Below are 64,882 nucleotides of genomic sequence, written 5' to 3'. Positions count from 1 at the left end.
AAAAATAAATAAAAGTCAACGGGTTACCACCGGGTTTTTGACCGGGTTTTGCCGGGTCATCCCACCCGTCGGGTCAACCAGGTCACGCCGGGTCATGGCTTACCTTTAAAAATTTTTTATCTTTTTTATATAGCAAAATTAATTTATATTCTTTTGCTTATTATTTATTTTTTTATATCATTTTTTTAATTTTCAATTTTATTCACCGGCATTTGATTTCAAATTATTTTTTATTAAATATAGTTTATATTTTTTTATTGTTATTTCTTTTCTTGTGGAGTTTTTTATTGTATTTTTTTAATTTTATCCCTTAATATTTTAAAATTTTAATTTATTAGTTTTAGATTTACCTTCTATAAAGTTAGTTATAAGCTTATAATTGGAGTTATGGGTTTTAAAAGTTAAACATGTACTGACTTTGTTTTTTAATTTCATTGTTCAATATTTTATTTTTTAAAATTGATATTTTTTTAACTTTTTTTATGATCTTGTGCCCATAATCTCGGAGCTAGCAAGTTGGTTAATTTGTGCTGGCATAAAAAATTTTAATTAATTTTTTTTAGTGTTACCCTTAAATATTGAATTATTTAATAATTAAACTTTACAATTTTATTTAGTTTCTTGTTGGGGTTACCTTGATATCAAAACTAAGTTATATATTTGACATGCTAACTCACATGAACTTGATGTGGGTTTTTTTCTATTTTTTTATATTGTTAACTTTTTTTGTCAATTTATTTATTATTGTTGTATTTTTTATTTATATTATTTAAATTAATCAACCTTATTAACCTGATTGAGTCAATAACTTCAATCTTTTTTTTTTCTCTTCGAATACTTGTATCATCTTAGCAATTTTTTTTACATTAAAATTTTTTTGAGTTACCCACAACATATCATGGCCCCTGCCTAGTTGAATATATACATGCAAGTGCGACACACTTAATTCAAAAGTGTGTAGATAGATGCCTAGCGAGTAGCAAGCAAAGTAATGAATACTGCTAGATTGAGTTAATTTTTTTATAACATAAAAAATATCTAGCTAATGATAATCTAAGATAACCCGGGTTAACTTTACTAGCACACAACCCCTCATATGAAATCGAGTAAAAAAATTTGCAAAGCTAAAAACCTAATAGCTCAATATCAAATGATAAAATAAATTTTTTTTATAAAAATAGTGTTGAAGAAAAAAAAAACAAGTCAACCTAATTTAACTTGATTAGTCAAGCACCTGCAGTACGAGATCAAGATAAAAAATAAAATAAACTCTCAGGACAGGGACCTATCAAAGCAGGGACCTATCAAGAAAGATCAAAGTTTAATACAGAAAACAATGAAAAAAAAAACTAAACTAATCTAGATTAACGTGACTAGCTCGCATTTGAAATAACCTCACAAAAAAAAAAGCAAAAAAAATAACAAGGCTCAAAAGTTAATAATTTAATGTTAAGTGATGAAATTAAAAGAAAATTATTTTCATAAAAAAAGATCAAGAAAAATAATTGAGTCAACTTAAGTTAACTCGGTAAACTCACCACCCATGATATTATATTAAAATAAAAATAAAAGACTTTTAAAAGAATAGCCTAGCAACAAAGACTGAAGTTAGATAATTTTTTTTTAAAAAAAAAACAAGTTAATCCGAAAGACTGAAGTTAGATAATTTTTTTAAAAAAAAAACAAGTTAATCCGAGTTAACTTGACTAACCGACACTCAGGATAACCCTACATAAAAAAAAAGTGAAAGAATCACATATATTAAGGGCCAATAATTTAATTTCAATAATAAAATTGCAAGAAATAAAATAAAATCTATTCAAGAAATAAAACATTAAGAAAAAAAAACCTAAGTCAATCCGAATTAACTCGACTAATCCATCATGCAGGATATGAGATTGAGAGAAACCAACTAAAAAAAAGTGAAACAAATAACGAAGTTCAAGACCTAGCAATAAAGAGGTCAAATGATATTTTTTTTTAAAAATCAATTCTTAATAAAAAGAATAAAAAAATTATTTTAAACCAAACCCGAGTCATAAGATTGGAATTACTCTATAGGAAGACAGACATTAAAAAACAACAAAGTAAAATCTTTAATCACAAAATAATTTAAAATCCAAACTATGCGAACAAAAACTAATATAAAAATAAATAAAATAAAATAATTAGACTAAATTGAAAAATAAAAAATTACAAAAATTATAAAAAAATAAATTAGACTAGATTGAAAAATAAAAAAATTACAAAAATTATAAAAAAATAATTAAAAAAATAAGAAGCCAAAATAGATTAAAAAGGTTAAATAAAATAAGATACCGAGGAACAAAACTGAAAGAAAGATATATAAAAAAGGGATTAGAAAATCACAACAAAGAAAGGACTAAAATTGAATAAAAAATAAATACAATAAAAAAATTAGGGATGAAAACTGAAAAATAAATAAATCAATAAAAAAATAAAAACTGAGAAAAAAAGCAATCGATATAATAAGGACTAAATTAAATATAAAAAAAATTAAATAAAGTTTTTGAAGATAAAATTTTAAAAAAAATCTAAAACTCAAAAACTTTATGAAGTAAAATAAATAGTAATCAGAAAAATAAAAATAAAAATTAATAAAAATACAGACTAAAAGATATAATTATATTTTTAAAAGGATTGGCATTAATTTCCAGAACAAAAATGAAAAAAAAGAAGAGAAAGATCTATCATAAGTCAACCACACTCGCACCTCAAGCATGTATCACATTGTCAGAAAAAATACACAACACACCGCATCTAATGCCTCTCTAGAAAGCAAAAACTTGGTAACAAGATGATCTTTGCATACGCTGCTAGAATAACATGGGGTCGTCATGTGCTAACCCTTGCATTACCCACTTATTTTTTTTAATGTTATTTAATCTATTGAAATTTTAAAAGGATTCCTAACTAAACTTGAAAATAAAATAAAAAATAGAAGAAAAGGATTAAAATGCCCCTGAATGCAACATTTTTTTTCTCAAATTAAAGGGCAATCATGAAAAGATAAAGAAAACTATCTGTGCAAGTCTTTATATTTCTCTCTCTCTTTCAAGGGTACAAGATACTATGTGAATACTTATAAAGGCAACAAGTAATTTAAATGTGCTAAATAAATTGTATTGACCAATTTATTCCTAAATAAATCTTGGAATGCCTAATAGATCCTTTTAAAAAGACGAGTTTACCTTCAATTACAATCTCTGTAAGTTTTGATGAAAAGACCAAAACTATCATTATACTGTTACAATGTATAACGTAATGTGTGTAGGATGACAGAGGTTGGATTTTTGCATCTCAAAATCATCAGTTGATCAATTAATTCTCAAACGTTTCGATAATCTTACGTTAATCCCTTTCGTTAGTCCATATTACTTCTGATAAGGGGATAAATGCCTTTTCATCCCATAATTTTCGATTTTAATGGCCTACAAAATGTAGACAGTGCATCGATGCCAATTCTCGATTGATTCAATATATTAAAAAATAGAAAACAAGCTGAGGACGAAAAATCGGATCTTGAAATCAAATTTAATTAAAATTGACGTGACTTAATTTCAAAAATCAAAATCACGTGTCTTTCTCGCAGGCTATCCTTCTTGCTTGCCCATCCCACTCTCTTGATCTAAGAAGTTGGAGCAAATCATGCACGTGATGCGAGCCGGAGGAGACAAATCTTTGGTTGGATTCTCTGCACCCGAGGCGTGGCCAATTATACTGCCGTGGCCAAGTGCTATTATGATCATCTTTGTCATCGTCTTTTACCGTCCATCACCATCATTATCACCGTTGATCAGTTGGAGGCCGCAATCACAAGTGGGGTTGCATATGGACTCGTTATGAATAAATATCTTTCAACTGGCTGCATAATTAGCGGGGAGAATCCAAACCCCCGTTATGAGAGGCCCGACATATACGGGTCTAGTACAAGTCAACGAAAGGAGTTAAGGCTATAAGCCAGAGTGGAAAACCAATCTGGATCACCGAGCCCAATAAGAAATCCAGCCCACATCTAATTCCAATCTCTTCCATTGCAAAAGTCACAATTTCTTTTTATTTGTTATCATTTATTCTTTAAAAATCCGTACCAACCTCCATTTTCTCTCTCTCTCTCTCTCTTTTCTTCTATAAAAATCAGAGACCAATCTCTTAGCCGCAACATCACGGTCTACCCGCCACCGATTCCTGGTAGACGCTGTAAAATGCAACACGTGTTTTTTTACGACAGGGCCACAAGCAAACAGCATCACAGACCATTTTTAATGGCAAACCTTATTTAGGAGAATTAAACTGTTAATATAATTTTTATATATTTTTTTAAAAAAGTTTTTTTAACAATTTATCTATATTTAAATATACTTGATATTTAAATATTATATATATATATATTAAAAAAAATTAAAAATGGATTTTTTTAATTTTGAATTTTTTCTCTGTAACGCTGGAGATGCCCTTGGGCAGAAGATGCTTTTTGGCCCCGTCTCTCTACTTCCATATTTCTCCGCAGCAGTCCGCTAACAAAAACACATGAAACAACTAATGAAAAACAAACACAGGCGCTACTCAGTGGCATTTCAGTCATTGACGAGAAAATCTTGAAACGTGCTGAATCCTGGTTGATTAGATGATCGCCCATTTCTTTTCTTAGTGATTGAGACTGTTCTGTTGTGTTCTAAGATTTGTTCTCCAAGGAGTTTGGTCTATTTGATAAAATAGAAGGAAAAAGAAGTTACTTGGTGAAAAGAGTGAAGACAGACATACAAAGAAAAAAAGAAAGAAAGAGATAGGACAAGAAGATACAAGAGGAGGAATCGAAGATACAAGAGGAGGAATCGAAGATACTAGAGAGAAGAAAGAAAGAAAGAGATAGGACAAAAAGAGGAGGAATCGAAGATACTAGAGAGAGAGGGAGAGAAGGTCGATGGCTTGTAAATGTCCATTAAGAGCTCCTGCCTACTCTGCATCTGTTACCACGAAGCTCTCTCCTTCAATTTTGTTCACATTTCATTTATCTCCTTCTAAACGACATCGTCTCACCACCTGCTCTTTGCACAACAGCAATTTCTTATCCTCTCCTATTTCTTCTCGTCGCAGACCTATTTCAGGTGTTAAAATACAGAAATCAAAGAATGCGATAGTCTGCTCTGCTTCGAATCAGAAGAAGAGACAAAGCTTAAATTTTAAGACATTGTTTGGGAAGAAATATTTGTGGCGGAGGATACTTTTCGCGTCCAGGAAAGTCAGGTCCATCATTTTACTCAATGTCATCACCGTTGTCTATGGTACGTTACCTTCTTTATTTTTTATTTTTATAACATCGCTGCTGCTGCTGCTGTTGTGGCGAATTGGAATTAATATACGATCAATAGGAGGCATTCATTGTAATCAATGCTGGTTCTTTTAAATTATCTAGATATTAAGGCTGATTTAGCATATGATAGATAGCGCAGAAATATGCTAGTTTGTGATTGGGGCTTGATTTGTTATTAATTTTACGTTCTTGATTTTAGATTTAAGCTTGCAATTATAGAGATTCCATCATCCATTTGAAATTTTATATATGTCCTTATATATTTTCCATATTACCTTTTGTATTTTTTTTATATGCAGCGAGTAATATTCCAGTTGTGAAAGAAATTGAAGCAGTAATGGATCCAGCAACTTTCACTGTTGTGAGATTTGTTGTCGCTGCCATACCATTCTTGCCATTTGCTTTGCAATCATGGGATGATGCTCGAATCCGTAATGCCGGGATAGAGTTAGGGTTTTGGGTTAGTCTAGGGTACCTAACGCAGGCACTTGGTCTGCTCACATCAGATGCTGGTCGTGCATCATTTATATCCATGTTCACTGTAAGTTTCTTTATCAGCCTCTAGGTTGTATGTCAATCAAAGTTTTTTTTTCCCCCCCGTGTGTTGGTAATTGTACTTAAAGGTTTTTTTTTTCCCGTGTGTTGGTAATTGTACTTAAAGGTACAAAATTGGGCGCATTTTTGTATGACTTTATCAGGTAATTGTAGTTCCTTTGCTTGATGGTATGCTAGGAGCAATAGTTCCTGCACAGACCTGGTTTGGAGCTCTCATGTCCATTGTAGGGGTTGCAATGCTGGAATCCAGTGGATCTCCTCCCAGTGTAGGCTTTCTACTTGATGGTTGTTTCATTGTTTTCATGTTTGTTGCATTTCCTTGATGATGATCAAAGTGGAAGACCAAGCATTCTTTGTATGTTAATTTTTCTTCATCTGGGTTGAATAAAAGGAAGCTTGATTTTAACCTTTTATAATGGATTTGTATTTGCACATTGCCAGATTGGTGATCTCTTGAACTTCTTAAGCGCAGTGTTTTTTGGTGTGCATATGCTTAGGACAGAACATATATCAAGAAGCACAGATAAAAAGAACTTCTTACCTCTTCTTGGATTTGAGGTGCGTGTACTGCCCAATTGTCCACACAACACAGAAATGTAGTCTGGTTATCTTCTTGCATGGTTTGAAAAACAGATTCTTCATTTAGGTATGTGTTATTGCTATCTCCTCAACAATATGGTATGTCCTTGGAAGCTGGTTTGGTGATGTCCAAACTTGTGATCCATCATCATGGACATGGGAAATGGTTTGGCATTGGTTGGCTGTTTTCCCATGGATACCTGTACTTTACACCGGCATATTCTCAACAGGGCTATGCTTATGGATAGAGGTACGATGAATTATTTGGTTCTCTCCTTAATTTGCCTACATTCCAAAGAAAACTGCAAAATTTCAAAATAAGTTCTCTTTGTTTTCTTTTTCCTTCCTCGTTCTTGTTTGTCATGCTGCTGTATTTCTGCATTTCAACCAACTTGAAAGAAGGAAAAGAAAAGGGAAAGCCCATCCAGGACTTAAACATAATGGCTTTTCACACTTAATTCTCTTAAATTTTGTACCAAGTAAATCACTGAGCCCTCAATTGTACCTCTCCACTTGGCCTTCCCAGCATGTTTCCTGGAAATTCCTCTTTGTTACTTCCCTTGCAAGTGCAGCTGTTTCTTTCTGAATGTGCTTTACTAATTGTGATCCATCATTCTCTATGTTTGATAGTTTTTCCATATAGTCCTGTATAGTTTGTGTTGCTAATGTGATTTATAGATCTTTTGATGCCAATAGTTGAAAGAGGACTCGTGATGAAAGATTCTTTGTTTTTTTCCTTACCATGGAAAATTCATGTTTGTAATGTTTATGATTACAAGCACCTTGGATTGTTCTTTTATATGTGTTGTGTTTCTTGGGGACTTTGTCTGTGGCAGGTATACATAAAAATCTCCACGACTGCAGTTGGTTCATTTGGGATTTGGGCATTCATGATAACAAAAATTACAAATGCATAAAAAAACTACAATATTTTACAAGCGAGACAAATTTTATATGGTATCATCAAAACCATTATTGTGTGGATTCGATTACAATTAAAAGTAAATGAGAATCTGTTTGGGAAAGGAACTGAAATCTCCCAATTCTCAGTGACCCTAACATGGCATGATGATTTGTGGGATCAGGATGACTCCTGCCTCTGGACTGAAACACCATTGTTCAGTTCAAACAACATGGTTTCATTCGGATTTAGAAAATTGTGCCTTTTAAGTTTTTTCCCGTCAGATAAAAGTAAATGTGATCATAATTTGCTCTATTTCTTAACCACACAGATGGCTGCTATGCGTGATGTTTCAGCAACAGAAACTGCAATAATTTATGGTTTGGAGCCAGTCTGGGGTGCGGGATTTGCATGGTTTCTTCTCGGTGAAAGGTGGGGTGCCACTGGTTGGATTGGGGCTGCTTTTGTACTCGGTAAAATCTTCCACCCTCTGGCTCTTGTTCGCTGTTACTTTCTATTTTTTGACTGCCATACTTCAGAGTGGCTCAGGATATGCTTAGAACATAAAGTCAGCCAATCAGTTTTCCTCTTTAATTTAGAATGCATACTATTCTTTCATTTGATTTCTTGATACTTAGATTAACAAGGTTATGCTCTTCTCAATTTTATTTTTGCACGGACTAACCATTTCTTACCCTTTTTGGATTAAACAGCCACTCTCCTCTCCTCTGCCATTTTAGCTTCATGGCTGCATTCATGTATCACTTCCTCATTCTTCTGTCCTCCCAGAAAATTCATTTAGATGGAAAGAATATGTTTTTGTAAATATAACTATTTCTATAACCGAAAAGGTATGTGAGCTTAAGAAACAAAATAAATAAATAAATAAATAAATAAAATTGATTTGGTTATTAAGTAAATGAACCCCTAGATTATAGATTTTCTTCGGATGCTGTGCTGGATTCAAGAAACTGAAAATAGCCACGTGTTTAACTTGGGGATGGCAAAATGTGGATATCATTATTACCTAGCTGATGGCATCCTAATAACTTGAACTGGGATGAGTACGTTGGCTTTCTTATCTAACTAATGAGGTGGTGAATGAGATAGTGTTATGCGTTGTTTTTTTATATAGAAATACATTAAAATATTATATATATATATATAATTTATTTTTGACATTAACATATTAAAACCATTTAAAAATATATAAAAAAATCAATTTGAAGCAAAAAAATTTTTTTTTCAAAATTTTCCCAAACTCCGATTGAAATCCCCCTCTAAACACCTCCTAGATATCTTTACTTGCTTCTTGTTCCCTGATTGTTGATGTCGGGCGGTAATCTTTCAAAACTTCTTGTAGGTGGAAGCTTGATGGTGCAAATATGTGGATCATCATCTTCTTGTGTATCTGGCAAAGATGAATTGAGAAGTGAGAAGGTGGATCACCTCCTGGTTTCGGATAAGCAAAATGATTTCTCTACCTCACCGGTTAGGGTCATTTCCAAAAAAGATGTTCCTAAAATATTAAAAAAGTAAGGCACTTTAGTACCCTTATCATCCCTTTCCCCACAAATTTTATATCATCTTATATAGTTGTATAGCACCGAAGTCCTAATTTTGAATAGCTGCCGGAGGCCTGAGCTGGTGACCCCCGAAGCAAGACTCTGACATGTATATATGTGCATATAAAATACATATTTATACAAGGAATGGAAAACAGAAAAAACAACTACATAGAACTTGCTTTCTTGTTATCTCTCATTTCGTAATTTAAGCATTTCTTCTATGTTGTGTTCTTGCTAGAATAAGGGAAACTCCTTTTTTTCTGTCCTCTCTATGAAAAGAAACTCCTGTTATTAGAGTGAAATCTCTGTAGAAGATAAACTTGCCGTGCCACATGCATGTCCAATCGCTCTTTAAGGCTCAGTAGTCAAGCTGAAGTTTTTGGGCAAGCCTCGAAGATGTTGGTAAACTAAAATGCAGGTGCCTGGAGTGAGGTAGAGTTATTTTAATTTTTTTTTTATTTGCAAAAATATTAAAATAACATTTTTTTATTTTAAAATTTTATTTTTAACAGTAATACATTGAAATAAAAAAATATTTAAAAAATAATTTAAAGCAAAAATAAGGAAATGATTCAAGTGCAATACTTTAAAACAAAAGTATGTGAACCTTGTTTTCTTTTATTTATTGATATTCAAACCTTTTAAGTTTTGTAGGTATTGGTTTTTATATTCAAAGAGAGATCTAATTATTATAATATAATAAGAATTTGAATTAACTAGTTAAACAAGAATTCTAAACACAAATATTGAAAATATGTCTTATCTCAACAATCCCTTCCTTAAACTTATGTTTTTAAATACTAAAAACACTTGGTTTAGCAATAAAGGATTTCATGTTTTTATAGAGAGTAGACACCAAATGATTTTATGAGCTTCAAACGACTCTAACCTGAGGCTATTCTTTTTATATTTGAAAGATATACAAGTTTTGAATATCCTCCATATAATAAATTTTTAAATTAATTTTAATTTGGTAATTTTCTTAGAATCAGATTTTTTAAGCGGTCTTACCATGTGGAATATATCTTGCTTTTGCTGGCAAAGCATTAACAAGTATTTCTTAACCTAATTTCATGTGTGAAATAAAAGTCATTAAATATATATTTTTTTGCCTGTTAATACACTTTTTGGTTGGCTTCATTACTCAGTGTATTACTTATCCAAGATTTCTTGTGGCATGTCAGAGTTTATTTTTGCTTGCAAACAAAAATGAATTAATTTAGGCAATTCTTTCACCTTGTCAATCACAAGTCGGAATCTTCATTTGCCCCTTGAAAAAATCTCACACTACCTCACCTAAATTATTTGACGTCCCTTCATTAAGATAAGAAGGTCTTAGAAAAGAATGGAGGCCTCATAATTACAAAGTCTAGGCCTAGTAATTAAAATACACAAGTTGCTGAACCTGTAATGGTTGAAGACTAAAACAAGCCAGTAGTTGAACTCCCAAGCTTCTATTTATTGATACTCAATCCTCTTGAATTTTGCATACGTTGACCCGTCTATTTACAAATAGATTGTATCAGCTTGCTATCATAATCTAATAAATTTATAATTAACTAGTTAAACAAAGATTATGAATACAAATCATGTTTAATCTAGGGAACCTTTTCTCATCTCGACAAAAAAAAAAATTGCACATTTTGAAGGGTTCTATCCCGATTGTACCCTTTTTTTTTTCTTTTCAAGAAATGACGTTGCTTCTGAAAACTCAACGTTTTCTATTAAAAAAAAATCTAGTAGGTCTCAATTGAAAAATCAAATAATTGTTTCTGAAAACTCAACGTTTTCTATTAAAAAAAAATATGGTAGGTCTCAATTGAAAAGTCAAAATTATTTGGAGATAAATTAATACCTAAAATTATTTGAGGACAAAATAATTGTTTCTGAAAACTCAACATTTTTAACGTTTGCGCTTTTTTTTTTTTTTTTTTGTGAATGCGAAGTTCAGGTAAACTGGAGTGCTGTTTTCTTCTTGACTGCAAAACAGAACCAATCAACGAAGCAGCTAATTCTGAAGATCAAAGTAAATGGAGGAATAGCAAGTATATAACCATGATATATTTCCGAGAGATCGTTAAATGGTCTTTGAATTTCAGAGTTAAGAAATTATTTTTAATCTCTTGGAATTTAATGTTTTTTTTTTTTTACATTAGTCCGTATGTCTTGAAGCCAACACAACAATCCCTAGAGTCTTGCTGCGTGGTTAAACAGGTCCCAACGTGGCCTGTAGTTTGACTCTCTCTTGTTTTTGCAGCTAAATATATAAGAACGCAATCGTATTTCGATGAAAAAGAAGACGAGATCTGAATGATTCGGCTGAAAATGTCACTGGAAAGCTTTGTATTACACTCAAAATACATCATTAATTTGATTACTTGTTCGTAGTTACGGCAATAATTAAGGATTTAGTACAATTATGATAATAAGATTAGCTTTTTACCTTAAAGAAGCGGGTAGCATAATTCACTTCATAGCAAATCATTTTTAAGTGATCGTAAAGGACATTTATTAATTATTTCATGAAATTAACCTGTGTTTTTTTTTCTTTTTTTTCTAATTTAACTTACTGTCCCATCTACCAGTTATTAATAATACCTTTCATCGCACTAAATTCATCATCAAATTTTCTCATCCATGCGAAAAACTAATCTTTAAGCCTCCAATTGTAGGATCTTTAAACAACAAAAGAAATTATAACTGCCGGAAAAAACAAAAAAATAAAATAAAACTTTAAATGGTGGGAAATTAGTTATATCGCCACTGTCAGCGTCACTCTCCATACGGACCATCACAGTTACATATATTGGCCACTTATTATTTGATTTTTGTTTTCTATATGATCTATCACAATATATCTTGGATTTGGCAAATCCTAGTGATAGTGACATTATAGTGTCTGTCACCTGCTCGACTACTCGTGCCTTACATTTTTTGCACGGGCTGCACTGTATCGATTATGATAAGTTTGAAGATTTTTCTTTAAAAAATTCTATTTGGCAGGGATTGCATGGATTTTTCATGTTTTTTTTTTTTTCCTGGAGATGTCTGTGTGGAGATTATTGGAGATGAATTCTCTGAGAAAAGCTAACGAATGCTCTAATATTAAATATTAATCCCAACTACTTTCCAATGCTCAATTTTCTTTTCAATTATTTAATGGTAAGTTAAACAATCGTTTATGTGCATTACCCACACAAAATCAATGAAAATGACACACACGCAACATGCATGTATGTATATATATATATATGTCTTGTAATCTACCAACTCCATTGTTAATTCACAAATCAAACAGTTACAGAAGGCATGCAAGCCAGCTGTAAGCAGAAACTGAGTCGCTAGTACACAAAGAGGCAAGTCGACCAAATTGCTTTACTCAAATATTGTCTTCTTGTAAGATATTGATATATTGCAGAATCATGGCTCTGTAAGGTAAGCTGGAGAAAGTCGTAGAACTCAAAATTAACTCCTGCTGCTAAAAGGTCTACAACCTATGGAAGAGCAAAGCCCACCAGGTAATTAACATATACACGCAGTTAATGCACATCATGGTAACTGGGAGAGTGGAGACTGATGGCGTAGGTACGGTTGCAGCAAATCAACAATTGCAGTTTGAGTTCAAAAAACTACAGGGGTTTCGCTTTAGCTAAACATACAGTTTACAATGAATTATTACTGTGAAATTACTCTTCTACTCTTGAGTAAGAAACATAAGCCTTGAAGCTAGGTTTGTTGATCTTTTATACTGCTCATTAATTAATACAAAATTATTTAAGGATGTATATATCTTTTTTATTTTTTTATACAATAAAAATCCTCTTTTACTTAGAGTCATAAAATTTATAACTATTATCATGGGTTTTGTTGACTTTTAATAAGTTTTTGAGTGGCAATAATATTTATTTCAGTTTGATTTTTTTTTTATTTTTTATTTGTTTTTTTGTTAGAGTTTTTATAATTTATAATTTTATTTTACAAAACAAGTTTATAATTTTTTATAATAATAATAATAATAATATTAACAATATTAACAATAATAATTGTAGTGGTTGTAATAGTAATAGTAGTAGTAATAATAATAAAAATAATGACATAAACAATATTATTAATAATAATACTAATAATGATGATAATGTTAATAATAGTGACAATATTAATAGTTTATTATGAAAACAATAATGATAATAATGATAATGATGATGATTATACTAATAATATTTATGATGATGATGATGATAGAGATGGTGGTTATAATAATAATAATAATAATAATTTATTATGATGATAATAGTAATTATGATATTAATAATCATGATAATAATAATGTTACCAGTAATAGTTATGAAAATAATATTAATAAAAATACAAGATAAAAAATTTAAAAATTTATCTGTTTATCTAAATTTATGGCATCACAACATAATCTTGTATTCTTGATAAAAAAAATTTATGTTTTAAAAATATAGTTTTGATCGTGCTGGAGCAATTAAAAATAAACTAATATTATATCATTATATATACTCCTTTTAGGTAAAAATTTAGGGAAAAAAAAAATCAACACCGGTCATTAAAAATCAAGTAAGAAAATTGGTTACAGCCTAAATATATCCTTGAAAAAACACTTATCTATTTCATCTAAATTTATGTGAAAAATAATTTAGTTTATTCTTGTAAATTATGACCTTTAATATCATTTCAAACCTGGTTTCGACAATTTTCAAGAATAAAATGTTAAAAAAATTGGACTCATATTCAATTTATTCCCTATTTACAATTATTTCAAGTCAAATCCCTTCAAGATATACGCAAAGATCAAATCGAATCCATAGAGTAAGAAAAAAATAGACAAAAAATATATAAAATGAAAGAAACATATATAGTTGTTATTATTTTTTTTATCATGTGCAGCATAGGTATATAAACCTATCCTAAAAACCTATCTTGACTCGTCTATAAATTAAATGGGCGTGCTTAATTAATCTTGACCAGGTCAACAAATTCCGTAGAATCCTTCAAACAAAATATGATTTAAATTAAAATTCATGTTAGAAAATTAATCCATGTTAAATTTTATATCATGCTATCTTTTACCCTTCAAATCCACTCTTAACAAGAATAGAAAGCGTAAATATAAAATATATTAACAAAAAAGTAACTTTTTTACATTAAGGTTTATGTCTTTTTAATTTAATCCATGCCCAAATATAATTTTACATGATTAGATATCATAAAAATTCAAAATTTAACAAGAATTGAAATAAAACTTTCGATTTTCAACGGCTTAACCTCAAATCAGATTACAAGAGGGGTCTGATTGTAACAATTAGTAGTCAGATATAAATATATAATTATAGTCTGGATTACATGGAAGGACAGCACAACTACCTTACACGAGAGTACTCTGAATGTTTGGTTGGCTACTTGCACGTGTGGGAGCTCGTCGAGAATTGGATGGGGGTGTTTCTAGTCAAAGTCGGTCAAAACATAATGGCAACTTGAGTAATGGTTCAAGGCCATAACTTAACAAAAAAAACTTCAATAAGAGGTAAAATATATTCGTCAATTATATTTTATGAAATCAAAATTATTTTTACTTAACAAAAATTACAAATATAAAATAAAGATTATTATCATATATATATATATATATATGAAATAAAATAAAAAAAATATTTATTTATTGTTTTGCTTAGGATATTCATCTTAAGCCGAATCTTATTCAAGTTGTGATGGACATACGAGGAGTGGATGAAAAAATGATCAATTGTGTGTTCGGTTTGGTGAAGGAGGGTGAATAGTGAGTTATAAAAGTTTCAATTACGTGGTTTTAATTTTTAAGCTTGTTCAAAATAAATAAATATTTTTTTTTAGTTTTTTTTTTGTAAAATATTTTAAATTTTAAAATTTTTTTATTAATTTTTTATATTATAAAGAGAAAATAAATTGATGATAATTTTTTTCAATCATGATTGGGTTGAATTTTTTTATTAAAGCATGGTTGTTTTTATATTTTAAAAATATTTTAAAAAATATTAATGTTTTTTGATATTTTACATCATTTTAATGTATTAATATAAAAATATATTAAAAAATAACCACATAAAAAATAGATATTGAAATTTTATTATACTGTACACGAGTTCATTATTGTGTTCCTATACACCTACGTGTGTATGCGCGCGCACGTAGCAATATTATCTAACATATGAAGTTTGATACCATCATCAATGTACGATTTTTTATGCCCTTAAATCTCTCTCATCAGATACGGAGATTATTAATAGTTATTTAAAATATCATTTGTTTTGTGGACAATCTTATCCCCTCTAACTTAAATGCCATACCTGTTCATGTAACTTCGCAATAAATTATTTCCCGCTCCTTTTCATTATTTAAGACTCTCAATCGTTTTCCCTGTTCTCTTCCAGCTGCATGGATGGGCCCATAAGCCCGCATCAGCATGGCTCATCAAGAAATTTCAAAAAAAAAAATAAAAAAAAATAATGTAGATAAACCCTACTTGTTCCTCCCAAATGACCTCTCCCTCAACTTCAATTTCATGTGATATATGCTGTACTATTTTTTATGTCTAAAAAAACCATGAATCATGATCTATAACTTACCAAGATTTTGGATTCATGACTTTATATTTTTTTTTTCAAATTCAAGATGCCAAAATTGATAAAATTCACAAGTAGCTTTAATAAAACACATCAAAATAATATTCTTTTATATTTTATATTTTTAACATAAACATATCAAAATCAATAAAAAATTTGAATTAGATATTTTTAAAATTAAATATATTAAAAAAATAAAAAATACCACACCGCAAAATACTCACAATCTTTACCAAGGAAATCAAGTTGTCAGTAATTGAATACTTTTTCTAGGGTAGAAATCCTTGATTTAAAAAAATTCAAATACCTTGCCATCGGTAATGTAGTGTTGGGGGCTGCATTCTTGTCAGGACAAGCACATTGCAGTGGATTTTTACTTCGACGAAGATCATGTTACTAAGAAAGATTTGCAGGAGCAGTGTATATCTTTTGTAATGGACATGGGATAGCAATATTCTAATTACGTAGTTATTATTATAAATTGAATAAGATAGCAATATTATGATGGATTCATTAAACTTTTTTTTATTAAAATAGTTTAATTCTTATTGGCCGAGCTACCTTGAATAAACCAAAAACCTTTTATTTTATTTTATTTAGATCCAATTACTATGTAATTCAATCTTTTTTTCATTCAATGAAACTTTCCAGTTCCACGCTTTAATTCTCAGGTTTGTTATACCTTTCTGACAAGAATTAGACGGCGGACATTTCTTAGAACACCATTATCGATGTATATAGATTTTCAGTTAAAAATGCCCTTAAAAATCTTATAGGATTGAGGAGTGAATTTTATTATAACAAAATGACCAAATTTTAAAAATAGTCAGCAGAGTAAGGGAATCATCTATGTATTTACGCATAAATGCATAATTAAATGATACATAAAATATAAAAAAGGGAGCCAGGGGAGACAAACCTGCAAGAAAACCAGCTAGATAGAATTAAATATAGAAAACCTTAAATAATGTAGGTCAATAATTGATCTCATCATTTACCAGTGTAGGTGTATAATTATCCCACGTCTTTATAAGGATAAGATCCCAAAGCATTTTCCCTACAACTGCTATAATTGATTTTGTTATCTCAAAGCTTACACTGTTTATAGTTTGCTTACCTGCGCAACAAAATGACACTCTTTGGTAAGATGGAGGCTGAAGTAGAGATCAAAGTTTCTGCTGAAACATTCCATGATATCTTCAGCTGCAGACCACACCACATTCCCAATATGAGCCCTGCCAAGATAAAGAATGTTGATCTACATGAAGGTGAATGGGGGAAGCCGGGCACTGTAATCAGCTGGAGTTATGTACATGGTAAGGCTGTGTCGTCATATATATATATATATAGATAGATAGATAGATAGATAGATAGATCATCCCTGACCAAAAAACCATATCGAGGATCGCACTGCTCATGCTCCTTAATCGTGAGTGTGGGTGTGGGTGTGTGTGTGTCTTCATGGTTTTGATCATACACCCACACACACACACACTAACCATAAGTTTACATCATACTTAGCCTACAATTTTGTTTATTTCTTAGATGGCTTATAGCATGAGGAAGTGACTTGGGTTATTTTTGTATACGCTAGCTCACCTAATAAGGTGTTCGATTTGATCATTCTAGATCAGCTATGATCTGTAGTTGTACATGCTTTATGAGAAGAGAACCGATTTCTGTCTTCATCTAGGGTAAATCCATTGTTGGAGAAATTTTATGACTTTCTGGTTGATGAAAGGTTAACCTCATATACATTTTCAGAAACAAATTATTATCAAGAGTAGCATGACATATCAAGGCAGTGATTCATGACTGACATTTAATTTGATTTTTATTCAAAAAAAATTAATAGATGGGGTTGCTAAGACTGCCAAGGATGTTATTGAAGCTATAGACGATGAGAAGCTGTCAACCACCTACAAAGTGATTGAAGGAGACATCACCACGGAGTACAAGAATTTCATAGTCATCGTTCAAGCTACTCCCAAGGGAGAGGGCAGCTGCTTGGCTCACTTTACTTTGGAATATGAGAAGCTAAACGAGAACGTTCCAGATCCCCAAACGTTGCTTGAGTTTTGCATCCATTTCAGCAAAGACATTGAGGATCATCACCTTACCCAGCTACCAACAGCACAGGCATGAATGATCGGTTAGTATCATAAGCGTGCATGCTGCTGCTGCTGCTGTCTTGAATTGAAAATGACTACCGGCGTGGATGAATAATAAGAAGCGGTGTGCTGGGGACAGGCGCCTGTTCTCCTGTAATTTATCAATAAACTTGTGTGGGGTCCACTGAAACTTAAAGGTCGGGGCTTCTTATTTATAGGTTTCAGTAGCCTGCCGGGCGGGCGGGCCTAGCTGTGTGACATGATGTGCAAGGGCTTTGTGTGAAGTTAATGTATGCTTTGATGTGTGCGATTCAAGATGTTAAAAGTCTCTCCTCCTATCAGTTTTTATTCTTTTCAAGATCCTAGCTGGAAAATCGATATTCCAAACATGTTAGACAGGCCTTAATACCTCAAGACTCAGGCACCATCCTGATTTTCCAAATATTCACAAAACTCTCATTGTGATTCGTAATCAAGATCTTTATTCTTGCGATTTCAACGATTAAAAGAGGAAATCAAACCCACAGGGCCAAATCCCTGTTTTAATAATTATTTTTAAAAATATAAATGTTGTAATTATTTTTTAAAGTATTTTTTATTTAAAAATATATTAAAATAATATATTTTATTACTTTTTAAAAATTATTTTTAATATTATACGAAAGCAACGATGGATGTTCACTCATTCAGATTCTAATGGTCCTGCAAGATCTCTGATGAGGTTGTCAATTCCTTCAACTCATCCATCTAATTCCATGCGTATCATTTCAATGGTGATTTTTATCTTCACTTGTCGTAACTTAATTCTGAATAATTTTTTAAAAATTAATTTTTTAAAAAATAAAAATAAAAAATAAAATAAAGATTGATAATAATATAAAAAAACAGATTAAAAAAGACTACAAATAAAAAGAATCAAGATGTAATTTTTTTTAGAAAATTCAAGGCCTAATTGTACCCCATTATACCCGAAAATGGACCCGAAAATGGAGAAGAAGACAAATTCAAGGTCAAATTGAATTATTATTGAATAAATTTGTTTAAAAATTAAGTCCTATGACATAATTAAATTTTTAATAAGTCAATTTGATTTAATCATGGGCCAAATTAAATTTTAATTATGTTTAAGAATTAATTTGGGTCCAATTGAAGAATTTAATTAAGTTCAAGGACAGTCAAATTAATTTTATTTTGGGCTTAATTGGTGAAAAATTAAGTTTGGAAACCTAATTTTGGCTTAATTGAGAAGATTAGAATTTTGAGAGACCAAATTTAATTTTTTCCAAGTTAATTGATTGAAATTAGGGGCTTAATTACATTAAATAAAAAAAAGTTTAAGGTTAATTAGGGTTCAATTGAAAGCAGTTGAAAGAGGAAGGATTTAAATAAACTTTGGCAAAAAAGGAATCGGCACTATTCATTATCCTTTTTTTTTTTAAAAAAAAAAGATGATCTGGTTACCTACTTTACAAGTGTATTTAATGTACCTAATATCCATTAAATTTGACAAATCTTATAGGAAAATGATCCTCTGCACTTTATTTATAATCTCATGGAATCAGTTTAGGTAAATGACAATATATTGTCTCTGGTGACAGCCTAAAAAAGTTAACTTAGTCAGCTTTTGTCTGTAGATTTTGCAATTCATGATACCTACTTTGAGCTAATGGTTGAAATCCTTCCTAATTGAATCAAGAGCTGAATTTTTTCTCCAGTATAGATAAGATTACCTTCTTCCACCTCCTATAAATAGAGGTGGTTTTCATGCCTGAGAGAGAAAAAAATCAGGTCCAAAGTCAGCCAAAAAATTAGTTTTTATGTTGACTTCTGCAAATTTTCTTTTTTCTTTCTTTTTCCACCATAGCCTTTAGCCGCCACCACCACCACCGGTCTTTCCACCACTAGCTCCACCACAAGAAGCCAACGCAACCACCAGCCAACCACTAAGAGCCACTGTTGGTTTCTCTTTCCTCTCTGCAGCCCTTTCTATAGGCGTTTTTTCTTCTTCTTTCTTCCTCTTCTAGCTACAGTTGCTCCAGCCAACTCCACCTTCATTTCCATCGTCATCTTCAGGTCGTCCTCCCTCACCAACCAACCATCACTTCCACGCCAGGTGGTCTGCTACCCTTCCCTTGGTTCTTCGTTTTCCCCATGAAAGTTCCATTGTTCATGCAGTGGACTATGCCATCTCTTTTTTTAAAATCTAATTTTTTTAAAAAAATTATTTTAAAAAATTGTGATTTTCTCACATATTTTTCTACCAATTTTGCATAATATCGGGTTGTGTATTTACATTATAAAATACAAATCCGGTATTAAAAGTCTCAGTTTCCTCCGAAATTATTAAAAAATTCAAAACATTTTCAAAAAAAATCTTAAAAAAACTTTTAAATCAATTTTCATTTAAAAAAAAAATATTGCATGCGGCCGAATCCTGAAATTTCTCTAAGCATATTGTTCATAAAAAAACAAAAATTGCATCTTTTCATGTTTTAAAAAAAATTCAAAAATGGATATTGTAACAAGTTTTTTTATCATCCATTAGGATTTGACGAACATGTCAAAAATTATTTTCCAATTTTTTTTTTTTTAGAATCCAGATGTAGACTTTAATATTTGTGGGGTGTAAAATTATATGATAAAGTACACCCTCATGTATTAAAGATACAAGATATAAATAAATACGATGCTAAAATTTAAATTTTAGAACAGTTAGAATTTTACCCAATAAGGTAGAGACTCTCTCACAAAGATAAATCAGCCTTGAGCTTTTAAAAAGACCAACAGATACCTGACTCAAAAAAAAACAATCAAACAACATTACAATTTACTTTAGATAGGGTACACTAAAAATGATGCGTCTTTTTCTTACATAATCAGTCTCTTATACAGATTCTCATAAATTATAGGTTTTTAATGACTATAATACTAAATAATGACTCTAAACATTAATTATAATTTTATAATTAAATCTAAAATTTTTTCCAACACATAATATAATATAAATACAGGATACATGATAGGAGTCTCCATTATCACTAGACTATGTCATGCTGACTCGCATCCCGTGACACCACTTATGCTTCTATACCCACGTTTAAAGATTGCACTAGAAGGTGAGTAGTGGAACAGAAAAAAACTATATCCATTACTACTGTGGAACACTCAAAATACTACGACTCATCAAATATTTGTGATGATTTTAATTCCTGAGTACAGGGCTTACCATCATCCCGGAAATAATCGGCTCCTTGCTTGTCAACTACACCACTTCGGTCTACATCAGTGTCAGAAACAATTCCAAGATCGGCTGAATTTTCTAGCACAGAAGCTCTAGTTAGAGCCATGGCAGTGTTGGCCTCAGGATTAGGAATGTGGTTGGAGAAAATTCCATCAGGTTTCAAGTGCAGTGAGCCAAAGGTGTCTGCACGGAGCTTGTCAAGCACATCCCAAGCGAGGCAGCCGCCTCCTGATCCATTTCCAGCGTCAACAGTTTTCTGCAGATTAGGACATGCATGGTGTTCATCACCTTGGGCTTGATCACAAAAAACAAATGGGGTTATATTCAATCAGATGTGTTTCAATGCCATCTTCATTAAAATTTTGAATCTTATATTTATAATTAAACCAAAAGCGACTTACACCATGGAGCCTCTAATTTTATTTGCCACACCTTGCCCTTCGTTCTCTTGTTTTCCTCTCTCTTTTTTTTTATTCTTTCCACTTTGTGTTCCTTTTTCTTCTTTCCATTTTTCTTTCCACCATCGATCATTTAATTGAAACTGTACTTAAAATAGTAAATTCTAAATTTGTCTCGTTTCTATTCTAAGCATGATTAATTTTGATTTTTCCCTGCCCTTTTTTTTCTCTCTCCTTTGTCTAAGCACGTTTGGCCAAGCGGGCTGTTAGGTGTAAAGCTTTCGATCAGGGCTGTTAGGTGTAAAACTTTCGATCAATGTATTTCCTTTGCCATACACATGGTCCAATTAGAAATTAATATTGGCGCAAATGGCATTGGTTAGCTTTTTAATTATTTACCAGCTAGTATAATATTATATTATACTTTATACATATAAAAGAAACTCTCATTCAATTTAGAAATTCAATAATTTTTTTTTCTAATTCTTTTTATTGGATAACGGGTACGATAATGATGATAAATTTGTAATTTATGAAGAGATTTTTTGGAAGAAAAATTAGTGTTTTTTTTACTTGGTATATTTATCAAAAATATTATTATTTTTATTATAATAAATATTATTAATAAATTTAAAAAAGAAATAGATTTGATTTTAAAGAAAAAAACAATTATTGTTGTTGTTGTTGTTGTTCAAAGTATTCATCTCAAAAATATATTTGCGTTGTAAATATTATTATTTTTCTTATAATTCAAAATATTCATCTCAAAACTATAATTATTTGTGTTCTAAATATTATTATTTTTATTCTAATTGAAAGTAGTCATATAAAAAAATTATAATTTATGTTCCAAATTTTATTATTTTTATTATAATTCAAAGTATTTCTATAAAAATATAATTATATTTGTGTTATAAATATAATTATTTTTATTATAATTAAAAGTATTCATATAAATATTATTATAATTTGTGTTCTAATTATTATTATTTTTAATATAATTCAAAGTATTCATATAAAAATATAATTATTTGTATTATAATTACTATTTATTTTCTTATAATTCAAAGTATTCATCTCAAAAATATAATTATTTGTGTTACAAATATAAATATTTTCATGATAATTAAAAGTATTAATAATAAAAATATTATTATTTGTTCTATATTTATATCATATTTTTTTGGGTGGTCCAAACACAGCTCCCACTAGCCTTGGATCAGAATCTAATTTTGTTGTGTTTAGCATCAAGACCTAGGATCGATTAGCCGTGGCTCGTGTCAAGCCCCGAGGCTAAGGCTAATAGATTTTGCAGCAAGATCTAAGAGATGAATCCCACGTCAAGATCCAATACTATCGAGTCCTGTGTCAGGATCTATTTTTATTGGATCCGACATCAAGATCTTAAGTTTCTAAATATTATTATTTATATTATAATTAAAAGTTTTAATATAAAAAATATTGTTATTTGTATCATAAATTTTATTATTTTTATTATAATTAATATTATTAATTAAATAATTAAAAATTTGAAAAAAAAACATTGATTTATTTTTAAGGAAAAAAATAATTATTATTATTGTTGTTATTATTATTATTATTTTTATATTATAACTAGATCAAAGCCTAACCCAACTTTTTTTTTGGTATTTTTTGAAAATGTGTTGGGTTCGACAGCTAGATCCAATAATTTTATGGAATAATTTTTGGCGGTAACACCCTCTCATAACTATAATTATTTGTGTTCTAGATATTATTATTTTTACTCTAATTCAAAGTATTCATATAAAAAAATTATAATTTGTGTTCCAAATTTTATTATTTTTATTATAATTCAAAGTATTCATATAAAAATATAATTATTTGTATTATAATTACTATTTGTTTTCTTATAATTCAAAGTATTCATCTCAAAAATATAATTATTTGTGTTACAAATATAAATATTTTTATGATAATTAAAAGTATTAATAACAAAAATATTATTATTTGTTCTATATTTATATTATATTTTTTTGGTGTTCCGAACACAACTCTCACTAGCCTTGGGTCAGAACCTAATTTTGTTGTGTTTAACATCAAGACCTAGGATCCATTAGCCATGGCTCATGTCAAGCCCCGAGGCTAAGGCTAATAAATTTTGCAGCAAGATCTAAGAGATGAATCCCACGTTAAGACCTAATACTATTGAGTCCTATGTCAAGATCTATTTTTATTGAATCTGACATCAAGACTTAAAGCTATTAGATCTTAAGTTTCTAAATATTATTATTTATTTTATAATTAAAAGTCTTAATATAAAAAATATTGTTATTTATATCATAAATTTTATTATTTTTATTATAATTAATATTATTAATAAAATAATTATAAATTTAAAAAAATATATTAATTTATTTTTAAGAAAAAAATAATTGTTGTTGTTGATGTTATTATTATTATTATTTTTATATTATAACTGGATGAAAGCCTAACTCAACTTTTTTTTTTGATATTTTTTGAAAATGTGTTGGGTTCAGCAGCTAGATCCAATCATTTTTGGCATAAAAGATAACGCCCTCGCCATAATATTTAACCAAAAACACAACTGAAAAACAATTTATGTTCAGTCTCATACGTAAGACAACATCTCCAACTGTAATTTTTAACCGAAAACACAGCAGAAAAATGCCTTCCTCTGGCTCTACAATGTCGTTCATAATATAAATGTTCTATATCCATAATGTCATCTATTGTACGAAATTAATTGTAAAGTCCATAATTAATTGTCTCTTGATCCATGGTAGATGCATAGTAGAAGTCCCACAACAATGCAAAAGCAATTAATTCTCTCTGGATCTATAGTACATGTATACACAATATGTCTATAATTAATTGTTTTTTAGTTCAGAGTGCATTCATGTATAATAAAATTCCCGTATATTTTAGAGTTTTGTGAATGTAATATAGGAAACCCTAAATAGTGTAGGGCAATAATTGATCTCATCATTTACTAGTCTAGGTGTATAGTTATCCCACGTCTTTATAAGGATAAGATCCCAAAGCATTTTCCCTACAACTGCTATAATTGATTTTGTTATCTCAAAGCTTACACTGTTTATAGTTTGCTTACCTGCGCAACAAAATGACACTCTTTGGTAAGATGGAGGCTGAAGTAGAGATCAAAGTTTCTGCTGAAACATTACATGATATCTTCAGCTGCAGACCACACCACATTTCCAATATGAGCCCTGCCAAGATAAAGAATGTTGATCTACATGAAGGAGAATGGGGGAAGCTGGGCACTGTAATCAGCTGGAGTTATGTACATGGTAAGGCTGTGTCGTCATATATAGATCATCCCTGACCAAAAAAAAATATTAATTAGGATCGCACTTCTCATGCTCCTTAATTAATCATGTATATATATATCCTCTTGGTTTTGATCATATATATATAATTACAAACCATAAGTTTACATCATAATTAGCCTATAATTTTGTTTATTTCTTAGATGGCTTATAGCATGAGGAAGTGACTTTGGTTATTTTTGTATACGCTCACCTAATAAGGTGTTCGATTTGATCATTCTAGATCAGCTATGATCTGTAGTTGTACATGCTTTATGAGAAGAGAACCGATTTCTGTCTTCATCTAGGGTAAATCCATTGTTGGAGAAATTTTATGACTTTCTGGTTGATGAAAGGTTAACCTCATATACATTTTCAGAAACAAATTATTATCAAGAGTAGCATGACATATCAAGGCAGTGATTCATGACTGACATTTAATTTAATTTTTATGCAAAAAAAATTAATAGATGGGGTTGCTAAGACTGCCAAGGAGGTTATTGAAGCTATAGACGATGAGAAGCTGTCAACCACCTTCAAAGTGATTGAAGGAGACATCACCACGGAGTACAAGAATTTCATAGCTGTCGTTCAGGCTACGCCCAAGGGAGAGGGCAGCTGCTTGGCTCACTTGACTTTTGAATATGAGAAGCTAAATGAGGAAGTTCCAGATCCTCAAACGTTGCTCGAGTTTTGGATCCATTGCCTCAAAGACATTGAGGATCATCACCTTACCCAGCTACCAACAGCGCAGGCATGAATGATCGGTTAGTATCATAAGCGTGCATGCTGCTGCTGCTGCTGTCTTGAATTGAAAATGACTACCGGCGTGGATGAATAACAAGAAGCGGTGTGCTGGGAACAGGCGCCTGCTCTCCCGTGTCAATGCATTTTAATTTATCAATAAACTCGTGTGGGGTCTACTGAAACTCTGCCTTGCTGTGTGATATGATGTACAAAGGGCTTTGGGTGAAGTTAATGCATGCTTTGATGTGTGACTCAAGATGGTGAAAGTCTCTCCTCCTATCGTTTTTTATTCTTTTCAAAATCCTAGCATATAAAATAAAATAAAATAGCAAATTCACATGCAGCAAAAGCATATTTTTAAATCTCATAATTATAAACTGTAGTATTTAATTGATATTATGGTTGGAAAATATAATATTTATTTACATGATATCATGGTTTACAGTTATAATATCAATTAAATTTCAATACGATATTTTTAAGAGGACTCTAACTAGTAGACTAGGATGAACCGGTGCACCGGTTTAAAAGACAGCTAGCTATATGCATCGTTATCACATCCGTAATATGGGGCCACGTGACCTTTTCAATTTCAAAGGACTCTGGCCTGTTGGGACCAGTACTGTGATTGGTATCTTCATTAACTAGAGATGAAAAATCGAAAGTTTAAAAATAAAAAAAAAAATTATTTTAAATTTTCAATGTTGAACATATTTCAAAAGTTGTGTTAAATTAAAAGCTAATTACCATTTTTTTATAAAAATATTATTTTACATTTCTTACAAAAATAGTAAAATATTATTTCTTATAATAATATATTTTTACTAGTTTATTTATTTATTTTTTTAATATATATTTTTTCTAAGATTATCTTAATTTTATAACCATGTCATCAGTTCAGTGAGTTTACATGAGCTAGCATGAATTTTTTTATTTTATTTTTTAATATTATATTATTTCATAATTATTCAAGTTATTTTTGAATTCTTCAAGTTTATCGGGTAATATCAATTATTAAAATAATTATATATCAAATATATTAAAATATATTTATCTATTCTAAATAATTTTTTATCATTAAAATATATTCATACGCGCCCCCCACACACACATATATATTATCAGTTTGGTGGGTTCACATGAGCTAGTATGGATTTTTTTAACTAATTTTTTTATTTTATTTTTTAATATCATATTGTTTCATAATTATTCGAGTTATTTTTGCATTCATCAAGTCAATCGGGTAATATATTTTTTAATATTATATTGTTTCATAATTATTCAAGTTATTTTTGAATTCTTCAAGTTTATCGGGTAATATTAATTATTAAAATAATTATATATCAGATATATTAAAATATATTTATCTATTCTAAATAATTTTTTACCATTAAAATGCATCCACACGTGCCCACACACATATATATATCATCAGTTTGGTGAGTTCACATGAGCTAGTATGGATTTTTTTAATTAATTTTTTATTTTATTTTTTAATATCATATTGTTTCATAATTATTCGAGTTATTTTTGCATTCATCAAGTCAATCGGGTAATATATTTTTTAATATTATATTGTTTCATAATTATTCAAGTTATTTTTGAATTCTTCAAGTTTATCGGGTAATATTAATTATTAAAATAATTATATATCAGATATATTAAAATATATTTATCTATTCTAAATAATTTTTTATCATTAAAATATATTCATACGCGCCCCCCACACACACATATATATTATCAGTTTGGTGGGTTCACATGAGCTAGTATGGATTTTTTTAACTAATTTTTTTATTTTATTTTTTAATATCATATTGTTTCATAATTATTCGAGTTATTTTTGCATTCATCAAGTCAATCGGGTAATATCAATTATTAAAATAATTATATATCAAATATATTCAAATGGATTTTTTTAATTAATTTTTTTATTTTATTTTTTAATATCATATTATTTCATAATTATTCGAGTTATTTTCACATTTATTAAATCAATTAGGTAATAATTTTTTGCTATTAAAAGCGCCCCCCCCCACACACATACTGTTTAAAAAACCATGTTACAAAATTAGTTTTTCTAAATAGCATCTCGAAGATACCCTCAATATAGTCAGTTTTCTCTACAATTAATTTGTTGCCTCCAATTCTCTTTTAACAACCAATCAACTGGTTGATTTAGTAATATTAATTAGTTGACTAATTAATTATTTTTAATAATTTTAAAATTTAATTAATATTATAATTAACAACCATGATATTAATTAAAATTTTATTGTTATTTATAACCATGATATATTTAAATCTAATTATTATAGAGTGTGACAGCTATCTTATTATGTTCAAAAACAATAATATTTAGTAAATGTTGCCCTTCAAAAATATATCAAAGTAAAAATATTATTTTATCAAATTTTTTAATTTACTATGATAACTTTTTTTAAAAAATCTATCTAGAAATCAGCTAAGCTCCTTTATTTATACCATCATGAAACCTAGCTTCACCATTTCAGCAAGTGGTGTTTTGAAATTGTGGTTGGTTTTTTTTTTTAAAGTATATTTTATTTTAAAATATATTAAAATAATATATTTTTATTTTTTAAAATTAATTTTAATATTAGTCTATTAAAATAATCTGAAAATATTAAAAAATTTATTTTAAAAAAGTACTTTTAAATAAAAATCTCACCGTATATAAGCAAAATTCAAATATGAAAAGTACAAATCTTACGATCACTCCCTCGCCCCTTCCACCTCACCCAGTCACGTAGCACCAACTGCAAGTCCCAAATACAAATCCCTCGACCATATATGTAGTCAATTATTGTGAAAGTGGATGGAAAGTGATGGACGTGACTTTCACGTGTGATTGCTTGTATCTTCCCTTTTATGTTTGTAATATATTAGCTTTATTTTCTACTCTTCTCTCTGTTTTTTTTTTTGAAAAAAAATTCCGTGATCGGAACATGAGAATCCCGTTCGAAATTGGATGGATCTTAATTTGATTTCATGATGGATTAAATTGAACTAAACAATGTTTTAAGATTATTGATGTAATATTTTCTTTTTTATCCAGGGATTAATGATGCTTGAACAAATAGTTTGTAAAACTTAACCCCCGTCTAAATATATTATTTATTTCTCAGTTATAGATAATAAAAAAACAGTGCTCGATGTGCGGTAGCTATAAATATTCTTAAATTTATAATCGAGATAAAACACAAACAGCACCGCATCTACAGCAATTGGTCACGCGACATATCTGTCTCAAAGAAGTTTAGTCATACATAGACAACCCCCAGCCACCATTGATTGCATATTCACTGTATCCAGTATTTGGATTTTGAATACCCTGACGTTGGTGTATCCAACCGCGCTGTCCATGTTTTTAATCTGAAATTTTTTCTTATTTGTTTGTTTATGTATTTTAAGATTATTTTTATTTTAAATTTAAATTAATTTTTTATGTTCTTAAATTATTTTGATGTATTGATATCAAAAATATTTTTTTAAAAAAAAATTAATATACTTTTTTAAAAAATACTTCAAAAAATAATCATTTACACTCTCAAACACCACCTTTACCATATGCTCACAAATGTAATGTATAACTTTTCTTCAAAAAATAATCATTTATACTCTCAAACACCACCTTTACCGTATGCTCACAAATGTAATGTATAACTTTTTAGTAGGATAATTATAAAAATACATCATACTTTAGAAATATATAATAATGTTTTTTTCATGATACGGATTTGCAAGGAAAATCATAGGCAATGCCTCGTACACTGGATAAATCCAGTTAAAACTGAACATAATCCAGAGAGATAAATTATTAATCATGGATCGATGTTGGAATCATCATTTTTTTGTTGATATCACAACCTGTACATATGAGCCTCAATGGGTGGTGGAACGTCATTTGAGTCGACGAGGCATGATCCGTCGCTTACCCAAACAGTCTGCCACGTGAGTCGACTTCCCAGCCTTCAAGCCGCCCCTCCTTAAAATGACATAGACACCTCAACATAGCTTCGGAATGTCTCAATAGCCTCAATACCTCTTGCCTTTGAAAGCGACGATGGATGTTCGCCCGTTCAGATTCTAATGGTTCGTCAAGATCTCTGAGGAGGTTGCCGATTCCTTCAACCGATCCAGCTAATTCCGCGCGTCCCATTTCAATTGTGATTTTTACCACCACGTCTGCTCCTATACACACATTTAAGGATCGCATTAGAAGGTGAGTACTGGAACATAAACTTAAAACTATATCCATTACTACTATGGAACACTCAAAATACTACTACTTGTTGCAGCTAACATCACAGTAGTTTTAAAATACTTTTATATTTTTATGAAAAAAATAGATTTTTAGCATTTTATTTTTTAATAAAAAATAATATTAATTAAAAAATCGTTATCTAATATTATAATAATTAAAAATCTTAACTGATCAGTAGAGATTTTATAATATTAGATTAATTATACAAAAAAAAATATTATCACCTTTTAAATATTTCGTCGGAAGCAGATTGCATTATTAGTTTTATCATAAATTGCTAATATTTATGATACAAGATTGGTTACATAAAAAAAAAATATTATCACCTTTTAAATATTTCGTCGGAAGCAGATTGCATTATTAGTTTTATCATAAATTGCTAACATTTTATTAATTTTATGATATGATGGTTTGCATGTAATATTTTAGATTCTGATTCCAGTAAATATTAAATTACAGATATTTCTAATTATATTATTGATAAATATTACATAGTTATGAAAACAAAATAAATTTAAATTAGTATTTTTTTTATTCTTGAATCTAACTTTAGTGAATAAAAAATAAAATAAATTTATTTTTTTACACGTGTATATATTTTTTATTTTTATATAGTTAAATAAAATTTTAAAAAATAAAATTAATATTTTTATTTTTGACTTTGATGTTAATAAATAAACTAATAAAATAAATGTATATATTTTTTATGTGTGTATATATTTTTTATTTTTATTTTTTTTAAATTGAATCTAGCTCAGCTAACAGGAGGGGAGGGCAATAGTGCAAGAGGATGATTATCCTTTGAAAAAAAAAAAACAAAAAACATTGTTTAAAACACAGCCAAGACAAGAAAGAAAGAAGACACCAAATCAACGGAGTAGATATAGACAAGTAATTCTTGATTCAAGAGAAAACAGTCATCATCTTCACGGTTAGGACGCTATAAATGAGCGGTCACATCTCACCCATAGAAGATACCGATATGGATGGTAAAATTAGAAAGATCATTCGAGTCGCTTCGACTTGTTCCATGGTGCTTCCCTGTCTGTGTTCCAAAAATAATTAATGTCATGGGTTAGAAATGAAAATGGCATGCCGTTTGTGACAGACTGGAAAGCCATAACATTGAAGCACAGACATCATGTCACTAGAGAGAGAACGACAACAATAACGACAAAGCTTCGCATAATCCCAAACTAGTTGGGTCCAGCTACAGGAATCTCTTGGCATCATTCCGCAATATCATGCAGGGCAGGCAGCTTGAATCTACTTTACATACAACACAAAGCATGGCAATCACGTTTATCTCGTACCTTCAATTTCCAATCACCGACAACCAGGAACATTAATCCGCTCGATTTGAATCATCACTTCACCTGCTATGCCCTTAAATCTCTCTCATCAGAAACGGAGATTATTAATAGTTATTTAAAATATCATTTGTTTTGTGGACAATCTTATCCCCTCTAACTTAAATGCCATACCTGTTCATGTAACTTCGCAATAAATTATTTCCCGCTCCTTTTCATTATTTAAGACTCTCAATCGTTTTCCCTGTTCTCTTCCAGCTGCATGGATGGGCCCATAAGCCCGCATCAGCATGGCTCATGAAGAAATTTCAAAAAAACAAATAATAATAAAATAATGTACACAAACCCTACTTGTTCCTCCTAAGTGACCCCTCCCTTGGCAATTTCATGTGATACATGCTGTACTATTTTTTATGTATAAAAAAACCATTAATCATGATTTACAACCTACCAAGATTTTGGATTCATGACTTTATATTTTTTTTTTCAAATTCAGGATGTCAAAATTGATAAAATTCACAAGTAGCTTTAATAAAACACATCAAAATAATATTTTTTTATATTTTATATTATCAACATAAACATATCAAAATCAATAAAAAAATTGAATTAGATATTTTTAAAATTAAATATATTAAAAAAATAAAAAATACCACACCGCAAAATACTCAGAGTCTTTACCTAGGAAATCAAGTTGTCAGTAATTGAATACTTTTTCTAGGGTAGAAATCCTTGATTTAAAAAAATTCAAATACCTTGCCATCGGTAATGTAGTGTTGGGGGCTGCATTCTTGTCAGGACAAGCACATTGCAGTGGATTTTTACTTCGACGAAGATCATGTTACTAAGAAAGATTTGCAGGAGCAGTGTATATCTTTTGTAATGGACATGGGACCAATTTCGACCATAAATGAGTGGTTAAAAAAGATGAATTGAACGGTAGAGATGATGTCTAAGAAAAAATGGCGACGTGGAAGATGAATATCCACGTGTTTATGACAGTTCGACATGTGGCATAGTAAAATTTAAAATTTAACACATTAATCAAGCCTTCAGTTAAAACAGACAAGATTCTTTCAAATTTGAATTCAAAACTATTTCAAATTCTATTTTTAAAAAATACCAATAGTTTAACAAATATTATAAATTGAATAAGATAACAATATTTGATGGATTCAAAAATTTTTTTTAATTAAATTGGTTCAAGTATTAGAAGCTCAAGTTAATTACCTAGTATTCTTTTATAAATATTCAATCATCTACAAATATTTATTTATTTATTTGATTAATGTGAAAGTTCAAACTAGTTTGCATGTATCTTAAATAATTTTATAAATTTTAAAATTAATAATCATATAAATTTTTAATAACCATTATATTAGTAACAATATAATTCAAACTTAAAATCACAAGAGAAGCAAACTCTTTAGTTTCAAAACTTTATTATTAGGCTACTTACTAAATAATTGTAAAAAAATATTTATTTTGTTTTGTTTAGGTTCCATTTCTTTGTAATTCAACTCTTTTTTTTCAATAATTTTTTTAATTTAATGTTTTAATTTTTTGGATTCATTACAAATTGATTTCATAGTCTAACAAACATGACAATTAAAGAACATGAATGTCATCATTCCTTAAAATAATAGATACTGTGAAACAACATCAACAGTGGGTATTAAAAAAGCTTGTTCGACTATCACAGAACATATCTAGTCAATTAGGTGGACTGGCTAGCAAAGATACAAGGAAAAATTCAAATATATTAAGAATTCTAATTACGTATTTATTATTAAAAATTGAATAAGATAGCAATATTTTGATGGATTCATTAAACTTTTTTTTATTAAAATAGTTTAGTTCTTATTGGCCGAGATACCTTGAATAAACAAAAAAAACTTTTATTTTATTTTATGTAGATCCAATTACTATGTAATTCAACCTTTTTTCCATTCAATGAAACTTTCCAGCTCCACGCTTTAATTCTCGGGTTTGTTAAATCTTTCCGACAAGAATTAGACTGCGGACATTTCTTAGAACACCATTATCTTTGTATATAGATAATTTTCAGTTACAATGCCCTTAAAAATCTTATTGGATTGAGGAGTGGATTTTATTATTACAAAATCGCCGAACTTTAAAAATAGTAAGCAGAGTAAGAGAATCATCTAGGTATTTAGGCATAAATGCATAATTAAATGATGCATCAAATATAAAAAAGGGGTAGGTGGGGGATACAAACATGCAAGAAAACCACCTAGATAGAAAAATATAGAAAACCTTAAATAATGTAGGTCAATAATTGATCTCATCATTTACTAGTCTAGGTGTATAGTTATCCCACGTCTTTATAAGGATAAGATCCCAAAACATTTTCCCTACGACTGCTATAATTGATTTTGTTATCTCAAAGCTTACATTGTTTATAGTTTGCTTACCTGCGCAACAAAATGACACTCTTTGGTAAGATGGAGGCTGAAGTAGAGATCAAAGTTTCTGCTGAAACATTTCATGATATCTTCAGCTGCAGACCACACCACGTTTCCAATATGAGCCCTGCCAAGATAAAGAATGTTGATCTACATGAAGGAGAATGGGGGAAGACGGGCACTGTAATCTGCTGGAGTTATGTGCATGGTAAGGCTGTGTCGTCATATATATATATATATATATATAGATAGATCATCCCTGACCAAAAAAACATATCAAGGATTGCACTGCTCATGCTTCTTAATCATGTGTGTGTGTGTGTCTTCATGGTTTTCATCTTCTATATACATATATAGAACTACTATCCATAAGTTTACATCATAATTAGCCTACAATTTTGTTTATTTCTTCGTCTGGGGTAAATCCATTGTTGGAGAAATTTCATGACTTTCTGGTTGATGAAATGTTAACCTCGTATACATTTTCAGAAACAAATTATTATAAAGAGTAGCATAACATATCAAGGCAGTGATTCATGACTGACCTGCTCATGCTTCTTAATCATGTTAATCATGTGTGTGTGTGTGTCTTCATGGTTTTCATCTTCTATATACATATATAGAACTACTATCCATAAGTTTACATCATAATTAGCCTACAATTTTGTTTATTTCTTCGTCTGGGGTAAATCCATTGTTGGAGAAATTTCATGACTTTCTGGTTGATGAAATGTTAACCTCGTATACATTTTCAGAAACAAATTATTATAAAGAGTAGCATAACATATCAAGGCAGTGATTCATGACTGACATTTAATTTGACTTTTATGCAAAAAACATTAACAGATGGGGTTGCTAAGACTGCTAAGGAGGTTATTGAAGCTATAGACGATGAGAAGCTGTCAACCACCTACAAAGTGATTGAAGGAGACATCACCACGGAGTACAAGAATTTCATAGTCATCGTTCAAGCTACTCCCAAGGGAGAGGGAAGCTGCTTGGCTCACTGGACTTTTGAATATGAGAAGCTAAATGAGAACGTTCCAGATCCTCAAACGTTGCTTGAGTTTTGCATCCATTGCAGCAAAGACATCGAGGATCATCACCTTACCCAGCTACCAACAGCGCAGGCATGAATGATCGGTTAGTATCACATGCGTGCATGCTGCTGCTGCTGCTGTCTTGAATTTAAAATGACTTCCTGTCATGAATGAATAATAAGAAGCGGTGTGGTGGGGACAGACGCCTGTTCTTCTACATTAATGTATTTTAATTTATCAATAAACTTGTGTACGTGGGGTCTACTGAAACCCTTCCTTGCAGTGTGATATGATGTACATAGGGCTTTCTGTGAAGTTAATGTATGCTTCGATGGGTGATTCAAGATGTTGAAAGTCTCTCCTCCTCCTCCTATCATTTTTCATTCTTTTCAAGATCCTAGCCGGAAAATCAATCATCCAAACGCGCTAGACTCTCCTAAATTAGTATCTCAAGTCACTGGCCAGCACCCTCATGAATTGCGAAATATTTCCAAAACTCTCATCGTGATTCGTAATCAAGATTTTCATTCTTGCGATTTCAACGATTGAAAGGGGAAATCAAATCCACAAGGACAAATCGACTAATTAGCATAAAAAATAGTGAAATAGCATAGCAACAAAAATATATTTTTGAATCTTACGTTTGTTTATGATATTTAATACATATTATTTATTTATATGTATCACACCAGTACCGCAACGATCTTAAAAATTATATTTAAAAAAATATAAATTTTTAATATCTTATTTTTTAATAAAAAAAATAATATTATTTAAAAAATTATCATCTAATATTATAATTACTAGGAGTCTTAATTGATCATTACAGATTTCATGGTATGAAATTAGTTACATAAAAAAAAATATTATCATCCATTGAACATCTTTTCTAAGACGGACTATTTTGCTAACTTTATAATAAATTATTAATATTTTATTAGTTTATACTATAGTGGTTTTTACAGATAATATTCTTGACTTTTAACTACAAATATGTTTAACTACAAATATTTTTAATTTTGTTGTTAAATATTGAAGCTGCTTGGCTCACTGGACTTTTGAATATGAGAAGCTAAATGAGAACGTTCCAGATCCTCAAACGTTGCTTGAGTTTTGCATCCATTGCAGCAAAGACATCGAGGATCATCACCTTACCCAGCTACCAACTGTATGCATCACATAAAATAAATTTAAATCGGTATTTTTTTATTCCCTATTTTGACGTCAATGAATAAATAAATTAAACAAATTTATTTTTTATGCATACACCTTTTTTATACAACTAGATAAAAGTAAAATAAAATAAAATAAAATAAATTTACATTAATATCTTTATTTCTAACTCTGGTGTCAGTGAATAAATCAATAATTTTATTTTATTTTATTTTATTTTTTCATGTATATTTTTTATTTTTATGTAATTAAACAAAATACAATGAAATAAATTTGAATTATTATTTTTATTTCTAACTCTAGCGTCAATAAATAAAAAATAAATTTATATTTATATTTTTTATTTATACATACACAAATTTTTATTTTTTATTATTTTTTAGAACTGGATACAGTCAACCGGCCCGGTCACTGGCCGAAGCCAGTGACCCGGCTGGGCAAAAGCACGCATGCGTGAATTATTAGCGCATGCTGTGCACTGTGCGAAGGTATTTAAATTACCTTCTCACAGTACCAACTTCAATTAAATGATACGAAGTGAAAGAAAATTTACCTGCCATGCTAGAATGCTAGCGCTTTGGGCGAAGATTCGTTGCTGAAAACTGGAAATCTTCCTTCTACCTTTACTCTTCTCTCGTCTTCTGTCTCTGGTGCTAGAGATTGTGAAGGCAATTATCCCCTTCCTGTATATAATCTCTGTCTTTTCTCCTGCTTGCGGCCTGTTTGCGTTTCCAGGTCTCCCTGGTTTCCTCCGTTCCTTCTTGTTCAGTTATTCATCTCTGCTTTTTGTCTTTTCTGTCTGTTTGTTTATTATCCTCTTTTCGTCTAATCCCCCCGGGTTCTGTTTCTCCGTCTCTTCGTCCTGCTTCTTCCGCTCGTCCCCCCTCCTATTTTTGTGTTTTCCTTGTTCTTTCGCTTCTGTTTCTGGAGGCTGGTATTGAAGAAAGATGAAGCTGATGGTGATGTGGGGGTTTGGTTCTCTCTGTATTTTCTTTGTTTTTTATTCTGGATTTCTCAGTCTCCCCCTCTGGTTCTGTTTCTGGTTCCTCGTGAATCGTCCTGTTTTTGTTTTTCTTTTGCTGGTTCTTGGCTCTGCTCCCTCTTTATTTCGTCTTTTTTTCAATTCTGGGTTTTTCCTCTGTTTCTGTTTTCTTTTTTTACCTCCCGTTTGGTCTGTTTTTCTCCTTTTTTATGCTCCTCCTCCGCCCTCCATGGTTGTGTTCTTCTCTGCCTTTATAGGGCCAACCAGCTCGCCCAAAACCAGTCCTGCCTTTGCAGGACTATTATCCCCCCACAAACGGGATTGTGGGCAGAGGACGTGGCCACCATTGGGTCGGCTTTGCTGCCGATTTTCCAGCATCCCTGTTGAATCGGATTGAAGAAGACGCACGACTTTTCCCCAGTAACGGTGCTTTCGGCAGAAATGGAATTTTCACTTTGACCCCTGCTTCTGGAAATATAACAATTGGGTCCTTAATAATTAAAGATTGCTTTTAATTGTGCCCTTGGATAAATGTAAATTGAATCCTCATTTAAATGCTATTTACACAACAATCCTTGGCTTCTGAAATATTCAATTTGGTTCTTGATTATAATTTTACCTTTAATTAGTTTCAAAATTTTTCAATTAAATCCCTGATTTCTTTAATTAATTAAATCAAAATTTAATTAAATCACAAATATATTAATTTTTTAATTATGCTCCTGATTTATTTAATTCAATTTTCAAATTTATTATTTCTTTAACTATTAACTAATTAACTCTTAAATTTAATAATTCCATCCTTAAACTTTAAATTTTATATTGTAAACCTTATTTATTATTTGTTTGAAAATTGGTTTTCGACAACTAGAGAATTAAGAGCACCAAATTAATTATACAAGGCTGCCTCCTCTGGCGAACCAAAGATAGCTATATGCATCGTTATCGCACCCGTAACATGGGCCCACGTGATTTTTTCAATTTCAAAGTACTGTTGCCTGATGGGATCGGTTTAGTTTTGTGATTGGTAACTTTTTCAGTGAAAATTCAATTAAACATTTTCTTTGAATGATGGTTTTACATACTTCAAAAGTTGTGTTAAATTAAAAGCTAATTACCATTTTTTTTTAATATAAAAACATGTGGTTCCATACCATGTATCGATGAGATTATCATATTAATTTTCAAGGGATAACATGACTGCTTTTTAATATTAAAATTAAATAATTCAGGTACTATAATAATAAAAGTAAAAGAAAAAAAAAAGAGAAAAAATCGAGAGAGAAAAAAAACAGCACATTAGTTTATGTTTTTATTTTAATTAATTTATTCATCGCTGAATCGAGTTGAGATTTTGACAGCAACTTTTAGATATGTTACTTTTGATTTTGAACGATTGGAATGAAAAGTGATAGCATAGAAGTTGGTCATTTCAACAGAAAACGAGGCTGTCAGTATTGTAAGTTTTTCTCAAATAATTCTTCTTTAATCTTGCTATAATCCGATAATAAGTTGTTCTTTATGATATATATGTTATATCCCTTAGTTGAATCTGAGGAAGAATAATTGTGAATCAATTATTTGTTAATAGTGGAAGTTTTTAGGTGGATTACGGTCCCGTAGTTTTTCCCGTATCGGGTTTTCCACGTTAAAATTTTGGTGTTGATTTTGTGATTATTTGCATTATATTTTGTGATTATTTGATTCTGTTTTACTGCACAAAGATGAAAAGAATTGAGAATTGTGAATTGTATTTCGTTGAATTAATCTAGGTAAATTAGTGTCTGGTTGTTCCTAGTTTTCCCAACAAAACATCATTTTTACATTTCTTGCAGAAATACTAAAATGAAAAGAATTGAGACTTGTGAATTGTATTTCGTTGAATTAATCTGGGTAAATTAGTATCTGGTTGTTTCCTAGTTTTCCCAACAAAACATTATTTTTACATTTCTTGCAGAAATACTAAAATATTATTTATAGTAATAATATTTTTTCCACTAGTTTTTTTCATTTTATTTTTTAAAATTCTATGTTTTTTTTTAAGATTATCTTAATCTATTATAGGTTTGGCAAACTCAACCAATTTAATTAAGTTTTTTTTAATTAAATTTATTTCATGGATGATAAAAAAAAAAAAAAAACAGTGCTCAATGTATGGATGTTTCTCAGTAATTTTGCGTGGAGGATAGCAGTTTATCTTTTTCATTTTTTTTAATTACATTAATCTTAGTAACAATATCAATAGGATAAACAGAAAAACTCAGTTCGGAAGAAGCTGCCACTAAGTCTCCCTGTACATTATCTAACTATGATCTGTATTAATTGTAAGAAAATGTCATTCTATCTTTGCTTGAACATCTATTATCTTACAAGTCCGTTGCCCTATTAATTAATTAAATATTTTTAAATTTATATTCAAGATAAAACACCAACCACACCGCATTTACAACCATCGGTTTTGAATAAATCCAAGGGCATAGGTCATACGACATGCTTGTCTGAAAAAACATTTACTCATAGATAGACAACCCCCAGGCACCATTGATTGCATATTCACTGTATCCAATATTTGGACTGTGAATACTCTGAAGTAATTTGTTTATTAACACTTTTTTTTATTTGTTTTGTTTATCTTTATTTTTTGTAAAGTTATTATATAAAATTAATAATATTTTATATTTCATCGAGTAATTACAATATTGTACTGTTTTTCTACTATATTAAATGTTAATTTAAAATTTTATATATTTTTATTAACATATATGATTTTTAATTTATTTTATTAATTATATGTAAGTGTTGATTTTTTGACACATACATATATTTTTTACTTAAGTAAAAAATAATTTTAATAATATTTATACATTTATTGTTTTGTATTTAAGAAAAAAATTTCAAATATAACGATACAAGTTGAATAGAAGTTTAATATTATTTTTTATTGGCATAAATAACTTTTAATTTATTTTATTAAATATATGTATAAACTTTTCAATAATTTTAATAATATTTCGTGGTGGATGTTGTGTTTAATGATATCAAATTTCTCTCTTCCCGGCGTTTAATTTCTTCTCCTCGTTTTTTTTTTTTTTTTTTTGTTTCTTCTCTTCTTTTCTTGATCTCCAGATTCTATTCTTTCCTCGTTGTTCTTCCAAACTGTATCGTATCCCATGTGCTGATAGTAAATGGATCCTATTTCTCTCCTCCCTAACTATTTTTTTTTTTAATGAAATCAAATTGAAACTTCGAATAAAACATTTTTTTTTATAAAAATGTATACAAATAGATACATTGAAAGATTAATTAAACTTTAATCTAAATTTTGATTGTTAGTGTGCTGCCAAATTCATGATAAGATATCAATGCAACTGTAGTTTAATTGGGTGTTTGATACTGTAATACAAGTTAATGTTTTAAAAGTTATTTTTTAAAAACATATATTGAAATAATTTTTTATTTTTATTTTTAATATTAATAAATAAAAATTATAAAAATATTTACAACAAAATGCATTTTAAAAATATAACCTGTCAAACAAGCACTAACTAGCACACATTTCAAGGGTTAAATTTTCCTTGTAAGTGTATGCATATATATATATAACAAATTAAAGGTGCGTGAGTGAGTGTGCTGGTTGTGTTATAACTTCGGAGAGAACATGTCCTAGTGCTCATATATAAATAGTTTGTTTATTTTGTGAAAGTGTAATTGTGATTAGTTTTTAAAATATTTTATATTTAAAAATTTATTAAAATAATATTTTTTTTACTTTTAAAAAATTATTTTTGAAATTAATACATTAAAATATTTAAAAACAATATAAAAATGTTAATTTTAAATTTTTTTAAAAATTATTTTAAAATAAAAAACAAACTGGATAAAATAAAATAAAGTAGGGGAGATGATAGAAACTAAAAATATGAAAAGATAAAGGAAGAGAGCTTTTACATGAAGGACAAAATGATGCAGTATTTTTTATTATTATTTCACATTTTATTTTTATCATTTACAGTGAATACTGTTATATTTATACACAGCTTAATAGAACAACACTATAACAAACTATTTTATCCTATACTCTTATAACAGAATGAAAGAAAGAGTACAAAGGATTTATTTTATTGCATTTACAAATCTCACTGCATGGTACTAGTAGAGTGGCAAGCGGCTGGTATATAAATCTTGTTGTAAGTTGTTGCTTGGTGCTGGCTGAATGGCACGCGGCTGGTGTGGTGTCTAATAGGAGAAACTCGTGAGAGACAGAGAGAAACCTGAAATCCATTTGAGGGGAGTGCCGTAGTGCAAGGGATGATTCCCTCTCTAGTTGATTATATCCTTGAGATGCTTTGCATGGGTAATGATGGAATCAACTCTTTCTGGTGGAGTCTTAAGCATGGTGGAAATTTTTGCAAGCCTATTTGCATATTTGCGAGCAGCTTTCCATCATATCCCCTCCACCTCGGGAGAGTTTAGCCCCCCTCTCTTGGTGAAAAAATCGAGTCCATTAAGAGTATGTGGCAAGTGCGATGCTGTCCCCTCCACCTCGGGCGAGGTTTATATGCAAAGTAGTTACCAGCAGTTCAACTTGTTAGCACCAAATCGATCGTGCAGGTGCGTATTATATGCTAATCGCGAAGGCAAACTTGCCATTTCGGATGCATCATTGGCAAATGGAGGCAAGCAGGCAACAATGTACTCGTGAAATGCAATGGTTTTGATGTTGAGGACGAGCTACGGGGACCTAGCTTGTTCCTGTGGCTTTGTTTTGCAATATTGATATCGAGGATGTTGAGGTAGAAGCCATGGATTCCGTGTTCGATTTGATGCTCTTCGTCTGCTTTGAAAGATTTCGAGGGAAGACTGTTGGCCCAAGAAAGCAAGTGGGGAAGAGGAGGAACTACAAGTAAGATTAGCCATGTAAATGATATCGCTGCAATTCAATCAATAACTATCTTGGAAAAAGAAAAATATCTGTATACAAACTTCCAAACATCTCTATAGATTTTTCCATTGTTTCTATTTTTATTTCCATGACAATGCAATTCATATTCCTCCACAAGCAGAACAACGTACTGTGTATTCTTGCATGTTGCTATAGATTGTTTAGCTATAAAAAGCACATGTCGCTATAATAAATATCCAAATAGTATGAATACAGGAAGTTCTAGGAATGGCTATCAATCAAATCTTGAGATGAGTATAATTAATGTAAATACAAACGTACGTCAGAGGAGGAACTTGAGCCAAGAATGGCCATGATCCAAAACAAAAAAAAGGAGCACTATAGGAAGGTTTCGCATGCCTTTGAGCAGCGTCCAGTTGAAAAAAGAACAAAAACAAAAAACTATCAGACATTGAAAATGCGGTCAAAAAGAAAATCAGTAACATGTGCCAAGCATCCCGATTGAAACACAGTATATTCAAATGGATATTTGCAATATCCGGCTGAAGTTATTGCAAGGAATTTGTAACGATAAAGCCAACGGAACAAAATTTCAAATGATTATCAATATTCATTTAAAACGGCCATGTTTTAACAAAATATCCCTAACTGCTATATCTTAACAATTATATTTCAGATAAAATCAGAAAGTAATTCATAAAACAGACTCAATTTTCACATATAACAAATGTCACATCAATTAATTCCTCTTTAGGATCGGTCAAGAGTCTCCTCTGTAAATTAATATTGACCTTTTTAGTTTTTTTTTTAATATTATTTCTATATTGGTCCTTTATTTAGTATCCTCTTATATATATTTTTTTAAAAAAGTATATTTTGTTTTCGCTATATATTTAGTATGTCCTTTCAGATTTATCTTGTTGTACAGTTAAACTTATAGGTTTCCAGCTCCTGTCTTCTTCTTTTTTTTGCTTATCATTTTGTCTTTAGGAAATTAATGTCTATTTTGTCCAAAATATTTTACCTTCCATTATGAAAAGAAAGATTTTACTATCTTTTAAAACTCAATAATAGTAAGGATTTAAGATATTTTTTACTGAAGAATAAGATTATCCTTTCACAAACAAACACATATATAGGACACATTAAAGAGCATACCTTTTTTCGAAAGAAAATCATGACTTTATGTATAACTGTCGATATATAAGATTAGATTTTATATTTCCATATATGATGTGAAAATTGCTGCGTCTAAATAGCGGTTTCTTCCATTTTCTTTCTTTCCTTGAAATTAATCATAAAAGCTTACATCCTGAAACAAGAATTTCAATGCTATGACTGGATGATCAAAACCGCCATTAAATTCTATTAGGTTTAAATTGTTTTTAGATTTTGAACGATGAGCAGTCCAAGGTTACCAATAGTTTCTATCTTATAAATTTCTGCGCGACAAGTTCTTTGCAGAGGAAATGCTAGCTATTATCACCCAAAAAAAACTTATTATCACCCATTTAAATTTTGTTTTGTTAGGCCGTAATTTCAAGTTGAAGATACTTTCATGTTTTTAACTTTAGTTAAATCTTATTATGAGAAAATCAGGTGAATAATTGTTTCACGATAAATGATTTTATATAAGAATTTATTGGTTTTTTATATAATACAATGCAAGCCAAGTTCGAGAATGCCATTATCCCTGGAAAAAAAAATCAAAATGAAAAACATTGTTTAAAACACAACCAAAACAAGAAAGAAAGAAGACACCAAATTAATGGAGTAGATATAGATGAGTAATTCTTGATTCAAGAGAAAACAGTCATCATCTTCACGAAGAGGACGCTATAAATGAGCAGTCGCATCTGATCACCCATAGAGGATACTGGTGTGGATGGTAAAATTAAGAAAATCATTCGATCAGTCGAGTCTCTTCGACCTGTTCCATGGTGCTTCCCTGTCTGTGTTCCAAAAATAATAAATAGCATGGGTTAATTTAGTTAGTTTAAGCATACATGCTTGAGCAGATTATTGAAATTGCTTGTCTATGGTAAGAAAAATGAAAATGGCATGCAGTTGTAAGAGACTAGAAGCCATAACTTTGAAGCACAGATATCATGTCACTAGAGATCACTTGTTGCTTACTACAACAACAATAACAACAAAGCTTTGCATAATCCCAAACTAGTTGGGTCCAGCTACACGAATCTTTTTGCATCATTCCGCAATATCATGCAGGGTCAGGGAGCTTGAAATCTACATTGCATATAACACAACGCATAGCAATCACGTTTATCTCGTACCTCCAATTTCCAATCCCCGACAACCTGGAACATTAATCCACTCGATTTGAATCATCACTTCACCGGACTCTACATTTCTTAATCTGAGTATCATGTCTTGCAGTATTTTGCCGTTATCCCAAACAACGCAGCTCTCGTCAGCAAGGCAGTTGTTCCGGCTTGGCTTAACTCTTGAGACCACACAACCGTTTGGGAGATTTTGCAATCCCATCTTTAGACTCGCGATATATGCTTTGATGTCTATTTCTGCTTCACCCATTTTATCATCCACGGTAAATCTGTCTTTGTCAAAAACAGTCTGCAAAGAAAGCCGAAACAGAAGGAATCAGAATTGACAGTAATAAAATATGGGTGTGTTTAACGAAGTTATTAAAGAAAGGAAAATGGTATCTCCCTGAATTTACCATCAACTGTTTGTATGCGCAATACAGCACAGAAATATTTCAATTGCTGAGGGATTTCATCATAATCATACTACATATTGTGGGCTAATACTTACTAAATTGATTGGAACATTGAGATCTGTGATTGAAAGAGTAATCTCCTCGTTCCACTCCGGATTACAGTTTTTTTTCACAACTCGAGTCTTCAATTTCTGCACCAAAGTTGAGGTGATTTTAACGCTGAGAGAACACACCGAAAAGAACAAAAAGGACATGATATAGAAAACTTGCGTATAGTTGAACTTTCTATTATATGTGCAGTGACCATATGCAGATTTAACTTATATTGATGAATTATAACATACTTATTCATGCTTTCTAGTTCTAGATCACCTTAATATATTGAAGCAAAGCTTCATATCAAGATAAGCAAATACAAGGAACCCTAAAGCAATTCTCTCAGAAAATGATGATGAGAACACATTTGCAGTCCATCATTAACCATAAAGTTTCAAGCAAAATTAATCAAGAACCAAGCTATTGAACAATCCTACAAAAAACCACACCCCGTCCTCCGTATTTGTGGTTATGAAAAGGGAACCGGAAGTAAGAAGGCTATGTCCTCCCCCTCATTGGCATTCATGATAGTTCAAGAAGCATTCTTGAACTCCAAGCCCATCGATATTAACAACGGCTTCAATTAGGTGAACAAATTTCACCCTCTTCTTGTTTATTTCTCATTTCTATAGCAAAAATATATTTCCTTGAACAAAATACAATTGTGAAAATCCTTTGGTTTCCTGTCTTTAATTTCTTTCGGTAGAAAATTTCGTGCCTGCTTCCCTGTTTCATTTCTATAGAGGTCTCAGACAGCCAAGTGAAAAGGATTGACAACCATTTTGTGTACTGAAATTTCAACAAGGAAAAAAATTAAGGGAAAATGAAAGAAACTGGGGGATAATAGCAAATCATATAACCAAGTTTGAGGAGATCAAAAGAAGAGTAACAAGCCTGTTTTCCCATGGTGATGACAACATAAGGATCACTGGTACCAAGATCGCGAACGGCAAGATTGTTGCCTCGTTTCACCCGGATTCTGAGAAGGCCAAGAAGGTTGTCCATGTCTGAAAAGCTCCTGCCTATTGTTCAGGTCAAACAGATACAGGATACTGGATTTTCTGGCCCAGAACAAGAATATATAAATGTCGCTTGAAAAATCCAAGCAACATGTAGCTTGATCGGTGGGTCAACTGCCAGGGAATCTATAAACAATCTTCCAAAATCCAAGTAGCTTGATCCGTTGCAACGTGTCTTTTACGCGCTTTAAAATATATGTTGGCCAAGAAAAACTATAAATAGTAAAAGCCTCGTATTAGACAATCCTTTGTGGTCCGCCGCTATGCACGCCCTTCCCGTTGGTGGTTAAGACGTGTGCTTTTAGAGCAATAGAGGGAGAATAGATATATGGAAACTTGCTCAATGTCCACCTAAAATCTGACAAGGCATTATCATTTTACTTTCTCTGCATGGAAATAACAATATTAAGTCAGATTGCAAAATGGAGGGCCGGTATATCCAACCCCATTTATATGAGATATTGTCTTCTAATCTATGTATGATTGGTAGGTCAATGTATCAACGTGAGATCCCGATACTTAGCATTACTATTTTCTTTAGAGAGATATTGGATCAAATTTCTCTCATACTTCTTTTTCTTCATTTGGGTAACAAAATATTTAAATCAGCTCTTTTGAACTCTGCCTTCTGAAACCCTGGATTTTAGAAGCCTATGTTTCATCAGCAATATTCAGCACTCTATCAGTGAGTACAATTTAGCGTATATAGCACAGCAAGAACAGAGAAGGAAAGATTTAGGAGCATGGTTTTTTTAAGGTTTACAGCATAGTTGTCGTAACTGGCTCGAAACTTAACCCCGATCAAGATCGAAAATCATTGCGATTTGTTAATTAGCTCATTCGGCTAAGAACAGGTTGATCCAGTTAGTTAATTATGACAATAATAATATTAAAAAAGTTCATGTAATATAAAAAACTAAATTGTATGGCATATAGATTTTGGTGAGGTGGTTAAAAAAAATAATTAATAAAGAAGATCAAGGTGTTTTTTTCTTGTTTGCTTTTAAGTCAATCTTTCATTCAGTTATGTCTTCGTCGGGTCAAGTAGGTTAATTGAATTTTGACTTGATTAATTTTTAATTAGTCTAAACTTACCTCAATATAATCTCAATATAATCTTAAATGATTGGGTTTTAGGTCAATGCATTATTGTGAAACTCGTAAAATAGTTTAAACTTGAAAATTTTTTATTTAACTATTTATTTAATTTAAATTTTAAATTAAATTATATAAAAAAAATTTGAGATAACTTTATTCACTAGACGGATTTAAAAAAATCAATTTAATATTAAATAATAAATTAAATAAAAATATTATATTAAATAAAAAATAAAAATAAAAAGTCTTTAGGAACCCAAAAGAATTAAAAACCAATGAAATTAAAAAAATGAGTCAATTTTTTATTACATTCTAGAAAATACAAAAACTGATTTATATAATTAAAAAAATAACATATTAAATTATAAAATTCAAACAAAAGAAAAGAAAAATAAAAAAAGGAGGTAAAAATCCCAAAGAAAATAAACGAAATCCTTAAAAATATTAACGAGCAACCCATTCGATCACGCGGGAGACCTGCAGATGAGGCTTCTGATCCATCAGTTCATCACTCGGGGGGGCATCCTCCTTTGTGAAAAGCTAAAGGACCACCACACTGACTCGAATATTATCTCAGCGTTTCCCCATCCATCGATTCGTCATTTATGCCAGGTGGGTGATCTGGTACCCTCATGAAATCATCAGATAATTAAATTAACAATCCCACGGAGAACTATCCGCCACCCATGTGGTCGGAGGCTATAGGCCCAGACAGAGATTCTTCAGCACGCTTTTGGGTTTTGTAAGCTACTCATATGTCAGTACTGGCGCGATCACGCGTATCTTTTATGCGGGCTTACCGGGTAAGTTCAAATTATATTGGTAAATGGGGATACGGTGAGATGAGATAGTATTTTAAAGTAATTTTTATTTTAAAATATATTAAAAAATAAAAATTTATTTTTAATACTAATATGTTAAAATAATTTAAAAATAAAAAAAAACTATAATACTAATATGTTAAAATAATTTAAAAAAAAAAACTATTTTTTTTTTCAAAAAAACTATTTGTAAATATAAAATATATACAAATTATTATTTTTTATATCATAGTTTTAGTAACTTGATAAATAATAAGTAATTCTAGGACCAATCCAGCCAACGTGTTTTGTATGGCATTGGGAAGAGATGAAGATGGTTATTTATAATATTTCAAGATAGTTAGAGTTATTTGTACTGTAAAAATATTTTTGTATGTATATTTTATGGACACAAAATAATATATATTATCTATTAATATATGTTTTATATATTTATATTTAATGATTTAGAATGATATAAATTTATTTTAAAAAAAAATTATTTATATATTTTTGTCTACAATATCTCTCATACCAAATATATTTATATTCTAATTATATTTTTTTCCTCTGAATATTGCCAAAACAATACCTAAAAAATGGATCAAGTAGGATAAAACTAAGGGAAGATACCGAGATGCATCTAATAAAAATCGGAGGGGGAAACAAAGAAGCCAAATAGTCAGTTTTTCTTTCAATTAAAATATATAAACTTTAATTTTAATTTACTACACTCAATACTCATCCTGTGCAACAGTGATTGTATTTATTTTAGGATTCAAGTCTCAGATGAGCTAGCTAATGACCCCTACATTGTTACGGTTATTTTATATATTTTTGTTAATATTGTTTTGAACAAATTAGAGAGGGAAATTGTGTTAATAATTACATGAAAAGTTTTGTTTAAGAATAATAATTAAAATAATACTTATAGGATTAGTGATAACTTGTATGTAAAGGATATTTAGATTTTGTTAATTAAATAAGTTTAAAGTATTATGTTTAAAAAATGGACATTCATTAGACATATTCTTCGATGACCAATTTGTATAGGAAAGGAATTTTTTTAACCTTTGTTTAAGAATAATACATGGGTAACTATATTGATTTTTAATCAATTACTAATACTATTCTTTATATATAGTAAAAAATATAACAAAATAACTAAGCAAAACATCGAAACAATTTATACCGACTTATTTTTTATATTTCCATCTTCTAAACTTTTTTTTTTTTTAGTTGTAGTTTTATATACCTAATTAGATGATAAATTTATCATATTTTATTAAGGATATATAAAACCAATAACAAATGATCACATTATGAAATACGTATAAATTTAAGGGAACAATTTCTTTTAACCCTTCTACTCTTTTTTCTACCTTTAATGTTCCCACACTTTTTTAAATTTCAATCCTCAAGTTCATTTTTTTATGATATTTAAGTGATCAAGTTGGAAAAACGAGAAAGGTTTTTTATGATATTTAAGTGATCAAGTTGGGAAAACGAGAAAGGAAGTAATGTAAAAATGACGAGATAAAAGAATACCATCGATTTAGTTGTTTTTGATCAGCAACAAAACTTGTCATTTTCTATGTCAGCGAATCTATACAACAAAAAGAGTTTGATCTTTATGGGTTTTTCTAAAAGTATTATTGAAAAAGCGAATGTTGAATAAGGAGAGTTTGATCTTTATGGGTTTTTCTAAAAGTATTATTGAAAAAGCGAATCTATACAACAAGGAGAGTTTGATCTTTATGGGTTTTTCTAAAAGTATTATTGAAAAAATAAGACTAAGTTCATTTTGATTTTTATTTTTCAATTGATTTTAATTTTCAAATGTGTTGAGATTACTACATTGTTTATAAAAGTTTCTAAAATGGTCTAAAAATGTTTTTAGATTAAAACTGCTTGAAATTTTTTATTTAATAAACCCATTTATGATTTTCTAATGATTGGTGGTGGTTAAATTTTGGATTTCATTCAATTTAGTTTTAAAACCTACATGACATGAATGAACAACAAGTCATCGAGGTGGTTGAGCGGGTAAGGAGACATATTTAGCTAATCTTGAACTCAGGTTCAATTTTTATTGTCGATACTTTTCTAATTTTTAATGGCGAACTCATTTATTTTTTTCACTATTAGTTTAAAAGTTTAAAAAGTTACATGTAATACCCAGAAGCTCTAGAAAAAAAAAATATGTGCTTAAGATCTTATATTTATATAATCAAAGGCATGATTTTGAATCTTTTAAACCATTTAATAATAAAAAGTGGCTTGATATAAGTGTCTAAAACTTGATCAACACAAATGATACATAATTGGACCTTCGAAAAGTGATAGAGTCGAGGGTCATTCAAAGACACATTAAAGCTATAATAGAAAATAACAATCATTATACTATAATTAAACATAATCTTAAAAGATCCAATACATGCTTTTTAACACTCTAGATATCTGATATCCAGAGTAGCTAATTTTAATGTAATATATAAACTTTTATGGTCATAACAAGAAAAGATTAATCTAACAGTATCAAAATAAATATGTGTATATCCTTAACAAATTCATTGACCTGAAAATTCATATGAAATTTTAAAAATAATAACTTGTTTATACAAAAGTAGCAAAAAATTTATGTTGGTAAATAGAAAGAGCTTGAATATATTTTTTTATTAAACAAAAAGGTTATTTGATAAGAGTTTTAATATTACAAATAATAAAAAATGATTTTTTTACAAAAACATTATAAGAATTTACCATAAAAATACCTGTTTTGGAGATTTTTTATGTATCTAAAATGTTAATTTTATAAAAATAGTTAAATTTAGTAGATGTAGATTTCCGAATGAAAAGGAAATGGTGAAGATGAAAGAAGGAAGAAAAAATCAAAAAAAGAAAAAAAAAGAAAGAAGTGAAGATAAAGAAAATGATGTCACGACCACACACAAACCAGGAAAGTTTACGATCACAATTTCTTAAATGAGTTTTTGTAGCTTTTGAAACTAGCGAGACCATCAAACTTTTTTATACTATAACCGAATTTAAATTTAAAATCTCAAGAATAAATTTGCATGCATGGCACGTGGTCAAATAAACTAAAAGCAACAAACCAGTCGTCTATTCCAAGAAGTCCGCATAATTTTATAAATAAATAAAAAGTTTGAATTATTTTTTTTGGTTACAAATAGCAATTAATTAAGCTAAAAATTCTTGCAAGTTGTAGGACTTTCGAGAATGGAGGCAAATCAGCAACCAACACCATAAAAAGAAAACGTGTTTTACAGTTACAAGTTTCGACGCCAAAAATGACAGTTTTACAGCAAGAAATAAGAAAAAACAAGATTTTGAATAAAATATAAACCACGTCTTTCCCCTTGCCGAAGGGTTTTCCTCTTTTGCTGTCACTGTCAGAGAAAATTTTACGATGAAACAGAGTAATTAATGTTTTTTTATTAGTTTTCTTTTAAATAAATTGATACGAGTAGACAAAAGATATTCTAGAGAGGTTAGGTTAAGTCGGCGCTAAGTAACTGACGTCGACGATATCACAGTAACAAAATTCGAAGAGAATCCCTCTCTTTAAATTAGCCTTCCAAATCAAAACAAACAACAATCAAACCCTAGCCCTCATCCCCTCCAAACTCCGAAGCCCTTCTTCTCCTGATCCCAAAAAAACCCTAGCCCTCATCCCCTCCAAACTCCAAAGCCCTTCTTCTCCTGATCCCAAAACAAATCATTCCACCGTTTTCTTTCAGATCTCTATCTCTCCAAAAAAACATCTTACCAGTTAAAGAGAGGGAAAAAAAGAAGCCAAGCGCTTTTCTTTGTTCTTTTTTCTTCTTTTTTTTGTCGTGTAGAAATAGATCTTCAAAGAAAACGAAGATCTAGTTGTTATCGTTGTGAATGGTGGAAATCTTAAGAAGTAGTAGTAATTACATGCTCTCCCTTTGCCAATCAAGGGCGGGCGTTGTCTCTGTGGCCTCTGCTTTCGCTTTCGGATCTTGCAAGGAGGGCTGGTACTATCGCTGCATCGGTGTCGACCCGTAAACAGAGAAAAACCATCTAAAGTCTTTGTTCTCGTTGATTTTTATTCACAAAAAGTACCCAGTTCTTGATTTTTTGTTTGAAGAAAGAAAAACCCAATACGCAATTTTCTTTTTGTTTGGATACTGCTATTTCTTTTTTGTTGATTTTTCTGAGGGAAAAGAAAAAAGAATACAATGGTTCTTTACAAGCAGAAAAAGAACCAGGCAGCCAAGGGCAACAGGTTCTTGATTAGCGTGACGGTGTTAGGGAGTGCAGGGCCGATCCGGTTTGTTGTTAACGAGGAGGATCTAGTGGTTGCCGTTATTGATACTGCTTTGAAGTCCTATGCGCGTGAGGGTCGCCTTCCAATTCTAGGCTCTGATCTCAATGATTTCTTGCTTTATTGTCCCAATGCTGCTTCTGATGGTAGGTTGTTCCGGAACCCAATTCTTTGTGCTAATTGGCACTTGTTTCTTTTGTTTGTTTGCGTTGTTTCTTTGGAATTTGAAACGTTCCTTGTTTCCTAATTAATTTGTAAGAACTTATTCTGATTGTGCTTGAAACTGGAAAACCCAATTTATGACTGTTATTATAATTTGATTGCAGCTATAAGCCCATGGGAAACCATCGGATCACTCGGAGCTCGCAATTTTATGCTTTGCAAGAAGCCACAGCATCTGAAAGTGGCTGAGAAGGATGGGAGATCCAATGCAGCAATTTCCCAGAAAGGGAGTGGGAGCTGGAAGGCATGGATTAATAAAGTCACTCAATCTTAAAATATCTTCTCATTGATGCACTTTCCAGTAGTGAAGAATATGATATCTTTTCGTCAATTTATTAAAGTTGTTTCCAGTTTCGTTTAAGTTTAGCCAAATTATTCAATTTGGTCATCTTATTAGTTGGTGTGTTTGTTTCATTTACGTGGTTGTCCCTTTAGGGCTTTTTATTCTAATTCGAGTTGAGATAATTGCGAAGAATTCCCGATTGTTTAGGGAATCAATCAAATTGTTCTCCTTGAATGTTTTTCTTTGAATAAAATAGACGTTTTTGTTTTGTCTTTAGTACATTTCTTTCTTCCATCAGTTGTCAATTTTGGTTCACTTTTAGAATTTGAACTCTTGCGCAATGTTAGGTATTCAACTGCTTGTTTGCTCTTATAATTATGCTTGGCAGCAGACCAAATAAGAGGCATGCAGAATTCGTTTGAATAGAGCAATTTCACTGTTTTCTCTTTTTTGGTGCCAATATGGGCTAAAGTCCAAAAAAACAATAGAATAAATTGTAGTTTTCTTTGTTGGATTAGCTGTTTCTAGGAGATTTCTAGCAGAGTATTTGATTCTAGGCCATTGATGGCATCTTTGAACTGGATATTCTGGAGCTTAAATCAAGCCTTCACGGGCAAGCATCTTATAGGTTCAGAAGCATCCTCTTCGAATTCAACGGCAGCATTTGATAGGAATATTTAATACCGATCCCGTCAATGCCAGCTAGGATGAGTTTGGTGACAGCCTTTGGTACGCAAGACAGACAAGCCTAGCGGCTGCTTCTTTGCCTAGAAAGTTGCCTAGCCTTCCAGATGCGGAGTTCTCTAATCAATAGATCACTCCCCTCTACTAAATCAACTGTTAAGGGGTAGTTTTGTCTTTTTAATGAACACATTTGAAGAAAAATATTACTTTTGACTTTCATTGATCACAGTATGCTGATTTAATTAACCTTGGAAGAATTTAGCCTGGGTAAAGGAGCCTTTTTGATATTTTCATTTCTGTGAACTTAGCTGTCATTTCAAGAAAAAAAAACTATAACTTTCTTTCAGGGCATTTTCAACTTTTGAATTTGGTTTTTTAATAATCAGATGTTTTGGATCAGTTTGGTTTTTTTTTACAAAAAAAAAATTACAGGATTTACAACTACCAATAGACTGTTTCATAAACTGCTGCCCAATAAAGTGAAGCCCAAGTTGCTGTAATTTTCTGAAGCTTCAATTCGCTGTTTTGTTATGCACGGCATTTGAGAATCGTTGCTGTGTCTTCTATCCTGGACCAAACTGAGGCCTAACTAGTTCTTGAACAGGGCCAGCCAATAATTTAGGGTGCATTTGACCTGCCTCTCGCATGTAGCTATATAAGGGATGGGCTGCTCCTAGTTGTGGATTGATGAAGCATAGCATGTTCATCTCTTCACCTGTATTATTTGATGACAAAGTCAATCTCCTTGCAGCTTGATGTATCAATGCTATGCGCATGCCTGTTGGATGAAAATCAATTGAACTGGAAAATTAGGTTCGATTTGCTCTTGGGAATCAAGTTTCTTTAAGAACAAAAGTGGAGTTGTACAACTATAGTTGCATAGTTCCCAAGGTCTCCGATGAGCATCAATTACCCGTCCATCGAAAAAATCTGCTGGGCACCATTCATATTTGTTAGATTCAATTACATATCGCAGTTGTAAGCTTCCCATATGGTTGCATCTATGATCTATCCTCTGCTTTGCTTCTCCCATGTGCGTGTGCCATGTGCGTGTGCTTGCGTGTGTGTCAATTAACCCCTTCAACTTTGATTGCATTTACAAATTTCCTCGTTCGCACGAACTGATAGAATTGCTGGCTGTAATGGGTCTAAGGACGAATTTTGGCCTTGAAGATGAACCCTCTCTCTCTGTGTCTATCTCTCTCTCCCTCTCTCTGGACAAGCGAACAGATTGATCGGGAAGCTACATGAAAAGGTAAAAATCCAAGGCAACTGAACGGTGAAGATGGGGCTGGGAAAAGTGAAAACAACGTGGAAAATGGAGGATCATTGAATCACAGTTAAGCAACACGTGGAAGGTCCCAGAGGCGTGATGTGATGGTAAAAACTTGAGATTTTTGTAATAGATCTCAATTTAAGTTTCAAATTTGAGTCAGTGTATTTTTTATAAAAATTTAGAACGACAAAACTTTTATTTACTCAATTATACCCATAAAATATGCTTAGTAAAAAGTAGAGTTTCCTCAAATCTTAAAATAAAAACACGTGGAGGGGTACTTAACTAACGGCGGCGTTTTGGGAACCTTGACTTGGTCTTTAGTCAAAGTTTGATTTTTCAAATTTGATTTCAAATCTGTTTCGAAAATTAAATCTCTAAATAGAGCAGTATAATAGCGTTCTCGCATTGAAAAATGTTTTATGACAACTTAGTTATTCTCCAAAACCTCAAATCTATTTAATTTGTTTTTTAATTTCATTCAATTAGATCCAATTGTCTTGTAATTCAGTCATTTTTCATTCAATAAAATTTCCAAAATACTTATTTTAAAAAGTAAATTGTCTTGTAATGTTAAAAGTAAATTTTAAAAAATAAAAAATATTATTTTAATATTTTAAAAAAATCTTAAAAAACTAATTGTTAAAAAATATTATTTTAATATTTAAAAAAAAATCTTAAAAACTAATTGTTTTAATACTCCAAAATACCCTCCAGTGTTCATAAAAACAATCACATCAAATCCAAAAAGCACATGTAAACACTTATTTTACTTCACATCGAAGCTAAAAATTAGCAAAATTACCAAACCAAGAGTCTAATGCATTTATTTTACTTTACAAATTCATAAAGATTATATCATCCAATCAGAGAAAATCTGATGAACATTTATTCTAAATCACAACAATCTAGAATTTATTACAAGCATATTCTTTTAAAAATTTATTGAAAAATTGCCACTATTAATGTGATGGCCTGACTAGGTCCCCCAAAAATTATTCTCATTAAATTAATTGTAGGTCCTAAGTGCCTATGCATATCGTGTCAAATACCAAAAGTTTATTTAATTTTTTAATTTTTAATTTTAAGTTTTTAAGAGTTAAATAAAGTTAAAATGTTGCTTGATTAAGCGAATTTGGAACCAAAAAAATGGAACAAAAATGCCCAGTGAAGAACAGCATTTGAAATTCTGTTAATCATAAACGGAAGCCTAACCAAATCAAATGAGAGAAAAAAATGGCAAAATAGTATGATCTTCAATCAAAAAGTTAATTGGGCTCGGACCAGAAATGAAGGGAAGGTCTTCTAGCCCTATGAATACTTGTATGCTGACACGCGAACAAATGTTCGAGAACCAGTCTTTATAAGGCCGGCAGGCCCATTTTATTTGCCCGTACATAATGGACCATGAGCAGGACTTGAGGCATCCATCATGAGAAGATTTTAGTTTTCATTCATAATTGCAGTATCTACTTTATTTTTTAGAGTGCCTGGCCTGACCTGAACTAAGCCATGTTTATCTGCTATGCTCATTAAAAAGCACAAGTTTTGTGGGCTATGGTTTGTTATTGTTGAGCTCGCAAAGTTTATATTTTCTTCTACAGCTCAAACTCTGCTGAGAGTATATCCATTTATGAGTCTACTGTCCAAGAAGAAAAATGCACCAAGTAACATGGATCCAGAGTTCAATGGGACTGACGTTGATATCAGCTCTCTGTCTACGAGCTTCTCGTCCTCATTTTTCCACTCGAATTCGACCTATACTCTTACTGCTAAGGTTAAAGAAATGGCCATGGCAATTGACTCCGGCTTAATTAGTTTGATTGCGTGGACTTTTACAGCTTAGTCAGTTTAAAGAATCTGTTGCTATAAAGGGTAGATGTGTAAAGGATCTTCAAGTTCCAGGTACAATTCTCTACTTAATTACTTTGATAGCGTGGATTTTTACAGCTTAAAGAATTTGTTGCTACCAAGTGTAGATGTAAGAACAACTTCAAAGTTTGTTTCAGAAGGTAAAATTCTACCTGCCTGTCTATAATTACACGAAGGAGTTCTACAAAAAAATGAAAAAACTAATTCCGTGATGACTTCTTTCATCGGAAGATCAATCACTTACAATTTGCTGTATTTGTCTGCAAGCAATGTTTCTGTGATTTATTTATTGCCAACCAATCACTCTCAAAGTGGCAACGCAAACGTTTTGATCATCAGCACACTATCTGTTATTTATTTACATCTAGTACTTCAAATAGCCGTCAACTGGCATTTTACCACTGTTTTGGAGTCGATTTGACATCTATAAAAAAGTATACACTGTCACTTTGCTGGCTGAGAACTTGATCAGTGATCCCATTCAGAAAAAGAAAAACAGAAAAAAAAGAAAAGACAGAGCATATTCGATCCTCAATCCTCGTTGCTTTAAAGGGATTACCTGTAATTTCTTACCTCAGATAGAAAAGATCTTGCATATCCTACTGCATGCCCGAAGTTCGGACCCAAAAATATTATTTCTTGGAAGATAGAAGGAGACTTTCTTAGCTTCGCTTTAGACAGCATCTGATCGAGAGGAGGAACTGTTGAAAAAGATAATGCTGTACAATTTGGCGAGCTAACTCCTTTATCCACATCCACTGAGGTCTTTCTGATATGATATGATGAAAAAAATGTGCAAATTTTGGATGGTAGGTTATAGATTATATGTGGGTGTGTTCAAATCAAGCTTAAAGGTAGGCGGGCAGGCACACTATTTAAGACATCACGTCACAATCACAAGCCTCCCCCGACATGTAGAACTGTATCGAGCTCACGAGTGAAGTGATTCTGACGCTTTTCAAGACTGGCCCATTTCTAAAATCCATGAGAATGTTTTATATGGTGTCTCTAAAATTGGAAAGAACAAAATGACAGCCTACCCAACAGCTTTTGTACAGTACCCTGCCTTCTCCTTCCACTCGTTTTCCACTTCCCTTCCATAATCTATCTTCGATATATATATATATATTTCCTACATTTATTTCTGACTTGTCTTCTCAACTATTTTGTGTAGTCTACGGACCGCATTCCCGGCCTACACGCACAGAGGATGATCGATTACTGTAATATAATTAATTGGGTTTGGACCGATTAATTTGATTATTTTTTTCAGTTTTATTTATTAATGTTTTTTATTAAAAAAATATAATTTATAATTTATTTTTATAAGATTATTTTGATTTTATAATATTTTTTTTAATAAGGTGATTCAGATTATTTTTTTATTTTTTATTGCATCTTTAAATAATTTATTTTTATAAAATTATTTTGATTTTATGATACATATTATTTTTTAATAAGTTGATTCAGATTATTTTTTTTATTTTTTATTATATCCTTAAATAATGAGTTCATTTAAAATCAAGTTTTATATTTTTTTTTTTATATAAATTTATTTTATTCTCATAATCTTAGTCACAAGTCTAATAAGTTAACCAAAGTTTTTTTTTTATATTTTTAAATTTTAATTTATTTCAACTTGCTGAGATTTTTTTAATCTCATAATTTAAGTTATAAATTTAACAAGTTAATCTAAGTTTTCATGAGTTTTTTTTTATAGTTGAATAATTTTTAATTTTATCATTTAACATTAAATTGATTTAAATTTAAAATTTAATTAATTTTATTATTTAATATTAAATTGATTTAAATTTAAAATTCATAATTTATTTTAATATGTTTTTTACAAGGTCATCATTTTTTTTTTTGCCAAATTAATAGAATTACATATTGTTAACCACTACATGATTATTATTATTTTCAATTAGAAAAATTATTAACAAACGTTTGAATATTTTTTTAATGTTATAAGAAATTGATATTAATCGCAGTGTAGCGAGGAAATATAATGTAGAAGGAGGATAAAAGAGCATGTGAGCTTTTGAAAATGGGATTTGATGTGATGTCCAAAGATTAGTGAAGTGGGGGTCAGCTAGTGCTAATTTCCAAACGCACGGTGGCAAGTTGCATTTTAAAAGAAATTGCATGGTTGTTTACTGTCGTGAACCGGAGAAAATACAATAAACAAGCATTGCATTATTGCTTGTTATTGTTTGTAATGTACACAATGTAAAGTTGGCCCAATCGGCAGAGGCGAACATGGGCACGGTGCTTCCTTCCTTTCATTCATTCAGTCACCTACTGGCCCCGTGCGCACTAAATTATTGCCCCCTGCTGTGTTGACAAATCCTGAGAAATCTCCTTGATGGTGATCTGCTTGTATTTATATTTCCCTAGATGACAATGCCTGCAGGAGGGACATGGCTCCTCCTCAGGTACACCATGATCGTATATAACCATAGGCAGCATTGTTGTTAAGGAGGAGATAGCTGGGCACGTTAATCGAAGCTAAACACGTTATTCTGCACATAAGAAATAATAAAAAAATGGATCCATGACTTCTCAACGATTTGATATCTGATCTTAGCTTTCCATCAACTTAGGCTTGCTTCTTGAGGAAATTTCTCGAAATATAGTGGCCAGTAATCACATAAACTGCAAGATAGTACTGTCTTTTATGGTTTTGGATCGATTAAAGCTGTGACCATGTTGATTACAATATGTGGTTAAAGGGGAGAGGTGATGAACATTCGTGATTTGGACAAGGAAGTGGCCACCCAATTTCCATGCTTGCCAGCAGCAGCAGCAAGAACAGCAACACAACCTCATTCAAAATAAAGTAGGCATAAGTGGGACTTTTATCATTTCTGTATGAGTCTGCTTTCCTGACATAAAAAGAGGATTATCAGTAATTCCCTGGAAAAAATTAGACGTCCAAGTGGCAGTTCAACTTCAGAATAAATGCCAGTCTTCATCACTTTTCCCATACCCTAATCAAATAGGCAAGTGCAAAGAATGAAGACACGGTAAAATAAATTTTTCTATCATGTTTTGATCCACAAAATGACCAAGGGAGGTGCTGCTTCAAAAGAGTTCTACTATCTTTTATTACCACAATATATATATATATACACCTTTTGATTCACCCTGAAAAATACAGAAGATTCCAACTCAAAAAAAAAAAAAAAAGTGAGACCTGAAAATGAAAATTCCTAAAGAAACAGTAATGAAAATTTTTAAACAAAATGATGATAAAAAAAAGAGAGGGTACTGCTGCTAATTAACAAAAGGTGATCCAGGGAGACACAGAGCAAGTGGTCGGTCCCACTTTAACTCAGTCCCAGCTCAGCATATCATACAGAACCGCACTCGGGTCTGGTTTGATGTGAGTAATGAAAAAGAGTTGACCTCACTCGGCTGCTTTTTGACTCAGTGAGTTATGAGTCATGGTTAAGCAGCACCACCTACAGGGTGGTGGTTGTTGACCCGCCAAGCCGAGGTGGCAATGAGCGGGCGAGTATGCCAACCCAACATCAAACACCCACTATTCTCTTCCACTCTATACCCGTCTCCACCAGCAAACAGGGCCAACAACATGCTGGCTTGCTTAAACGCGTTGGAACCGAGATGAACCGGAGCAAACCCAGCCGAACCCAACCGAGTTCGCCACTGAGTCAGGGTCTCGTGCCTCTCAACTCGGCTAGGTCCTTCACAAGCCACAACATTGCAAATCTGCTTCGCCAAGTACACCTCTGACATTACCTTATCTTGGGTACTCACTGATCCCTCCAACGAGTCAAACAGAGTCGAATAATAGTGCAGTGACTCGGTGAACCTGTCCAAGAAAACCGGACCGTTATGGTTCGCTTCTTGCTCAACGACAGTAACAATCTCCGGTTTCATTTGTTTCACAACTGATAAAACCTTTCTCATAGCTCCCGGTATAGCCAACAATTTATGAAACTCAAAGATCGAGTTAACAGCCACAGACTCGAACTCAGGAGGTCTGAGTTCTAGCATGGAAGCATCAAGATCAGCCAAACTGTTAGCCACAAAACCTCTATACTCAAATTCTACATGAATAGTCTCTGCCAACTGAGCCAACTTCCACCCCACCTCTTGAAGTTGGTCCGTGTCATCATGAGCCGGTGGTCCAATGCCGGTTAACCGAAAAGCGGGTGGACCACCAGGTCTGAGAGCAAGAGCTTGCATTAAAGCGGGCCACTGCATGCCTTGGTTCATAGAAAAATCAATAACATGAACCCGTTTTTTCCCTTCAAAGGCTTCAAGAATCGCTTGATTGGCCGTGAAGTGAGCGAACTTGAGATAAGGGCAGGTCTCATAGAAGTGTATCTGAAGAATATCTGAGAGAGAGTGGTCAGTTGAGTTTCGAGGGCATAATTTGTAAATTCTCCGAGCTAATGCCTCGGCGAAGTAGGTGGCTACCTTACGCATGGCTCCGGCCTGAGAAACAGCTAAAAAGCCGATTTGTTTGACGAGGGCTTCCGCCATATTTAAGTTGTTTTCTTGGACGGCTTCGGCACAGGCCATTAAGAGATGGACGAGACGAACACCGTTTTCTTGTGAGTCAACCAGGACCACCGGGCGAGTTGACTCGGTCGAAGCCACAAGAGAACTGAGAGTTGTGGAGGACGAGGATGGCGAAGAGGATGTTTGATAGAGGTCTGTTTTTAAGCGTTTAGATTCTCTAGAATCGATCTGGGTTGTAGATAAGACAGCCTTACCTGGTATGACTTTCAGATCATATTCCGATGATGAAGATTCCTCGAACAGCTTCGGTTGCTGATGATGTTTGCGGTCGGTGAAATCGATGGAAGTGACGGTGGAAGATTCAGCAGGAGCAAGTAAAGAATCAGCAGAAAGATCGAAATGGTGATTTGGGTTTAACTCAGAAAGCATGCTTTCGAGCCAAGTAGACAGATCGGAAGGATTGTAGTGAACAGAATCAGATGCAAGATGGGAAAGACCATCTTCTTGTGCATGACCCATCACTTCTTCAAGCTGTTCAAGTTTTTGGGCAACCTCAGCCATGTCTGATGACCTTACTTTGTAGCCTAAAACAGCTAAAAGTTCATCCATCCCGCCATCTGCCTGACGTCCCTTCTCTTCCTCCCACGTCTTAGCTTTCCCGTTATTAGAAGTCATAGTACCAGTGCTAGTAAAAGAATACCCACCTGCGGCAAGAGAAGAAGGGTTTGTAGGTTGTTGAGGATGGAGATTTGAGTGTTCTCTTTTCATGCTTCTTTCATTTTAATTTCTATTGAGGGGGTTGGAGATTTGGATTCATTTCTTTGGTGGGCCTGTGTGGGGATGGTGTTTGAGCTCAGAAACCAAGGACGGGTGTTACTGGGTGGAGGAATCTGGGCATTGGGGAATGGGGGTTTATCACTAGCACTTGGCACTTCAAGATCAGGGGGGTAATCTTTTGTGTTAAAATATGCACAGATAATAATTAGAGAGGAAAAATAACGCTCGTGATGGGGGCGCAAGCTCCAATGAAACTATCGAGGACGACAACAACGACTACCATCTCAAACAGATAAAGATGAGGGGAAATCTTATTTTTCAAAAAAAAAAAAAAATAGTCATAGGAGGGAATTTTGATAGGAGGCAGCCGTCCTCTACATCTCATAATAGGACCTTTTTCCTTTATCTTTTTTCTTTTCTCGTGTGCGAGAGATCACTTTATTTGTTTTTTAAAGTTTAAGAGCTGAATTTAGGCTCATTGGTGTCTTTAATTTCAGTTACTAGGTTTACATGAAAAGCACGCCGCGCTGGAGGAAGGGGAAAGATGTGTGCTTTCCATTGATGCAAGCATTGGTGGATTATGTCTGCGAGGAACTTAGTTTTGTGCCAGCCAATGAATGGGATTCTGGGTGGGATAAATTAGGGCTCTAGTGTTGGAGATGGCTTCAGACTTGAGGATTCAATTTCAACAGCATGAGAGGGCTATCATCTATTCTTTGCGTGGAGTAGAGTCGAGAGTCTAGCTCCCTGAACTTATTAATTAACTGCCAATCTCATCCTCCCATCAGATTTAAATTATACTGTCAGTCCTTCAAATTGCGTTGAATTCGTTCACATGGATCTCGGAAATGGTACTGAATCACATGGGTCAGCTAATAATTTTATTGAAAAGAGGAAACTGCCATTTAATCCTTGTTTTTTTTAATGTAGTTTAACCTAGACCTTCATGTTTGTGTTTGTTTTGCAATTATTTTGCATTTGTGGTACAATAAACGCTAACATGTGAAGTAACAAAATATAACTGTGTTTTATATCGTGAGATTCATTAAAAAATTGAGTTTCAAATATAATTTTTATGAAGTAGTTTTTATATTTTTTTAATTAAATTTTATAAAATTTTATTTGTTTTTATTTTTTAAAAACATTTTTTAAAAAGAAATATAAATATTTTTTTTATTTTTTCTATACTTCGCATTAAGATTTTTTATGTTTTAAGATTATTTTGGGTATTTAGTGTATATTTTATTATTGTGGTGCATGTTATTTTTTAAAGTAATTATTAAAATAATATTTTTTTAATGTATATATATTTTACATTTGACATCAACATTGCAAAATCATCTAAGAACACTAAACAAAATTAATTTCATGTTTTATCAAATAAAAAATATTTTTAAAAGTAAGTTGTCACATATAAATAAACACTTAATCATTGATTTATATGGTCATGCTTTTTTAAAGTGAAAAAATATTCAGGTCATGAAGTATTATTTAACATTTTTATTAAACCTCATAAACATGTTGATTTTGAAATCAATCTAATTTATTATTTGATTAAAATTTAAAATTAAATCATGTAGAAATTATTTTAATGTGAATAGGTCAACTTGACAAGTTTTAAAAAAACTTGATAAATTAACTAGCAATTTATTATTTAATTTATCAAATTTATAATTTAAATTATGATACAATAATTTTATTAGAAACAAATTAAAATCAAGTGGATGTTGGGTTGGAAAAGGAACAATTTTTTTTTGTTTGAAGAAAGGGAAATCAAAATAAAAGGGATGCACGAAAACAGAAGCCACCTCTTTCACTGTTTATATGAACATTGAAACAGGTGACTTAGCGCCCCAGCTCTTCCTTTTTAATATTCAATGCAAGCATTATTTTGGGATGTAAAATAAAAAATTAGAAAAAAAAAAACATATTCCTTTAACAAAGCAACAATAGAGAAAAGTCAGGGACTAAGCTATAGATTTTTAAATATAAAATGTTAGGTTTCAGTCACCATCGGAACCAAAAATTGAATAATAATTTATTATATTGAAAATGTTAATAACAATGAGAAACGTAATATTTATTTTCTTTTTTTATATAAAGTATAGACAGCATAAACCTTTAAGTCGCAACTAAGTGTCATCTTACCATGTCTGGAGATACGGTAAGGAAACCCACCTCCTTTTCAAGGGCTACAAATTCTAGAGAAACCTTGAAAGAATAATTTTTATGATACTAGCTAGTTCGATGTAGGTAGATTGTTCAAGATCCGGTTCAAGAGGGATTTAATTTCAAGTGTGAAAGCTGGACCGATGATGCTCTTTGTCTTTAAAAAACTATAATCTTAACTATTGATATATTTTAAATAACCGTGACACCACTCTAATCGTAGCCCTACGGTAGTATTCAACTTGATTAAACATAAGTTTCTCAGCATGTAACCAGGTGGATCCTCGGTTATTTAAAATAAATTACGAGGATTATTTTTTATATAATAAAAAATAAAATAAAAAATTCAAGTTATTTTGTTAAACTAAATAAGTAGGTTATGAAAATAATATAATCTCATAAATAAATTAATAAATTATAAAGATTTATTTTTAACAAATTAAATATTAAAAATTAAAATCAAGAAAAAATTCAAAATATATAAAAATAACATTATAAATATCAGTCTCAAGCAACCTAATATTATAAAGTAAAATTGAAAAAAAAAATTGATTTAGCTCAGATTAATTTGTTAAACTCACAACCCGTGTTATAAAAATAAAATAATCCAATAAAAATTATTTTTTTAAACAAAATCTAAAAGTCTATTTCCAAACAAATAAACTTTAAATTATGAAATAAAAAATAAATTTAAAAAAATAAAAAATAATTTGAGTTAACTTTCATTAATTTGGGATATAAGTAATGAGATTGTGATAAATCCATAAAAAAATATTAAACTCCTAATAAATATAATGTTAAAGGTTAAAATCAAGAAAAAAAACTACGAGATCAATGTACAACCTAACATAAATCACATTAAAAAACTTAATTTATAAAAAAAAAATTAATATTGAATGATAAAATAAAAATTTTATCATTTATAAATAAAATTAAAAAAATAACAAGTTGCAAAAAAAATATAAAACATTATAAATAATGTCTTGTGAGTTTTACTACCATGATTTAATCATACTTTTTGGTATTTTACTAACCACAACGTGCGTTTGCCGTTAATATAGCTTTTATAATTATAATTTAAAAAATTAGGTTAAAAAACTACAAGTTGTTATTTTGCAATAACTAAATTTTTTTAAAAATATTTCTAGCGAGATTCGTATAGAAATATGGTAAGACAATAATGGGATGAGTTTTTAAATATCATTTTAATTATTTTATTTTAAGAAAATTCCATGGCGGAGTAAAAATATCAAAACAATTAAATAGATAAAGAAAAAAAAAAGTGCACAGCCTAAGGCCCCGTTTGTTTGCAGGAAAGTTGTTTCCTTTTGGAAAGTGAATTCCGGGGAAAGTGAATTCCAGGAAAGTGAATTCCGAGGAAAATGAATTCCTGAAAAGTAAAGTATTTTCCGATGTTTGGTAGTGTTATGGAAAATGAACTGGAAAACACTTTCCAGTGTTTGGTTATCTTATGGAAAATGAACTGGAAAATAATTTATTAATATTTTATTTTTCTCAAGTTTATTAAAATAATAAGGAATAAATCTTACAAATTAAAAAGTTGAATAATAATGAAATT

General features: G+C 31.0%; 7 protein-coding genes and 1 long non-coding RNA gene across 12 annotated transcripts in view; 5 read left to right on the top strand and 3 right to left on the bottom strand.

The window, feature by feature from the left end:
- LOC105135456 (uncharacterized) overlaps nt 1-9,163 on the top strand; it is a 20,008-nt gene extending 10,845 nt beyond the window's left edge. Inside the window, exons 1-8 of one of the 5 annotated variants that reach the window (XM_011040326.1) lie at nt 4,607-4,851; nt 4,928-5,306; nt 5,635-5,876; nt 6,034-6,156; nt 6,332-6,448; nt 6,537-6,719; nt 7,702-7,843; nt 8,734-9,163. In XM_011040326.1, the coding sequence (XP_011038628.1) occupies nt 4,946-5,306; nt 5,635-5,876; nt 6,034-6,156; nt 6,332-6,448; nt 6,537-6,719; nt 7,702-7,843; nt 8,734-8,909 (1,344 nt within the window). In that variant the 5' untranslated portion in view covers nt 4,607-4,851; nt 4,928-4,945 and the 3' untranslated portion in view covers nt 8,910-9,163. Of the gene's footprint in view, nt 1-4,606; nt 4,852-4,873; nt 5,307-5,634; nt 5,877-6,033; nt 6,157-6,331; nt 6,449-6,536; nt 6,720-7,701; nt 7,844-8,733 lie in introns of those variants that run through there. The other 4 variants (XM_011040325.1, XM_011040324.1, XM_011040323.1 and 1 more) reach the window with 4 other exon arrangements.
- Nucleotides 9,164-16,599: 7,436 nt separating this feature from the next.
- LOC105135450 (MLP-like protein 43) lies at nt 16,600-17,997 on the top strand. The gene is made up of 2 exons (XM_011040316.1): nt 16,600-16,877; nt 17,417-17,997. Exons 1-2 carry the CDS (start codon nt 16,691-16,693, stop codon nt 17,704-17,706), a joined length of 477 nt encoding a protein of 158 aa, XP_011038618.1. The 5' UTR covers nt 16,600-16,690; the 3' UTR covers nt 17,707-17,997.
- On the bottom strand, nt 17,507-35,613 carry LOC105135453 (uncharacterized). Its single transcript, XR_844179.1, has 3 exons — nt 35,500-35,613; nt 31,044-31,048; nt 17,507-17,572 (listed from the first exon to the last, which is right to left on the bottom strand). It is a non-coding gene; the product is annotated as an uncharacterized LOC105135453 (long non-coding RNA).
- On the top strand, nt 24,349-25,647 carry LOC105135451 (MLP-like protein 28). The gene is made up of 2 exons (XM_011040317.1): nt 24,349-24,622; nt 25,111-25,647. Exons 1-2 carry the CDS (start codon nt 24,436-24,438, stop codon nt 25,398-25,400), a joined length of 477 nt encoding a protein of 158 aa, XP_011038619.1. The 5' UTR covers nt 24,349-24,435; the 3' UTR covers nt 25,401-25,647.
- Nucleotides 33,361-34,770, top strand: LOC105135452 (MLP-like protein 43). Its single transcript, XM_011040318.1, has 2 exons — nt 33,361-33,616; nt 34,255-34,770. Exons 1-2 carry the CDS (start codon nt 33,430-33,432, stop codon nt 34,542-34,544), a joined length of 477 nt encoding a protein of 158 aa, XP_011038620.1. The 5' UTR covers nt 33,361-33,429; the 3' UTR covers nt 34,545-34,770.
- A 7,594-nt stretch (nt 35,614-43,207) lies between the features above and the next one.
- Nucleotides 43,208-45,594, bottom strand: LOC105135449 (probable ADP-ribosylation factor GTPase-activating protein AGD13). Its single transcript, XM_011040315.1, has 4 exons — nt 45,195-45,594; nt 44,300-44,395; nt 43,801-44,098; nt 43,208-43,458 (listed from the first exon to the last, which is right to left on the bottom strand). Exons 1-4 carry the CDS (start codon nt 45,303-45,305, stop codon nt 43,418-43,420), a joined length of 546 nt encoding a protein of 181 aa, XP_011038617.1. The 5' UTR covers nt 45,306-45,594; the 3' UTR covers nt 43,208-43,417.
- A 5,307-nt stretch (nt 45,595-50,901) lies between these two features.
- LOC105135448 (uncharacterized protein At4g22758-like) lies at nt 50,902-52,313 on the top strand. Its single transcript, XM_011040313.1, has 2 exons — nt 50,902-51,675; nt 51,856-52,313. Exons 1-2 carry the CDS (start codon nt 51,444-51,446, stop codon nt 52,023-52,025), a joined length of 402 nt encoding a protein of 133 aa, XP_011038615.1. The 5' UTR covers nt 50,902-51,443; the 3' UTR covers nt 52,026-52,313.
- Nucleotides 52,314-58,946: 6,633 nt separating this feature from the next.
- LOC105135447 (DELLA protein GAIP) lies at nt 58,947-61,525 on the bottom strand. Its single transcript, XM_011040312.1, has one exon. The coding sequence runs from the start codon at nt 61,123-61,125 to the stop codon at nt 59,317-59,319; it is 1,809 nt and encodes a 602-aa protein (XP_011038614.1). The 5' UTR covers nt 61,126-61,525; the 3' UTR covers nt 58,947-59,316.
- Between the last annotated feature and the right edge of the window lie 3,357 nt (nt 61,526-64,882).

This window comes from Populus euphratica, unplaced genomic scaffold, assembly GCF_000495115.2.
Source record: "Populus euphratica unplaced genomic scaffold, PopEup_1.0 scaffold123.1, whole genome shotgun sequence".
Classification (NCBI taxonomy): Eukaryota; Viridiplantae; Streptophyta; class Magnoliopsida; order Malpighiales; family Salicaceae; genus Populus; species Populus euphratica.
This window is presented reverse-complemented; position numbering and strand designations above follow the sequence as displayed.

What these genes read in the sequence shown, in the direction of transcription:
- LOC105135450 (XM_011040316.1), top strand. Translation starts at nt 16,691, where the DNA reads ATGACACTCTTTGGTAAGATGGAGGCTGAAGTAGAGATCAAAGTTTCT. An exon ending in CAGCTGGAGTTATGTACATG is followed by an intron (nt 16,878 to 17,416) that starts GTAAGGCTGTGT and finishes AAAAATTAATAG; the next exon opens with ATGGGGTTGCTAAGACTGCC.
- LOC105135451 (XM_011040317.1), top strand. Translation starts at nt 24,436, where the DNA reads ATGACACTCTTTGGTAAGATGGAGGCTGAAGTAGAGATCAAAGTTTCT. An exon ending in CAGCTGGAGTTATGTACATG is followed by an intron (nt 24,623 to 25,110) that starts GTAAGGCTGTGT and finishes AAAAATTAATAG; the next exon opens with ATGGGGTTGCTAAGACTGCC.
- LOC105135452 (XM_011040318.1), top strand. Translation starts at nt 33,430, where the DNA reads ATGACACTCTTTGGTAAGATGGAGGCTGAAGTAGAGATCAAAGTTTCT. An exon ending in CTGCTGGAGTTATGTGCATG is followed by an intron (nt 33,617 to 34,254) that starts GTAAGGCTGTGT and finishes AAACATTAACAG; the next exon opens with ATGGGGTTGCTAAGACTGCT.
- LOC105135449 (XM_011040315.1), bottom strand. Translation starts at nt 45,305, where the DNA reads ATGGACAACCTTCTTGGCCTTCTCAGAATCCGGGTGAAACGAGGCAAC. An exon ending in TCATCACCATGGGAAAACAG is followed by an intron (nt 44,396 to 45,194) that starts GCTTGTTACTCT and finishes ACTTTGGTGCAG; the next exon opens with AAATTGAAGACTCGAGTTGT. An exon ending in TCAATGTTCCAATCAATTTA is followed by an intron (nt 44,099 to 44,299) that starts GTAAGTATTAGC and finishes CTTTCTTTGCAG; the next exon opens with ACTGTTTTTGACAAAGACAG.
- LOC105135448 (XM_011040313.1), top strand. Translation starts at nt 51,444, where the DNA reads ATGGTTCTTTACAAGCAGAAAAAGAACCAGGCAGCCAAGGGCAACAGG. An exon ending in TCCCAATGCTGCTTCTGATG is followed by an intron (nt 51,676 to 51,855) that starts GTAGGTTGTTCC and finishes ATTTGATTGCAG; the next exon opens with CTATAAGCCCATGGGAAACC.
- LOC105135447 (XM_011040312.1), bottom strand. Translation starts at nt 61,125, where the DNA reads ATGAAAAGAGAACACTCAAATCTCCATCCTCAACAACCTACAAACCCT.